The sequence below is a fragment of the Dromiciops gliroides genome, chromosome 1, assembly GCF_019393635.1.
Source record: "Dromiciops gliroides isolate mDroGli1 chromosome 1, mDroGli1.pri, whole genome shotgun sequence".
NCBI lineage: Eukaryota > Metazoa > Chordata > Mammalia > Microbiotheria > Microbiotheriidae > Dromiciops > Dromiciops gliroides.
Window position 1 is genome coordinate 390,658,930 of NC_057861.1, and position 72,089 is coordinate 390,731,018.

At 35.8% G+C, this 72,089-nt stretch overlaps 1 pseudogene; it reads left to right on the top strand.

The window, feature by feature from the left end:
* Nucleotides 1-974: 974 nt before the first annotated feature.
* On the top strand, nt 975-31,845 carry LOC122749631 (annotated as a pseudogene).
* The last annotated feature ends 40,244 nt before the right edge of the window (nt 31,846-72,089 follow it).

The following is a 72,089-nucleotide window of genomic DNA, read 5'->3' on the forward strand; positions in this document are numbered from 1 at the left end:
TGTTGTTAAGTACTGTCTTTTCTGTAACACGGGGGACCTTCTGTCTTCCTGTCTCCCCACCAGGGTACATTGGTTCTTCTGTGAGGTTGACTTGCAAGCACAGGGAATAATAGTTTTTATTAAATATCTGACTGGAATTTAGGATGATTACCTGGGTCTGTAATGTATTGTAAGTGCCAGGTATTATTTGCTGGTACTTTAAATTCTTCCAAAAGGGTGGGGTTAATAGAGCCCAAGTTTAGAGGTTCTTAATACTAATGCATATTAAAGGTAGGAATGTAAAATAAGTTAGAGTTCTCTCGCCTTTTGTTTAACATTCATTTGCAAGCCAATTAGGGATTGTGCTGTTAGTTAAAGAAACTTCCTAGGTATCCTCATTTAAATTGTTTTTGGAAAATTCTGAAGATCTCCTGGCAAGATAAGGTACTAGATACTGAGGTCCTTTCTCTAGAGGAACTATCACGCATTCAAACTCTACTCCTGAGAGCAATTGTGATGGTCTTGCTACATTCGAATGCCAAACTTATATTTGCCTAAAAGACTATTTTACAGAGGCACACAAGGCAAACACAGGAAGATAAGCAATAGAAGGGCACTCTCAAGGTCTCTCTGAAGAATTTTAGAATTGATTGCGTGACATGGGAAACGCTGGTGCGCAGGACCGCCCAGCATGGCGCGCCCTCCTCAAAGAAGGCGCTTTGCTCTATGAGAAAAGCAGAATTGCAGAAGCTCAAAGGAAATATGAGATGTGCAAATTTAGAGCCATCTCCACTCTGAATGTTCATGGGGATTATTTGTGCCTGACCCATGTTAGTCCACAGTCGGACATCCTGTACCTTGACTGAACATTATTCACGTCATTTTCATCTCGCCAGCCCAGTCAGCCTGGAGAAGTCTCCATAGGAGTCTGGTAAGTATACCCTTAATTCACCAATGGTTTTAAAGCCTGTTGCTACCCCCTACCTGATTTAGAGATGGTTGACTGTGGTATGGCTGTTATGCATGTTACAGCTTCTTGGAGGGACAGATGAGAGTTGGGTGATAGATGGACACCAAAGGTGGGTGAGGAGCTCTGAAAGGGGCTCAGCAAGTCTTCCCACCAGAGGGGCTAGTCATCCATGAACACCCCATAGACTTTAGGGATGGAGTAGGGAATTTCTTGGTATTTTATTTGCAACATTGTAATTTGTTTTGTATGAATTTCTACTCTAGTTGGTCAGTAAAATTAAACAGATTACCTATGTTTTTCAGTATATGCAAACCTGCACAGTGCCTACAAATGCCAAAGGGGGGGGTGACTTTATTGTGACTGGTGTACAGTCCCAGGTGTAAGATGTAACACTTTAACATTTTAATATTTCTTTTTACCTTATGTGTCATGATTCAAATTCAGGTCTAAGAACCCTTTAGAGAGGTAATTAATGTTATTAATTAGTGTTAGTTTTCATTAGCCGGCCTTTCTGTTAATAATCTTGATTTAACTAAGTCTTTCTCTTGCTCTCTAGTCACCTCACACCACTGACCAAATGAAGCCAGCAGAACATTGGCATCAGAATTTTAAATCAGTACACCCAAAGGCACAATTGCAAACAAAACTCTAATGACATTAGATTTCATTTCTTTTTTTTAGGGGAGAAATACATTTGATTATGGATATCTTAAGTCTAACTTATATGTTAGGTGATATTTATTTTTCAACTGTTCCTCAATTTGCTTCTTCTAGTCCTCCCTGTAAGAGTAATGGAAATGAGATATATGAAGAGAGGAAAGGGGTGTTTTGCTTAAGGATGTTTCTGCCCCATTCCTGCTGTAAGAAAAAGACCTCAACTCTGCATTCATTTCATCGATGTCCATTTCATTTCTCTATATGTCCCAGATCAATTGTGTTCTTCTGAGAATGGAATCCATTTAATAGGCAGAGAAGAAAACTATGCATGTGCATGGAATTTGCATATGTGTATAATGTATATATAAATGTATATATAAAGGAATATACATCACATGTATTACCTCTGTGAAATTGCTTGCCAGAGAGGGATGGAGGGGAAAGTTTGGAAACTGACTTTTAAATGAATGTTGAGGATTATCTTTGCATGTAGTTGGAAAATATAAAATTACTATTTAAAAATGTTTAAAAAGAAACATACATCCATATAAATGCATCTATATCTGTTATTTATATTTAAATCTAAATAACTTGTAAAATTATTCACTCCTTGACTTAAATAATACTCTATAATCTATAGTTTTTCAATAAATATTTAGTAATCATGACACAAAAGTATTAAGCATAAACTGCACAAAAATTGCTTCAAGCTCAATTCAACAGATATTACATATCTACTGTGTGCAAGGCATTTGGTAGGTACTGGCGATACAAAGATCCTTAACCTCATATATTTTACACTTCCCCAGAATTCCAAGTAATACTTAATAGTAAAGATTTAGTTAATAACAAATGTATCCTGACTTATTTCATTAGACTGTGTGATTTAGTGAAAAGAACGCTGCCTGGCTCTGAAATCAGAGAACCTCATTCCATCTCTGAGACTAATTACCTTCACGAACTGTAGCAAGTCATTTAACCAACTTGGACCTCAGTTTCTTCCTTTGTAAAATAAGGGGATTGAGCTAGAGAGCCTTTGAAGTTTTTTTCAGCTACAGAACTATAATACTGATTCACTCACTCTTTTTTCATTCTTCAGGAGATGTATAGATAGATATAGATAGATGTATGTATACATATGTGTATGTATATTGTATATGTATATGTATGTGCACATGTATAAGTATATGTTTATGTGTAGGTGTGTATATATGCACATGCGTGTGTACACACATACATGTATATGTGTATGCAGAAATACATATACATTCCATATAACATGCATCAAAATAATACAATCATATAATATAAAATTCAATTGTATATAGATAGCCACTAAATCTATATTTCAGTATTAAACTCTATCACCCCATTACCTCAAAGTCCTTTCTGTCACAACTATGTTGTGAACTCAACATCCTTACTTAGATACCTTCTTGGCAAAGAAACCTAATGGGTCAAAAGTGAACTTGTTCCCTGAATCCACAAATCCACAAGAAACCTTTCCGAATTTTTAGCAGTATAGCTGAAACAGAAATAAACAAACAAAAAAACAAGTGAGCTGCCCTCTCACATCTCCATCTTCTATATTATGGGTAATAAACAGTTGTTTTTAGGATTGAACACCTGGCGAATTTCCTGATTATTATAGGTGTGCTTAGTGCCCCTTTTACTCTCTGAGACCTTGTTGCTTCTCACCCACTACCACCTGAAGACTGTAGAAGGATAAGGACCTAATGAAAGCTTCCATGGTAAAGCAAAATTCTTCGTTTAAGATATGATTCAGCTAGTGCCACTACGAACCTGTTTCCCACTCATTAGTGCTTGCTTCCTCTAAGGAAAGGACAAAGATCAGTATATACTCACCTTTTTATCTCTTTTTATTCAGCATATCTAGATTGCTACATAGGAGCAGATTTTCTGGGCCACCAAGCAATAGTGTATAGCAACCTTCCTCCCTACCTGATGTTGGTCATTGGGCTTGCTGCCTTAGTTTGAGATCCCCCCTATGTTCTTTGCCTCTGGAATTAGTAAGGCAAAGTTAGATTACATATACATAATGAAGACATGATACATATCAAAAGCAGAGGTACTTTTTGGGATTTGTGAAAAATTCTATATTTGGTTTTTTTTTTCTTTTTAAAGTTTCAACATGGTCCCTCCAGTAGAGTGATATGAGGAATCACAAAACCTAGAGCCTCATTGTCTAAGCTTATTAATCTATGACAAAATGCCTTGTAAAAAATGAGAATACCTAAAGATCTATGAACTACTCATTCAACACTCTGATGCAACCAAGAGATTGACATTCATGCTCCAGAATTAAGATTAGGACCATGGAATTTGAGAGATAGTAGGAATGACCATCTAATTAAATCCTCTCATTTTGAAGATGAAGAAAATAAACCCCAGGAAATTAAATGGATGTTTGACTTTCCCAGGGTAATTCACTCATATCTAGATGATGTTCGAGCCAGGACTATTGTCAGCATGGCGTACTAAAAATATCAATGGATGTGGAATCAGAGGAGTTGTATTGAATCTCAGTTTTACTACTTTACTACCTGTATGCCCTGGACAAGTAGTTTCAGTTCTCTGAGCCTCCATTTCCCCATATCCAATAATAATATCTAATATTTATTAAGGTGTTTCCAAAGTCTTAGTGCAATCTTATGCTATTACATGTATATATAGTTAGAATTAGAACCCAAGTATCATGCTTCCTGGCTTAATATTAATTTCATTCTCTAAGATTACCTTTTATTCCAATCCTTTTTTTTTCACATTGATGACTCAAATTCACATCATATAATTTTTGTTACATTTCTACCTAACTTACCTTTATTTCACCTCTCTATGTTTGTTTTCTCTAAGAGTGCTTCACACTTGTCTCTACTGAATTTCATTTTAGTATGTAAGATAATTGGTCTGAAGTCTCAAGGTAGTTTGGACCTGTATTCCTGTCTTCCAAAGTCATAGTAACCTAATGCAGTGTCAATTACGAATTGGCAGCGTTTTCCATGCAACCAATCATTTCCTAACTTGTATTATATTTATTTATGTATCTGCCTCAAATACCTTGCTAGATCATAAAACCATTTGAGGGCAAAGACTAGGAATATGCTGGTAAATATTTAACTGGCCCTCAAAAACAGAAGACTCACTTTTGTTGTTGTTGTTGTTTTGTTTTGTGGGGCAATGAGGGTTAAGTGACTTGCTCAGGGTCACACAGCTAGTAAGGTGTCAAGTGTCTGAGGCCAGATTTGAACTCAGTTCCTTCTGAATCCAGGGCCATGCTTTATCCACTGTGCCAACTAGCTGCCCCAGGACTCACTTTTAAGTTTAATCTTCATTACCAATATTTTCTCCATCATTTTATTAAATCTAGATAATCAACAAAATAATAAATGAAGCTTTGATTGGTAGCATATACTAATTTCCAAGATATAATTGTTGCTGGTAGAAATTTAAAAATTGGTTCTCAGGAATCAGTGCCACCTGGATTCACCATAGCACTGGGAAGGACTGCCGGTTTTCATCTTTGTATTCCCCAAGTCTCATGTGATGCCCTGAAAAACAGTATTTAATAAAATATTAAATTTATAAATTGTTGAATTGTTTACAGAATTTACTTTTTTGTGTGTGTAGGTCATCAACAAATATATAAAACAGAATATAGTCCCAAGCCAAAATGTAGAAATAAAGTGACAAGAAAAAAACACATAACCAGGAGTCAGGGCACTTGAATTCTCGTTGTAGCTCTACCAATTGTTCATTATATAACCTTGAAGGAAGCATAACTCCTCAGCATCTCAGTTTTCCCATTTAAAACATATTTTATTTTCCCTATTTACATGTTAAAACAATTTTTAATTTTTTAAAAAAGTTTTGCTGAGTCCTAGCCCTTCCTCCTTCCCCTCCCTTTCCCTAAAATGGTAAGCAATCTGATATAGATTATACATATGCAATCATGTGAAACATTTCCATATTTTTCATTGTGTTCAAGAAGACTGAAAAAAAGAAAGACAGAGAGGGAGGGAGGGAGGAAGTGAAAATAGTATACTTTGGTCTATAATTAAGACAATATTAATTCTTTCTTTGGAAGTGGATAGCATGGTCATCATGAGTCGAGGATTGTTAAGTCATTCACAGTTCTTCACCATGAAATATTGTTGTTACTTTGTACAATGTCCTTCTGGTTCAGGTCACTTCACTTTGCATCAGTTTATGTAAGTCTTTCTGAAATAATACTGCTTGTAATTTCTTATAGCAAAATAATATCCCATCACAATCATATATTATAATTTCTTCAGCCATTCCCCAATTGATAGGCATCCCAATTCTTTGACACCACAAAAATAATGGCTAAAGACACTTTTTGTACAAATAGCTCTCTCTCTCTCTCTCTCTCTCTCTCTCTCTCTCTCTCTCTCTTTCTCTCTCTCTCTGTCTCTGCGTTTGTTGTCTGTCTGTCACTCTCTCTGTGTCTGTTTCTCTCTGTCTCTGTCTTAATCTGTCTCTCTGTGTCTCTGTCTTTCTGTCTTTGGGATACAGACCTAGCAGTAATATTACTGGATCAAAGAGTATGCACAATTTGATAGCTCTTTTTGGCATAGTTTCAAATTGTTTTCCAGAATGGTTGGATTAGTTCATAACTCCAATAGTGCATTACTGTTCCCAGTTTTCCCACATCCTCTCCAACATTTATCATTTTCCTTTTTTTGTCACATTAGCCAATCTGATAGATGTGAAGTGGTACCTCAGAGTTGTTTTAATTTGAATTTCTTTAATAAATAGATATTTAGAGTATTTTCATATGACTACATATAGCTTTGGTTTCTTCATCTGAAAATTGCTAATCATATCCTTTGAATATTTGTCAATTGAGGAATGGCTTGTATCCTTATAAATTTGATTCAGTTCTTTGTCTATTTGGGAAATGAGGCTTTTATCAGAAATACTTGCAGCAAGTTTCCCCAGTTTTCTGTTTTCCTTCTAATTTAGATTGCATTGGTTTTATTTGTGCAGTTTAAAAAAATGTATGTAACTAACATTTTCCATTTTACATGTTGTAATGCTCTCTATATCTTGTTTAATCCTAACTTCTTCCCATATCCATAGATCTGACAGGTAAACCATTTCATGCTTTCCTAATTTTCTTATGGTATTACACTTTATGTGTAGATCATGCAACAATTTTGACCTTATCTTGGTGTATGGTTTGAAACGTTGTTCTATACTTACAGTCTACCATACTCTTTTCCAGTTATCCCAGAAGGTTTTTTTCATATAATGACTTCTTGTCCCAGAAGCTGGTGTCTTTGAGTTTATCAAACTTTAGATTACTGTGGTCATTTACTACTATGCTTTGTATAACTAATCTATTGCCCTGATTCCCCCACTCTATTTCTTAGCCAGTACTAGTTTTGATAACTACCACTTCATAATACAAATTGAAATCTGTTACAGCTAAACCACATTCCTAATTTTTTTTCATTGACCTGTTCTTCCAGATTGATTTTATTATTTTTTTTCTAGCTCTATAAAATTATTTTTGGTAGTTTGATTGGTATGGAATTGAATAGATTAATGTAGGTGGACTTTTCCTTTTATTATATTTGATCAGCCTATACATGAGCAATTAATATTTTTGTAATTATTTAGATCTGACTCAAATAGCCTCTGACAACCAAAGCCTAACTCCTGGCCTTCTTGTGGTGGAACTGCTTCCACTAACAGGAGAAGGGGCAAAGTCGATTCACTGGTGCCTTAAAACCAGTTGCTTCAGCAGGTGAGGCTCATTAGCCTTGGCAGGAAAGGTGCCTAGGGAAAGGAACCCTGATTTTAAACCTCCGCTGCCTTGCGGCTATACCCATATATGGGAAAGGCTTCGGGAGTTAACCCCAAGGAAAAATCAGGAGCCGGTGTCCCTTAGGCAGTTGGATGTTGGACATCACATCCCTCTGGCAACTCCTGCGGCGGCACTGGGGCCAAACTGTATTGGTTCTGCCTCTCCATTGGATCCACCAATGTCACGGAGAGGGAAAACCTGCTGCATGGGCAACAGATTGTTTTCCAATTGATCCGCCCAGGCCAGCCCCTGGAGAGGACACTCCAGCTACTCCTCATGGGGTAGATACAACATGGGATGCGGCAGTTACCGGTTATAAGTCACTCAGGAGCTGTGGCTCTCGTATCAGACTGCACAGCCACACTCTGGCCTGGGGCTCTTCAAGGCACTGATCCATGGTCGTCGGAGACTGATGGAGGCCTACTACGATGACTACTACTACTACTAGATCTGACTTTGTGTGAAAAGTGTTTTGTAATTGTATTTATAAGGAGCAGCTACATGGTGTAGTGGATAAAACACTGGCCCTGGATTCAGGAAGACCTGAGTTCAAATTTGGCCTCAGACATTTGACACTTACTAGCTATGTGACCCTGGGCAAGTCACTTAATCCTCATTGACCTGCAAAAAAAAAAAAGTGTAATTGTGTTTATATAGTTCTTGGACTTGTCTTACCAGTAGAGTTTTCAGTATTTTTCATTATCTACAGTTATTTTAAATGAAAAAAATTTTTTCTATCTTTTGCTGCTGGGGTTTGTTGGTAATATATAGAAATACTAATGATTTATATTGGTTTATTTTGTAAAAGTTGTTAATTATTTCAGTTTCCCATTTGTAATAATGATAACACCTATGATAATGGACAACATTAAGTAGTGAATAAAAGGACAGGTTCCTATTCATGAGGATCTCTATTTAAATGCTACCTCTTCTATATACTGTTACCCTAGACTTAATCTCTCACTTCCCCCAAGCAAATCTCTAAGCCTTCAAGGGATAGGAGTTGCTGATCTTGACCCCTTTCTAAATGAAGAGTTTCTTACATTCAACAAGAAATCCACAGCTAGAAAGAAAGTTTTTTTTCATTTCTTTAAAGAATGAAAGTGAGGAAGGAAGGAAGGAAGGAAGGAAAGAAGGAAGGTTTAAAAAACCCATGCTATCACATGATGACTAAAATGTCATAATGTAATAATTATCATACTTTGCTGTTATTAACATGATTATAATAATGAGAATACTCTGAAAGGCCTTGATTTTATATCTCCATTAACATTGATCACCATTTTCCTATGTTATAATAGACAGTCTTCATCAAGCACTATGGCTAGACACTCTTTAATCAATGGTCAACTTTGTGGTGATTTTGCCCCTCTGTATTATAAGAAGGTTGCCCCTCCAAATTCAGACATTGATTCTATTACAGAGCCACTCTCCTGTTTGGTGTTGACCATAATCAGAGTTTGTATTTTTCTGGTATAACCTTCAAAAACTCAGAATTACTCCTATGATCACAAAAACCTATCTGAATGGGCCAATAATGTGGGATTATTAATAAAAATAAAAATTGCAATTTCAGGGCCACATAGCCAAAGGATATGACCACTGATGAGAGGATGCCTAATGACAAATACAGAAGTTCTTTTGCAATAATTTCCTAATGAAACACCAAAGCAGATTCCTTCTGCATCTCAATCCATGATATCACACCCTCTAATGTTGATCTTCTCCCAAGACTGTTGTAGGACCTCTTCTCTATTAAATCATACTATCTCACTTGGTGATCTCATCATGTCAATTATGATCTCTATGCTAATGACCCCAAGATCTATATTTTCACTCTTAATGTTTCTCTTAAGCTCCAGACCCACATCACCAAAAACTGGATAACCTACAGAGAACTCAAACTCAGCCTGTACAAATTCATTATCTTTCCTCCAAAGCCCAACCACCTATTAAATGTATCATCAACCTTCTATTTATTCATGTTCACAACTTTAATGTTAACCTTGCCTCCTCACTCTTTTCCAAGTCACATCAATACCTTAATTTGATAATTTCTTGGTTTTTTGTTTTGTTTTTTTTCTTTTTTTTGCAGGGCAGTGAGGGTTAAGTGACTTGCCCAGTGTCACACAGCTAGTAAGTGTCAAATGTCTGAGGCCAGATGTGAACTCAGGTCCTCCTGAATCTAGGGCCTGTGCTTTATCCACTGCTCCACCTAGCTGCCCCCTAATTTTATCATTTCTACCTACACAGCATCTCTTTTCTCACTCACATAGTGACTAACCCAATTCAGGCCTTCATCCTTTCTAGACTATTACAATAGACTTCTAGTTTTTATAATTTCTAGTCAAAGTAGACCATGACATGTCCTACTGTGATGGAAAGAAAATTTTTTAGCCTTTGAGTACTAGAATTAGATATTTTCAGTGATCATTATAGGAGGCTACAAATATAGGAAACTAGTTCAGTGGTGCTCTGGAAATAAGATTAGATTGGTTCTGTTAGAATCAAGGATTACCCTAAGATGGAAAAGTATAAGAAGGAGTTCATGACCACTGAACTCCTTTCCAGATCAACTGTATGAATCTCTGAGTCCAGTGCTACATTACCTGAACCTGTAGAGCTATCATTTTGAAATGTGTTTATTTTCTCCATTTTAGGGTCTGTCAGTCAAGAACATGTTTACCCTTCTAGCAGCTTCATTGTTTGTTCACTGACAATGCAGGAAAAGATAAAGTAGATAGGAATGGGGCAGGGCACTGAGAATGAATTATGGCCTGGCTCTAGTTATACTCTCTAGTATCTAGAATTAACCATTTCTTCATAAAGCTTTGTTTTTTTTTCAGTTTCCCTGTACACACATTGATATATGGTTTGTGTTTTATATAGCTTTGCCTGGCATGCAACTAATTGTTTTATTATACACACACACATTTCCATTTTATTTCCTAGACAACTAAAATAGATTTACTGAAGCCTCTTTTGCAATTGGTAGGGAAATGCATATAAAACTGATACATAATTTGGGAGTTGATGTATCAAGAGAAGACATAAGTAACTCTCATTATCCTGAATGCCACAAGGTGAATCAGTGCAATTTAATAATACTAAGTCATGAACAGAGTAAAAGAAAGAGACAATCAAAAAAGAAAGGAAGTTAGGAGATAACAGAGGCAGGGTGGAGATGAAGAAAGAAAAAAGGAGGGGAAAAAAGGTGTACAAAGAGACAGAGGATCATAAACACTTAGTAGTGGTGTTGTTGGGATTGGATTTCCTTCAGGCTAGAAGTGCTGAGTGGAAATCCACCCAGAATAATCAAGTTTATTTTCTGTTGATCTGAGCTCAAGTAGCCAGGGGTAGGCTCAGATGCTCTTCAGTTATAAGGCAGGATTCATCTAAACCAACCTAAAACCATCCTTCTTTAGCCATCAGCTTTAGAGATGACTTAGGCTGGGCTGGCTTGGGTGCTGCCCAGCTTAGGCAAAAAGTGCTAGAACTACCAGAAGGCTCTAGGTACTGCTTGAATTTTACCATCTGCCCTTCGCCCTGACCTGCCACCATTTACTTACTCTGGGATCCCTTCAAGACTTCCAAGGTCCCTCTGAGGATGCCTGGGTTGATGGGGCAGGGGGCATATGGTGCAAAACTCAGCTCAAAGATTGTCTATTGTGTATCTGGGGTCATCCATTATCTGCCCCATCTTCCCCCAATCACAACCTATGAAAATAATTTCATACTTTTGAGTCCTAGCTTCCTTCTCTGTAAAAAGAGATAGTTTGACTAGATGATCTCTAGATTCTAGAGTTCCAACCCTCAATATTTAGTCCCGTGATATATCACTCAGCAGCTCTGTGGTATCCCTTCTTTCTGATGAAGTACTAAGTAAACATTTCTCTAAACGTAAACTAAATAAACATTTCTCTAAAATTCTTTGGTATGGTAAATTTTGTCTGGAAGATCTTAGAAGAAGTCAGCTGACAATTACACAGCTCACCCTGAAAAGAAATTTTACTTTTGTTGGCAAAATTTTATCTCTTTAGATATAACTTGGACAACACCCAAGATAGGATTATACAGTTTCCCCTCATTCCTGTTCAAACTCTGTGCCATCAGATAAATGGGAGGTTTAATATTAATTCTTCCAAGTAGCTTATATGAGATTGTGGCTTGAATTGTAGACACGAGAATTAGAGTCCAAGGACTTGAGTTCAGATAAAAATGTGGCTACATAGAATCTATGTAACCTTGGGCAAATCATTTCACTTTGGGGAGGCAGGTCTTCTCAACTGTAATAAATGCAGATTGAATATAAGACCTCTATGATTTTTGAACTACTGATATCAGTGATACAATTATAATTTATTATAATACATAGTGGGAGGCATGGCTCCAGACTCATTATTTTTCCATAAAGCTATCCATTTTATCTCACAGTTCTTTTTATTGAATAATGATTCCACTCCCCAATTTTCTGTTCTGCTTTGTTTTGTTTGTCTTGGATTCATAAGACCATAATCTCCTAAATCCATTAGGTTCCATTTCTAGGTTTTCTATTCCATTTCATTAATTCATTTTTCTATGTTTTATTTTATGATAATATTTTTCATAACTATTTTATAGTGCATTTTGAAATCTGGAAGGGAAAGTTCCCCTTCAACATATCCTTTTCTTTAGCTTCTTTTGATATTCTTTCCTATATGATTTTCTGTATTAATTATTTGATGATTTCCCTAAGTATTTAAAATAGACTATTATTACTTTGATAAGTATTGTGTTAAATACTTAAATTAATTTGGGAAGTATTAACATTTCAATACATTTTTTTTCAAATTAGACATGTACAAGAGACATCCCTTCATGTTTTAATTTCTTCCCCATTTTCAATCAAAATCATTTCTGTTGCCTATATATAGATCCCTTGTACATTGAACTATGCTTACTGCCCCATGTCTCCACCTGTTTCATTCTTATAAATTGTATTTTTGTGATATTTTAAATTTTTACTATGGTTAATCTCTACAATGTAGTTGTTTTTTTTACGGGAGTAGGTAACACATATGCCATTAATAATACCACACTTCTATTAACTTTTTGTTATCAAATGATATAAGAGATTTCAGATAAATATAATCATACTTGCCAAGTAAAATATACTTTCCCTGCTGATTGTCTATATTTATTTATATAAGCATTTTTTTTAAAATCAGAGAACCTCAGAGTTGGAAGGTCCCTGAAATCTCACCTACCAAGCAGTCCTTTTATAACATTTTCAACAAATCCCTCTACGTCCTCTGTTTGAAGGCCTCCTATGAAAGGTAACACTATCTCTGGAGGTAACCCATTCCCCTTTTATTAATGTGATCTGTTGACATCTAATTATACAATGCCTATATGATTTGTCCATCTCTCAGTCTAATTAACATACCACAGATTTCCCAGGAAAGAGAACAATTTTAATGTACATGAAAGAAAATGGCTCTTCAGTAATTAACAAGGGCAGCTCATAGTGTCTTCTGACTTTTAAGTCTTTCCCCTTGCCTTTTAACTTACTGCCCAGATTTACTTGGCTTGTAGTCCTTTTTTCAACCCCAAGTTGGAGAAAGCCACAACTCATTTCTACATAGAACATGATATACACAGTTCTTTAGATATAAAATGTGATCAGTAGCAATCAATGTCTTTTAAACCTATCTCAGAGAAAATGGACCAGCATAAACTGAGATAAAATACTTAGTTTCTTTCATTTGAATAAGCATAGGGGCACTCCTACTTCTCTTTATTCCAACATAGGATAAGAAGGAATCAAAACATAGGAAGTCAGGGGCAGCTAGGTGGTGCAGTGGATAAAGCACCAGCCCTGGATTCAGAAGGACGGAGTTCAAATCCAGCCTCAAACACTTGATACTAGCTGTGTGACTCTGAGCAAGTCACTTAACCCTCATTGCTCTGCCAAAAACAACAACAACATAGGATGTCTCTTATCGTAACCAGTCTGAAGTTCTTTTCCACTTTTAAAATACAAAATGTCAAACATCAGAGTGAAGAAATGGAATCCTATAGTAAAGTTGGTAAAATTTTAGTAACAATAATATAGGTGAGAGAACTTCAGGGTTTGGACAGCAGGTAGCTTGAGGTCAGACCATTAAACTAATTCCAGTTTCTTTTTACTTTTCTGTGACCATGTTAGAAGGGCTTCTTAGGGCTGAAACATAGGATATACTTAAGTTCTCACTAGGGCATAAGAGAATAAGTGTATAGTTCTACCTACCTACCTACCTACCCACCTACCTACCTATCTATCTATCTATCTATCTATCTATCTATCTATCTATCTATCTATTGATGTCTAAATAGACATATATACACACATATCATGAATTGGTTTCTCTACAAGAAAGTTTGAGTTGATCCATTGCCATTTTTGGAACCCTTCAACAATTTGCTTTGTTTCTTTCCCCTTTCTTTGGGGGGGGGGGGTGACTTACTTTCCTGGGTTGGGAAATATTTATCCATTGAGTGGGCTTTTTATTTTTTAATATTTATTTCTCTTCCTGACTATGCAGTCAACAAAGTAATGATATTTTTGTTCTATATGAAAAGCAAAGGCAAGTCAAATTGAGGAATTTCCTGAAAACCAACTCGCTAATATGGTAAAACATGATTTATGCAGATATATTTTAAAGATTTCTCCAGCTCTGTGATTTAATATTAAAGTAGAGAATGCTTCAAATTTTAAAAGATTAAATTAATGAGCAAAAATGTTTTTTTCAATGGCGGCACAAACATGAGATATAAAGATGTAAAAGAGTCTCTAATTCAGAGCCATTTAGCACTGGGTAACATATCTAAAGAGATATCATCTTATAGTAAATGACATGGAGCAGGATATCTCAGAATCTTGGCTTACTATGCAACCAGGCTGCTTTTGCTATAGAACATTTTCAATAATTAATATCATTATTAATTTTTTTTTTTGGTGAGGCAAGTGGGGTTCAGTGACTTGCCCAGGGTCACACAGCCAGTAAGTGTTAAGTGTCTGAGGCCAGACCTGAACTCAGGTCCTTTTTACTCCAGAGCCGGTGCTCTATCCACTGTGCCACCTAGCTGCCCGACTATAGAACATTTTTACAGCATGTGACCTAAGGGCTGATTTGGACAAAGTCTATTATATAATGAACAAATGCAAATTCTCAGAATTCTATATTTCATGTTGAAAACTGAATGCTGAGTTAGGAAAATGTAATATCTTCCTCTCCCTCTCCCTCCCTCCTTCTCTCTCTCTCTCTCTCTCTCTCTCTCTCTCTCTCTCTCTCTCTCTCTCTCTGGTTGATAATGGATTTGATGATAAGCCTGAAAAAGCAAACAAACCAACCAACAAAGAATCTTCAGAGCCATCAGTTTGAAAGTGCAGTGCTGTTTCTGAAACACAAAATAAAAATAAAGTAAACCAAGCAAAACTAGTGGACAATGGAGCAATTTTCTCCAATATCTCTGATATTGCCACTTTTCTCTAAAGTTGCTAAGAAAGTCCCTGATTAAAGAATTATTTTTAAAACCCAAGATTATAAGGGACTCTCCTAAACCCCTACTTTATCAGCACTTGACACCTTCAGCTGAAAGACAGCTCAAATATAAAGAGAGAACATAGTTGAAATGGTAAATATCTTTTCCATTTTTTTCAAATTTAGGAAGATATACCAAGACTATAGCTCCTGCATCCAAAATGTTAGTAATGGGTTATACAGCACATCTCAAGCAAGGAACCTTTTCAAGGTATTTTTTTGGCTACCAAAATGGAATTCTCTTTTTGAGGTTATTTCTAGGTAGATGTATAAACTTTGATTGGGTTTTGGTGACATCAATAAACCACTCAAGCTTTAGCTATGTTATGTTTATACTAGACATAAAAATCACTAAATCCCTGAAAAAATATTCAATCTTATATATAGTCATCTTCACTGCTTCATAAATAGAAATAAGGAAGTAAGCATAGAGCTTTAAATGTTGGCTTCCTGGGACTGTCTAGTAGACAGGGCATTATATATGCAGAGGAAAAGACCATATTCATATTTAAGTCTATTTCCTACCTACTCATCTCACTTCTCTTCCTCCTGTTTTTCAACCTCATAAAATGGACTTCATCTTTAAATTCTCTGTGTTCTCTGTGTTTCTCTTCCCTGTCCCCTCTTCCTTCACCCCAATCCCTTATCTATCTTTAGCTCCACGTCTGTCTGTCTCTTTATTCTCCTCTTATTCCCCCTATCTGCAAAAAAGTACAACCAGATATGTAATTGTGAATCTACATTTAAATCACTGAATCACTGAGAAATCAGAGGCCCAAACCACTATGTCCTATAGCAAACAGTTCCACATTTGAATGGTACTAAGTTTGAAGTAATATATTCTTAATTTAAAGCTAAATATTCCTCTTTTCTACTGCTACTTATAATTCGTACTTCTGCTATCCAGGGTTAAGTTGAAGAAACCTAATTTTCTATCTGGTAATGTTTCAAATACTTGAAGAAAGCTATAATGTTTCACTCCTAAGTCTTCTCTTTCTTAGGTTTAACATCTGAAGTTTCTTCACTTAGTCTTATGGCATAAACTTAAGACCATTTACAATTCTGGTTACCTTCCCCTCTCTATTCTCCAACTTATTACCATATTTCTTAAATGTGGCATTGTATTGCCTATTGGAAAGTTTAAATTACATGTCCTAAAGAGCAATTTTTCCCACTCAACATGTCCAAAACAGAATTATCTTTTCCCCAAAACCCTTCCCTCCAGCCTTCCAAACATGCTTCCATTCACTCATTCATAGTTTGTAACCTTTGAGCATTCCTTATTTATCATCTTACTCTCTGTCAGCCTTCATATCCAATCACAACCAAGTCCTGTCAATTACACTTTCACAACATCTCTTACATCAGCCTCTTATCTCACACAACCACCAACTTAATTTGGATCCTCATTACTTCTCACCTGGACTATTTCAACAGATTCCTATTTTTTCCCATTGTCTCATGTCTTCATACTCCCTTAAAAAAAGTAAGTAGCAAGTCTCCGTAACTATTGACTTTTTCCATGCTGCTAACTAATACATCTAAATCTACCCTCATGTTAACAATCCTCTCACTAGACCCTACTGTCTCCTGAAGCTACCTTCTATTTCTCCTTTTTCTCATCCAAATCTTAGAGGAAAAAATGGCTACACTTAATGACTCCCTTTCTTCAGTCCTCTCACTCCTCAGACCTTTGCCACTAGATTTTCAACCTTATCTCCTGAACGTAAATCTCCACAATGATCTCATACTTGACAATCTAATGCCTTTTCCACAATTCCACTCCTTATTTGATCACCTTTTCCTTTTGCATATTCTCTTCTCTCTAGGATTTCATGACACTGCTCCCTCATTTTCTCCTAACACTCAGATTGTTCCTTCTCAATCTTTGGGTCATCATCTATATCACACACCCCTAACTGTAGTGTTCCCAAATGCTGTGTCATTAGCCCTCTACTTTTTTTTAGGGTTGGGGAGGCTCCACTTTCTCTAGGGGACCTCATCAGCTTATATGAATTTAATTATGAACTTCCTACTAGTAACTTCAGACCAACTTTTGGAGGGCTCTACTACTAGGGAAAAAGTAGTGTACACATTTTAATAAGTAGTCAGCTAAGTGATAATAGTGGGCAGAGTTCCAGGCCTAGGGGCAGGAAGACTTGAGTTTAAATCTGGCCTCAGGAATTTACTGTGTGACCCTGGATAAGTCACTTAACCATAATGGGATCAAATGAGATATTTTAAAGAGCTTAGCAAAATAATGGTAGCAGGTGTTTTGATTTAATTTATTCTTCCTGTTGATGTTTTACAAAGTTGGGGTCAATCTGGTCAACTCACAGAAATGACTATGGAATAAAGGCAAAAATATAAATAAAACTTTTTTATAGAGAAGTGAAAGTCAACATTAGTGCTGTGTTTCCTTTTGTTTCTTTGGTCACATCTATAGATTATCTATAAACTCTCTCCTTATTTGCTCCTCAGAAGCCACCATCTTTGGCCTAATCTGCACCTTCTTTAGCTTTCAGTTTTAGTTTTGCTTTTTCATTTGTACTGCTCTGCTGCCAGATTCTTTCCTGATCCCCTATATCTGATGCTAATGCCTCCTCATTTAGCAGTACTCCTACTATACTGCCTCAGTTTTGGCATCCATTTTGCCCTTAATAATACCAATCTAGTTCACTGCAAACATGAGGTCAAAGGGAAAGCCATGTGTTTTTGCTTACACCTGCTGATAAAGCAAATACAGGCACACTCCCATGTAATGTATTTGTCAATCTGATTAAATCCAACAAACATTAAGGAATGATTATGTTCACATCTGGGTATCACAGACAAATAGAAAGAACAGCCTCTGCTCTCAAGGAGATTTCATTCTTCTTCCTCTATACATTACAAGTCAAGTTTCCACCATCTGCAACATCATTAGGCAGATCCCTTAATGAACAAATTGAATGCTTAGAGATGATCCAAGTGAATGTTCAAACCTCAGTAACATTAAACCTTTTGAATATCAGACCAATTATTGTCATATTGATATATTTTCCCATTATTCTCTCTTGTAAAAATGTTTCCCCATTTTTGCAGAACTCAATTAACTACATCTGATGTAGCTGTACAGGCAATATAGCAATTTTAATTTCTAGGCAAAAGTACTATAAAGGTCACTAGATTTACTAGTTCTATTCAACCTTTTCCAGTATTGTTCCCAACTCGATTGTCATATCAAACAGGGGATTAATGGGTGTTGAAAAGTAGAATCTTCTCACCCCAACTGTACTAAGCTAGCTTTCTAGAGAAGCCCTTGAGCATTTAAACCCAGTTTTGACCTACTTTTCCTGTGACTCAGGAGCTAGTTGTCATCTGAAATTTATTTGAATTCTTAGATCCTTTTCAAGTTATATCAGGAAGTGCACTAAGCACTGCAGAGGTACTAGAAAGAACAGGGACCAGCCTATTGAGTTAACCAACAGAATGCTCTTGGTTGCCACAAAGATCAACTCAAGAGTGAGACTGAAAAGGATGACATGAAGCTCTGGAAGCTGGCTGCTTTTACCCTAAGTTCCTTCAGCAAGCAAAATCATCATATGCTTTGTACTTTCTTTAAGAAGCTATTCAGGATCCTCCTTCATGCTAGACTTCCTTCCAAATTCCTTCCAATTTACCATGTGTGTGTGGTTTGGGTTGGGGAGTGGGAAGAGTGAAGTGGAAGGAATGGGTGGGAAGTAACTTTTTTGACAAAATGTAAGCAGGCTATTAGGACTGACTGCATCAATTAGGATTTTCTGGGAGCTATATTGTAACCATTTTCTGGAATCATTTTAGCTTAAGGAAGAAGTAAAAACATATTGCTTATAAAGTGTGGGTTCCCAGGGCACTTATAATTAATGAAAAAATTATTAGGAAACATTAAAAGGAAACCTTGTAAATTGGACCTTCTATTGAATGGTAGCCTACTACTGTCAAACCATGCAGAGAAATGTATTTTTCAAATTGGACATATGGGAATTTTGAATATTTATGACTTATTAAAGCTGCCTATAACTAGGGAGCACTCAATTGTTAAATGATAATCCAGTAGACAGGAGAGGCTAGGTTAAAAGATGCTGATGGAAGAATCAGGACTATATTCTGATCTTTCCAAGAAGGTTAAGGTCAGAATTGTTCCTAATATGCCTTCTGGTAAAGAAATTCTATTTACTGTCCTTCATAATCCACTTCAGGAGCTCAATGTATTAAAAAAAAAAATCCCCCCGCTCTATTTAAATTTAAATTAAATGTTAATTTTTTAAAATTAAAGATGAGTTCCTGTGCAGTCATCAAATGATTGGGTGACAGGGGATGGGAGTTCAGATTGTTTTCAGTTCAATGTACAAAAGCACTTATTAAGTGCTTACTGTATACTATGTATAGGAGGCCTAAAGACAAAATAGATACTCATTTTTTAAAAAGGTGCTTATATTTTACTGAGGATATACTTGCTAAATGATAATTTGACAAGGAAGGAAATTCTTATTAAGTAAGGGATCAGACAAGGGCTTCTGAAGATGGCTTGTAAAAGTTAGAGAGATAGTGAAGAAATGCATTCTAGTAACTTGAGATTCCCCAAGGCCTTGAGTTCGCAGATTGGCAAATAGGCCAATTTTATGTAGAGTGCCTTGGGGTCCATGTTATTCATGGATGCTTAAAACAAAACATCTCAAAAGACATTGGTGAGCTCAAATTAGGAGGAGTGCCCACCAGGAACTATTTATAGGACAAATCTTGTTCTCCTGTGGAAAGTCTTATAAATCTCAACTTTCCTTATGGAAGATACCTGACAGTTACAGAGTAGCACCTCTGGCCAAAACCCCTTCCTATAGTCTGAAAATATTTCTGGTGAAGAAAGAAGCATAATTGACTTTCAGATATTTTGTATGTTTGTTTTTGTTTTTTTTAAACTTTTCTTTCTAGTCAGGTAGAAAGAGTGAGCAACAAGTCTTTCTTCAATGCTCACCTTTTTCCAACTCTAAAACTTTTGGACAATGAAATAAATTACTTTCAACCAATCAGGAATCACTCAGCGAAGGCTGATTCTAACAGCCGCAACCCAAAATGAAGCAGTTTTTCAGACCGTTTGAAGTGCTTTTCTTTCAATGTTGGGAATTCTTTCTTTCCTGCTGTTATCTGTTGATGTGATATGTGTCTAATGGTCCTTATAGGTCACAACTCCCCCAAATTTTCCCTATTTAATCAGGTATTTCTGAAGTCATACCTTCATTTTCCAAATTCCTTATATGATTTCTAATTTCTTAATTTTCCCTTCTTTAGTTTTATATTAGAGAGAAATATATCTCTATCTCTCTCTATATATAAATTAATTGAAGTACCCATTATGCCTTGTTTCTGAAATCTCTGAAACTGTCTCCCCTTAAAAAATTAGTAAATATCTGTTAATTTGATCCTTGAAATTGGTGTCCTTGAAACTACATTTACAATCACATTTCTCTAGTTTTAATACATAAAATATTTACCTCTTTATAACAGGGCACAAACTTGCTAAAAATCAAGATTTGTACAAAATTAGAATATTGAAATAAGAAAAAATATAACCTATTTAAACCAAATGATATCCAAAAAAGGGAAATAAAGGGTATTGTTATTAAGTAAAGTAATTTTGAATAGAAGTTTAACTGATGTCAGTTACCATAATGAAAATAACTAAGGAGCCTAAAAACAGACTAAGCCAGAAACCATTCAGTCCACTTGCTAAGCAGAATTGGAAATCAAGGTTAATATGAGTTCAGAATATAAACTGCTTAAAAAACCTTATGGAGAAGGATGGTGGAAAATATTAAGTAGTAACAGTCTACAAAACATGAAGCAGTAGAAATAAAAAATAGTCTAAAGAAAGTGTAACAAGAGATTCAAGTTAGTAAAATTTAAAGAAGAAATTGGCCAAGAACACAATAGATGAAAAACAGAGAAGCTATTAAATTTTTTAGATCTTTTATAAATTTTAATTTATAGAATAAAACAAACATTTTCATAACATAGTAAAATTAAAAAGATTGTATATTCAACTGCAAATCTATTATGCACAAGTTGCTAATCCTTTTAAGTAAACTACAAAATTATCATCTAAATTTCATTTTTTTTCTTTTTTTCCTTCATTCTCCCTTCTTCCCCCACCCTGCCCCAGAAATGACTATCATTAGACACAAATAGGTGTTTATGTATAAAATTATTTCATACATATTTCTATTCATCAGTTCTTTCTCTGGATGCAGATAGTGTATTTCTTCATATGTCCTTTATAACTGATTTGGGTATTTATAATAGTAAAAAAAAACTTATTTGCTCAAAGATATTCTTAAATAAAATCACTATACTACAGACAATGTTCTTTTGGTTATGCTCATTTCACTCATTATTTGGTGCAAGTCTTTCCATGTGAAAAACTATCACTCTTTGCAGATGATATAATGTATACTTAGAGAACCAGTTTAAAAAAAAACAACAAACTAGCAACTTTAGCAAAGTTGAAGAATATAAAATAAGCCCACATAAATCATCAGCATTTCTATACATATCAATGAAGTCCAGGAGTAAGAGAAAGAAAGAGAAATTCCACTTAAAATAACTGTAGCCAATATAAAATATTTGGGAGTCTACCTTACAAGATAAACCCAGGAACTATATAAATGCAATTATAAAACACTTTTCACACAAATAATGGCAGATCAAAACAATTGGAAAAATGATAATTATTCATGGGAAGGCTGAACCAATATAATAAAGATGACAATTCTACCTAAATTAATGTACTTATTCAGTGATATGCCAATCACACTACCAAAAAAAAATGACAGAGTTAGAAAAAATAATAACAAAATTCATCTGGAAGAAGAAAATGTCAAAAATATCAAGGGAATTGATGGGGAAAATGTGAAGGAAGATGGGCTAACTGTTCAAGATTTCTTTCTTTTTTCATTTATAGCTACTACTGTGATATGAATCAGTTGTTATTGCACCAGTTTTGGCAGTAAGCTTATTATTATTTTATTAACATTATATATGCCAGTAAAGCATTAACTGTATGGCAGTTAGCAGGAGCAGGAGAAAAGTCCCAGACCCATACTGTCTCTCAGAGAGACAGCATGTGGTTTCGAGGAGAGTTTAGAAGACCTACAAAACCTACACTGTCCCAAGAGGAAGAGTGTGCACCAAGAGAGAAACCCTGGCATGGCCAAGGATTTTATCCTTTTTTTTTTTTTTTTGATAGAGGCTGGCCATTATACATTGATGAAAGCTAATTAGTTAGCATCATTCAATTTCATTGGTTGACATGACTTGAGGGTGATCTAAAGTAAACTCTACAATGACATCAGGGAAGAGGATGCAAAACAACCTCCCTTAGGGGCAAAGTAAATGTCCAGGATTTAGGTGTTGTTCGATCCCATCAATCCTTCACTGAGCTAGACAAAAGAGGTTCTCCCCATTTTTTTTGTTGTTCCCTTGCATCTGATCCAAATAAGATCTGCTTCATTTCCTTAAAAACTGGACTTTCTCTAAGGGGAAAGGGAAAGGACTGAAACTGATCTCTGGGTCCCTCCAAGAAACCACTTATTACTATTAATATTATTAATAGTAATTATTTTCTCACACAGATATAACACTATAATATAGGGCCATAACCACCAAAACTATCTGGTACTGGCTAAGAAATAAAATGGTGGATCAGAGGAAAAGATTAGGTACACAAGACATAGTAGTAAATACCCAGAGTAATCTAGTGTTTGGTAAACCCAAAGGCCCAAGCTTTTAGGATAAGAACTCACTATCTGACAACAATTTTCAGGTAAACTGGACAATAATATGGCAGAAACTAGGTATATACCAATATCTTACATAGTAAACCAAAGTAAAGCCAAAATAGGTACATGATTTAGACATAAAAGGTGGTACCATAGGCAAATTAGAAGAGGAAAAAATATTTACCTGTCAGATCTAAGGAGAGGGGAAGAATTATGAACAAAGATGAGACAGATAACATTATGAAATGCAAAATAGCTAATTTCGACTACATTAAATTTAAAAGGTTTTGCACCAACAAAACCATTGCAACCAGGATTAGAAGGAAATCAGAAAGCTGGAAAGCAATTTTTATAGCAAATGTCTCTGATAAAGGCCTCATTTTTCAAATATCTAGAGATGTGAACCAAATTTATAAGAACACAAGTCATTCCCCAATTAACAATGACCAAAGGATATCAACAGGCAGTTTTCAAATGAAGAAATCAAAGCATCTATAGTCACATGGAAAATGCCCTATAATCATATTTATTTTATTTTTTTATTTTTTGCGGGGGCAATTGGGGTTAAGTGACTTGCCCAGGGTCACACAGCTAGTAAGTGTTAAGTGTCTGAGGCTGCATTTGAACTCAGGTCCTCCTGAATCCAGGGCTGGTGCTCCATCCACTTCACCACCTAGCTGCCCCTTATATCATTATTGATTAGAGAAATTCAAATTAAGACAACTCTGAAGTACCACCTGATACCTATCAGATTGGCTAATATGATAGAAAAGGAGAATGATAAATGTTGGAGAGGATATGGGAAAACTGGCAAGTGTATATACTGTTCGTGGATTTGTGAACTGATCCAACCATTTTGGAAAGCAAATTGGAACTATGCCCAAAGGGAAACCAAATGTCATACCCTTTAATCTAGCAATATCAGTACAGTGTATCCCAAAGAAATTATAAAAAAGGGAGATGGACCTACATGTACAAAAATATTTACAGCAGCTCTTTCTGTGCAAAAAAAAAAAATGGAAATTGAAGGGATGCCCATTAATTGGAGAATGGTTGAACAAGTTGTGGTATAAGAATGTAGTAGAATACTATTGTGCTATAAGAAATGATGGGCAAGCAGATTTTAGAAAAAAAAAAACACCTTACATGACTTACATGAACTGAGGCAAAGTGAATTGAATAGAACCAGGAGACCATTGTCCACAGTAACAGCAACATTGTGCAATGATTGACTTAGTTCTTCTAAGCAATAAAATGATCCAAGTCAATTATAAAAGTCTTATGACTGAAAGTCCTATCCATAATCCAGAGAATGGACTGATAGAGTCTCTGCATGTAGATCAAAGCATACTATTTTTTCCTCTTTTATTTTGTGTGTGCCTGTGTGCATGTGTATATGTATCTTTTTGTCTGTTTCTTCTTTCACAACATGACTAATATGGAACTATACATTATGCACATATATAATCTATATCAAATTGCTTACCATCTTAGGGAGGGGTAGTTAATGGATGAAGGGAAAATTTGGAACTAAAATTTTATAAAAAATTTATGTTAAAAATAGTCCTTACATGTAATTGGAGAAATAAAATACTGTTTTTTTTAAAGAAACCTTATGAAAACATAACTCATTCCCATCTCAGATCTCATGCTCCTTGTCCTTATGCACTCCTTTGCATAGGCAGGAGTGTAGGAAGTGTTGGATTTTGCCTTCAATATCAGACCTTTTCAATATGTTGATTGGTTTTGGTGATTCCTCTTTCTTTCTCTTCATTTTAGTCTTTTCAATAAAGGACAGCTATCTTGGAAGGAAAATAGAGAAAGGATAAAAAGAAAAATATAGGTGATATAAAAACAAAGGATATAAATTAAAACCCAGAACAATTTTAGTTGTGCAGTGAAGTTAGAAACCAGATTGCAAGATTATGAGTAGTGAGTGGAACATGAAGATGTGGAGGCAATGAAATGCAAGCAACTATTTCTAGGAGTTTGAGAGGGAAAGGAAAGATCATAAATCAGTCATTTGCTGTCTGGAGCACTGTTTTCAGTAAGCTGCTCTGAACCTACAAGTGGCCTAATTGTGATAGCCATAAAATCTATTGCTGGATATAGAGCCAATCAATGTGAAGCTTGAACATCTGGGCCAGATGATATTAAAATTAAAATTTATGAAGAATATTAAGTGCACAAAATGCGAATTATCCAGCTTTTCTTTTTGCTTCCCATTTTATTTCCTTATCTGTTCTCATTCCCTGAAATGACTATTTTGGTTCTTAATTGAGACGATTGCTGTCCTTACTTTTCTTCCATTCTCCTCACTTCAAGAGATGTCTGGGAGAGATGCAGTCTAGTTCTATTTTCAGATCCTTCACAGACTCATGAAGGGCCTTGCAGTGAGTTAACTAAAATACCCTGCCTCCAATTGCCCATCAATAATAAAGAGAGAACTACTTTAGTCCTCCCACAACAGAGAGATAGCATGGCACAGTGCTGAGTTGGGAGTCTAGGACATGGATTCAAATCTAGTTTTGCCACTTTTTACCTACCAATGCTATTTGTGGTATATTATGTAACCTCTCTTGGCCTCAGTTTCCAAATAAAATGAGAACATTCAAATAGATAAACTCTAGACTCTTCAAGCTCTAAACCAATAACCCTATGATTCTTCAATTCATCTTCCACATAGCAATCAAATTAATCTCCCTAATGCACATGTCTGACTATATAAATTCCTTATTTAAGAGCCTTAAGTGACTACCTGTTGACTAAGAATAAACTCCTTAGCTTGGCAGTTAAGGTACTCCATGATCTTTCTGTGGGCTCCCTATCAGACTTCACACATTGTAATCTGGACAAACGACTATTATTGACTCCAATTTAACACTCTCTCTCCTATCTCTGTCTGTCATTTGGTATATTCTGACTTACTAGACTCTAGATCCTACTTGGTCTTAAACTTAGGGTCCTTCCTTCCAGCAGTGTTCGGGCAAATGTTTAATATTTACCAGTTCTCTGAGGGGGACCAAGCAAACATAAACATAATTTTAATTGATATTATTAAATTTTCTCCCTCATTTTCTTGAGTTTATAGACTTATAACAATAAAAATCTAGCCCTGATTTATAACATTTGCTATAAAGTTTCTTTTCCTGACTGTGGTTTACTTTCTTACACTCTAAATTTAATTAATAATGAGCTGTAATGAGATGATTCAAAAACTGTCTTCTCCACTTTCCTGCTCTCTGCCTGCCTTCTTCCTACTTTAGCTGGACGCTGGCCCACAATATATCATTGTTTTTCACTTATTGCCATAAAGATTCCAAAAGCAAAATTTATATGTCTTTATAATAGTCTAAGAATGCATAGATCCCTGGGATGAGCATGCTGGCTACTTATGGGAACCAAATTCTACAGTTCTGACATAAACTTAATAGGACATTATGGACCCATCCAGAAACAATCTGCTTTAAGGACTTTCTTGTTTTCCCATATCAATGGCATCCACTAATGCTGAATAACTAAAAATACTTAATCATCTATTTGTGGCTGAATTTTTTTCTTGTGGATACCTGATGTTTGAAGAAATGAATATATATATATATATATATATATAATATATATATATATATATATATATATATATATTGGTGAGGCAATTGGGATTAAGTGACTTGCCCAGGGTCACACAGCTAGTAAGTGTCAAGTGTCTGAGGTTGGATTTGACCTCAGGTCTTCCTGACTCCAGGGCTGGTGCTCTATCCACTGTGTCACCTAGCTTCCCCAGAAATTAATATTTGTGTGTGTGTGTGTGTGTGTGTGTGTGTGTGTGTGTGTGTGAAAGGGAGATAGAGATAGAGAGGGAGACAGAGAGAGACAGGGATAGAGAAAGAGATAGAGAAAAACTGAGAAAAAGGGAGAGACAGAGAGAAAATGGAAAATAATGCTGATCATCTAGAGTCCAGCAAATGATATGGTTGGCATCATATCCTACTGTATCTGACATTATAGGACCTGAATTCGAATCTTACCTCTGCTGCCTACATGACCTTGGCAAGTCTTTTCGTATCTTCAGGCTTCATTTTCCTCATCTTTAAAATGATAGGAGATAGATTAGCAAAGATGACAAAATACAGAAAATAGTCAAGGTTAGAAGAGGAATGTGAAAAGATAGGTCTCACTGATGTATTTTTGGTGGAGCTGTAAATTGGTCTAATTTCTGGAAAACCGTATGGTACCTTTTTTTTTTCAAAAAGGTTACTAAGCTTTACCTACCCTTTGTCTCAGCTATGCCAGTATTGGGCATATACCGCAACGAGGTCCAAGAGAGGGTCAAAGGTACCACAATACATACATGCACACATACATACATGCACATGTACACACACATATATGAGGAAAGTAGGTGTCCCATTAATTCGGAAACATCTTGAAAAATTTTGGCATATGAATATAATACAGGGTGTCTTCCCAACAATCTTAGTGTAGCTCTATTAGCTTACAACTGCACTAAGAGTTTTGTTTTGTTTTGTTGAGGAGGGAACACACTGTATTGCATTGCAATATATGCAGAATTCAGAGAAATGTAGGAAAACTTGTTTCAATAGATACATAAGGAAGTAAGAAGTATCTATGAGGAGAACAGTTCACATGATGAACTCAATATTAAAAATGTTGAATAATAACAATAGGTTGTATGTAGCACTTAAGATTTGAAAAGCGTTTCCAAAATATCTCATTTTATCCTCACAACAACTCTGGGAGGTAGGTGCTATTTTTAACCCACATTTTACACGTAAGGAAATTGAGGCATGCAGGTTAAATGAATTTCAAAGAAATGCACAGTTGGTTAAGTATATAACCATATGTGAACTCAGTTCTTCCTATGTCCAGGTACAGTGCTTTATCTACTACTCTTACCTAGTTGCTGAAAGACTTCCAAACCTTGATCGATTCAGTGTCCAATTGTGACTTCAGAGCATTCATGGTTAAGCACATCTTCCACCTTGGTGGGAGGAGACTACAGGTGCAGAATCAGAGAATCATGCATTTATAACTGAAAAGGGACCTTGGAGCTTATTAGTGCCAACCTCCTTTTGTTAAAAATGAGTATCTAAAGACCTAAGGAGGTAAAGTGACTTGCCAAAGTTCCCAGTAGTAAGCAGCCAAGCCAAGGTTTGAACCCAAGTTCTACATCTCTAAATCCAGTACTCTTTCCTCTGTACAAGGATACCTTCTAAATTAGGCACTCATTTTTTTCTTATTTTTATAAGGTTGCATGGGTATGGTTTTTCTTGGAGGAAGAATCAGTGGGAAGTTACAATGAAATAAAAAGACATTAATAATAATTTTTCAGGGGGCGGGGCAGTAAGTGTTAAGTGACTTGCCCAGGGTCACACAGCTAGTAAGTGTCAAGTGTCTGAGGCTCGATTTGAATTCAGGTCCTCCTGAACCCAGGGCCGGTGCTTTATCCACTGTGCCACCTAGCTGTCCCCATTAGTAATCATTTAAAATGTTTTAGAATTTTTTTTTTAAAGGATGAGAGAAGTTTTACTATCTGTTCTCTAAGAGCATTTCTGGCTTTCAGCCCTATGCTTCTGCTGTACCAGAGAAATAGGCACATCCAGCCCAACAGTTTATTCTCAAACCTGAAGACCATTTTTAAAGGGCATACATGAAATGGCTTTCTCCTCTCTATATGTATGTTTTACCCACACCTTTGTTTATCTCATTTACTGGGGGCCAAATGAGGAATGCTTCAGGATGGTGTATGATTTAATTAATTCCCAGCTGCTTCTATCTGCCAAAGTAGAGAAGAGGGTTTTACAAAGAAGTACCATACTATCGTTTTACATTCCTTAATGCATATACCTCTGCAGGCCCCTATCCTACTCCAGTGTAATTCTGGGAGAAAGAATATGGAAAAGAATCTTTACCTCCTTGGGAGGTACAGTGTTTAAGATACAAATACTCCAGCTTTGGGCCTTGAACTCAGTTGTGCTCATGGCATACAATGTGAATACTGAGTAGATATTGTTTGACAAACATTCTATCCAACAAACTCTTAATTAAAGGCTTCCTGTGCTCAAGACATTAGATTGATAATCTCATCATCTTTTTTGGGCAGAGCCTAGTACCACAAGCCAGGCTAGTCACTAGGGGAATCATGATTACTTCAGAAGCACATATACTTACATAAACGATGCCTAACACTAATAAATGTCTTTTGAATTTTTTGGAGTAGGAAGAAAATGCACTGCCTCTGCCAACGTCTACCTCTAAAAATCTATTGTGTAGTTTCGTGATGCTTGACCCACTTCTAGTCTATGCCCACTCTCCTGCCTTTGGGCCTGACTTTGAAGAAAGAAAATGACTTCTAAAACTTCAAAGCATTTGGTCTCATTGATAGTACATACAAGAAACAGCAGCTTCCATCTGCTAATCGGCACTCCATGCTGAATATGTTTCTTCCAAAGTGTGTTCTGCATTATCTATTAGCAAAAGGAGCTAATGAGAAAAATTTGCAAAAAATGTATTCAATGTTATATGAAGCTTTTAGTAGAAAGAGGCATGAGCTATGACACAGTTGAAGGGTGTAGGGGAAAGAGTTCTAGACTTGGAATGAGAAAGCCCTGAGATCAGGCTCGCAGACAATATTAGCTATGTGACTGTGAGCATGAAACGTCTGTCTGTCTCAGTATCCTTATCTGTAAAATGAGTTCAATAATCACACTTATCTCCTGGTTTGTTATAAACTCCAGACAGATAATAATATAAAAACATTTTACAAACATTAAAGCACCATACGATAAATAGTAGTAATAATGATGACGATGATGACATTCTCAACATGTCGAGATATAAGATATCTCACACAATTAAAAAGCATGGGAATTTGGTTCCTCTGGGGCTATCCCCTAATGTACAACTAGTAAAATGCATTTGGGGAAAGTCAGAAGACTATTTGGTGCTCACAAAGTCGAAGATCATCTCAGGCTAGTTCCAGGGCCTACAGGACTCTCTTTGTAGCTTGAGGTTTTTTAAGATCCTGGAAAATGGGAAGGTTACCTCCCTCCCTCCCAGTGAGATTAACTAAGATTTGTCTTACTTTGCGAATCATTGGTTTTGAAGCAAAAGGATTGTTGATAGGAGATTCTTAATACCCCCTAAACTCCCTTCAACCTAAAAGCATGTGTAGTATTTCATAGAAAGTTGTTTTCTCAAATACTGTAGTGGAATCAAGTCATATGTATTATACACACACAAACATATGTATGTATATGTATATAGGTATGTATACATTTAATTTGTATATAAGTAATATATGCATATATAAACATATATATATATATATGCATTCACAGAACTACACAAATGTAACTGCCTACCTATATATGTATAAATGTGTATATATGTATATATCTGCATATTTCTTATATCTACAGAAGCAAGCTAGTAGCCTGTTTTTACTAAATTAAAAAAGATGTTGAAACTATTTTTGTTTGAAAGGAGCCCCTGAGACCATCCTGGAGAAATGTAGCATCATCATAATCAAATCACTGGGAGTAACATCTTGATGAACTCACAGCAGAGGCCTTCCAAACTCCATACATGGAGCTGGGAGGCTTAGGGGATATAGTGCTGGATTTCTGTCAACTCTACCATCCAGAAGATGATTTTCCAGGTACCTATTCCTTTAATGTAGAGACCATGAACTTTCCCACCTCTGACCTCTGCTTTGTGGGCCTGATATCAATGATTGATCCTCCTTGATTCACTCTCCCTGATGCAGTCATGAAATGCCAGTGATGGCATCAAGGTTATCATGATAACAGGTGATCATCCCATCACCGCCAAAGCTATTGTCAGAAGTGTGGGCATTTCAGCTAATAATGAGACTGTGGAACACATAGCAAAATGTCTTAAAATTTCTGTAGAACAGGTTGACAAAAAGGAGGCAAAGGCAGTTGTGGTAAATGGAATGGAGCTGAAGATGAGCCCAGAACTGCTGGATGAGTTCCTGATCAACTATACTGAAGTTGTCTTTGCAAGGAGAGACGCTGATCATTGTGGAGAGCTGTCAGAAACAGGATGTTGTTGTTGCAGTGATAGGGGATAGTGTTAATGATTCCCCAGCCTTGAAGAAGGCCAATATTGGGATTGCTATGGTTTGTGCAGGCTCTGGTACATAAAAAAAATTCTGCAGAAATGGTCTTACTAGATGACAACTTTTCTTCTCTAATTACAGGTGTAGAGGAAGGTTGCCTAATCTTTAAAAAACTGAAGGAAATAATCACATTCACCCTGACCAAAAATATTGCAGAGCTTATCCCTTTCCTTATCTTCATTGTTGCAGGGGTGCCTCTGCCCATCAGTACCATTGCCACTGTTCACTGACTTGGGCACTGATATTATTCTTTACATTGCCTTAGCTTATAAGAAAGCCAATAGTGACATCATGAGCCAGAAACCATGCCACAAGAAGAAGGACAGACTAGTGAATAATCAACTGCTTTTGTACTCTTCCCTCCAAATTGGAATCTTACAGTCTGTGAGAGGCTTCTTTGCCTATTTCACTGTATATACTGTACAGGGATTCAAACCTGACTTGCTCCTATACTTACAGTCATTATGGGAAAATGATAGTCTCAATGACCTTGGATATAGCTATGGACAAGAATGGACAAAATATCCGTGAATGTACTTGGAATGGACTGGATACACTGCTTATTTTGTTGCAGTCATGTTCCAGCAGATGTAACCATCCAAAAAAACCCATGGATAAACTCAAATTTCCAGCAAAGTCTCTTCAGAAATAAAGTCATCTGGATTGGAATTACATCTCAAATTATCATAGCAGTGATCTTCTCCAGTGAATTTGGAAGTGTTCCAATCCCGAACTTCACCACATTTTGGGTTCAGTACTGGTTTATGGAAGTACCATATGCCATTGTCCTCTGGCTATATGATGAGTTACACAAACTCATAACCAGTCACTATTCAGGAAGCTTGTGGGATAAGACCATGCATTACTGAAATTGTTATTGGTTCCCAGGCTTCTTCTTAATTTCTCCCTGGTGTTGTTCAGCATTCTCCAGTCTGGGAAGTCTCCTATGTAATATGGGCATCATCAAAACCCACACACTAGAGGAAATCTGTATAAAACATTCTCAATTAAACACAGTATACAAATGAGATTTGGCTTTTTGTATAGGTGGTGTTTCCTCTTCACCTTGCCCTCTGTCTCTCTTTTTTGTTCAAAATGTATAAACTTTAAAGGAGGTGGAGATGAAAAATAACCTGTTGAATCCATACATAACTTTCTACAATATTTAATGCAGTGGTAAAATCTGCACTTGCATTGGGTTTGAGAATGTTGAATTTTATGAACATAATCTGGGCACAATCATGTGTAACACAAACTCTAGTGGACTGGCTAGAGAGACCACATTTTAAAGTAAATGTTATTTTATTTAAAAATCCCCATAAATGTTATCTAATCTGATCCTTACTACTACCTTGTAAATAAAGTGCTATTATTTTAGAGATGAGGAAACTGAATTTGGTTGAAGTTAAATGACTTTCCCAGGGTTACACAGGGAGTAAGTATCTCATGTAGGATTCAAACTCAGCTCTTCATGACTCCAATCCAGCACTCTAACCAATACACTACCTGGAAGCCTCACCATAACAATGCTGTGTAATAAAAAAGATAGCAGGTAAACTCATTGGCAGAAGGGACTGTTTCATTCTTTGTGATTGTATCCCAATCACAGCACCTAACACAGTAACTGGAATATAGTTGGCACTTGATAAATATCTGCTGATTGATTAATTTGAAAGGCTTCGAGCAATTTCTCAAATGTAATCCAGTAATAATCAATTAAGTTTTCCCAACTTAAAGAAAACTTCATGGAGAATATAACTCAGCTTTTACTCTAAATAACACCTTTATAATTTGTAAGCATAATTGAAAATTTCTTTCCCTCCCTACTTAGTTGTAGGAGCATGGTCAGGGTAAAAACTATTTAGGTACAAGTCAGACTCAATGAGCTGAGTTTCTGTGCCTCTGAAAAATAAAAAACCAGATGGGAAAACTTAAACTAACCTAAGATTATATTTGTTTTTGCAATATAAGAAACATTCATACCTTTTATCCAGTCTAATGAAATGCATTTTAATAAAAATTAAAATATCACAAAACAAAGCATTTGAAAATGTGGGAAATTATGTGTCCACACTAGGTCTGCTTATACAGGACTTGGTTATATTATTCTCATTTGCTACATGTGAAGGAGAAGTCAACATGTCAGACTTGGAAAATTGGGGAAAAATGTTACTCATGAACATTACACATCAAATGTATGTATGTATGTATGCATGACAACCCATGGAAAAAGTGAAAAATACAAAATGACCTCAATCTTATAAACTTCCTTTTGCTTTTTCAAGAGGCACAGAAACTCACAGCTTTTAGACCATCTATAAACATTAAATAAACTGCTGGCATTCTCAATGGAGATACTTTTCTAGTGATTGATGAATGGAATATCACTTGAGGCATTGAATTGTATTAATCCTAGTCTTCTCAGAAAAATTAGACTAGAAGGCAGAAGGAAGTTGCAAATAAATGGAATAGCTCACAAGATTCTCTCCAGAGTGCCAAATGAAGATATTGGTGAAATTGATTTCATTGTATTTCTAAAGGCAATAAGAAAAATAATTTCATGGGACACTTGATTATCTCATGATGCTCTTGATAAATATTTGGCAAAAGACAACCATGAAAATACTTGCATTTTAGGCACCCACATGATGATAATGATATTTTATGAAACAATGGCAAAAGTTAAAATTAAACCAACTTAGACTTTGATATAAAATGACTTCAATGTAGAGGTCAGCATAGGGGAGTACAATGAAAAATGCATTGGAAATGTGTTTTAGGAGTATGAAATGAATGATATAAAATGATTATGGACTATACATAATCCTTGCTCCCATATATCAGGAATACTTTCTTCAAAACACAAATGTCAGGAGGCATTGAATGTGGTGAGCACAAAATAATATCACAAAAATTAAATTGATTATATTTAATATTCAGTAAATGATTCATTGTCCATATGGGGATTCCTCTTGAGTCAATTATCTGTTCACATTCAGATCACTGACAATACTACTGAAAGTTGACTTCTTCTTTGCACCAGAGTGTTAGAGATTTGTCTATAGCAATGAAAGTTTAAGTGATTTACCTGGGATCACTGATGCAGTTTGTGTTATAGGTTTGACTTGTAACGATATCTATTTCATTTTTATTTGCCCAGCACTGCCTCAGATTTTTAAATACAAACAAATTTGTATTGCATATATATGCATATATTAATTTATATAATATATTTATGTATATACATTTATATTTATACATATACACATATTAAGTTTTAATATCTTCTGATTGTGTTAAGAGTTGTAGAACATTCTGTGTATCGGAACAGAGAAAAGGTTTTGTCAGCAGAGGGAATTCCAGGTATGGGAATCCCTTTCTTCAAAGACTATCACAACCAGTATGTAGCTCTCATTTTTCTCTATTTCTCTTGTACTTAGCACAGTACCAGAAAAATTTTTTATTTAATTTATTTTATTTTTTTTGTGGGGCAATGAGGGTTCAGTGACTTGCCCAGGGTCACACAGCTAGTAAATATCAAGTATCTGAGGTCGGATTTGAACTCAGGTCCTCCTGAATCCAGGGCCAGTATTCTATCCACTGTGCCACCTAGCTGCCCCTGCAGAAACATTTTTTTCGATGAGGTCTGTGATTTCATTCGTATAGGGAATTTCTACTGAAGACAATCTCTGTCCCAATGTAGGTTATCATCTGCAAGTTATAGTCTTAGAGAACTGGCTGGGACACTATGAGGCTAAATGATTTGCTCAAGATCACACAATGAGTATATGGCAGAGATGAGATTTGGAGCCAAATCTTCCTGCCATTAAGACTCTACCCCTATGCTAAACTACTTCTCATATGGTATACAGTAAATTTTAAGTAAATATTTGTTGGTTGACTGATTAGTAAATAAGTCATAGGGAGTTGGCCAAAGGATCTAAAGATTAAGTGACCTCATTTTCACATATATAGTAAGGGTCATAGAAAGAATGTGAACTCAATTTTCTTGATTCTAAACACAGTAATCATTAAACTACATCACCACTCTCATATAGAGAAAGATATAATAACATTCATTATAAAGATCCTAAACTTTCATTTTTCTCTCTAATAATAGCTTAATTGGCCAGGTTTGGGCTAAAAGTCCAGGCAGCAGTCTTGATACCATAGATATTCACCATATTTTTTTTTTTTTTGCCTCTTATGATTAGATGACATTAGCTGCAATTTCTGTAAGAGAATGAAGATTCATAGTAGTTTCATAAATTTTGTGTCTTCCAACATAGAATCCCCTGATCCATAAGGGAACCTCACTCACACCACCCCTCACCCATCTCTGGTCCCCCAGCTTCAATTCCCCAGACATATAGAACATTCTCAAGGATGACTGCAGGAACCTATGAGGGAAAAGAATTTTATTGTTGTTTGTCCTTCACTTTTGAAAAGGACCACTGGCATCCCAATGTTGGGGCAAAATATTGGATGATAGGTGGTATCTTGGCTTATGTATGAATTGAATTTAAGTGAGGCAGAACTGTGTGAACTCATCAGCCTTATTCTCCCTTCCAGAATCATCAAAGTTCAGTGGCAGGAAAAATGTCAAGAAGACTTGTGATGGTGTGGAATGAACTAGATAACCTTAGTGTCTTTCATGGCTGATGATGCTCTAAGTACTTCAGCCACCTTCATGGACATTGCAACAAATTGTTCTCGTCCATCCATTCCACTGGGGAGAAGTCTTCACATGCTTAGGGTAGGCATTCCCCTAACACACCAATGAGTTTGAGACCTGTTGCTTATTCTTAATCAGGTTTAGCCCATCTGCTGAGACAGTTTTATCAGAGTACAGCTGCTGCACCTTCAATAGCTTTTTGGAGCTACAGGTGACAGGTGGACACCAAAAGTAGATGAAGGTAATCTTTTAGGAAAAGGCCTGGCAAGCCCTCACACTAAATGTGTTTGTTCTCCCTTAAAACCCAGACACTACAGGAAAGAAAAAAGCATTTAAGAACCAACATTGTGCCAGGCATTTTTTTTTAACAAATATTAACCAATTTATTAGAAAACTAATGATGGAGGAAGCTGGGTGGCCCAGTAGATATAACACAAGCCCTCAAGTCAGGAGGATCCTAGTTCAAATCCAGCCTCAGACATTGACTAGCTGTGTGACCATGGGCAAATCACTTAATCCTGATTACTTTCACCCTGCCCCAAACTAACAATCAAACAAAAGTACCTAGAAAACTAATGATGGACAGAGTAGATAGTAATCAGGATAAATAGTGGAAAGCCTGTATACTGTCTAACTAGGGTAGGATTGGAATAGTCTAAAACTATACCTTTATGAGTACTACTAATTGTAATATACTGCTCTTCCAGAATGAAGGAGCTAGAAATTGGTTTACATATGAATTTGTTTGAGGTGATATCATTGGTTGAAACAGTAAAAGACCATAATTTCATGAGGAGCTAATTTCTGTTTTAATTGCATGCATATTTCATTTGTCACTGGAACTCACATCAATAAATATTGATATCTTTTGGTCACCACTGAGCTTGAACAGAATTTATTAATGGTCAAGCATGGCAAAAATGTATTTCACCTTCAAAAGTATTTAATATTGTAGAAAGAACTCCTGTGACTGAGAGTGACACATACTTGTAGTCTCTATTGCTGGGAAGACCAAACTGGTGGATTGTTTGAAGTGGGGAGTTCTGAGCTGTTACAAGGCTAAATCCCATCACGTGTTTTCATTGTCTGGCACCAAATAAGAAACCCCTGTCAGTGGAGCGTCACCAGATTGCCTACAGAACGTTGAACTGCCTCAAGTCATAAAAACATAGCAGGTTAAAAATTCTGTACCAATGAGTATTAGACTCCGCTTTGCTGCACGAAACAAACAAAAAAGCCTACGGGTAAATATTTTTTAGTTATCTCCAGAAATTAGCAAGAAGAGACAGAATTTTATTAAGCTAATCTTTTAAAGAATTTTAACCCTAGTATTAGGAATTCTGGGATAGTTCTTCCTTTTTCCTTTTGACCCTCATCAGGAAGTCTGACAAAAATTTGAAACCTATGCCTAATGAAGATACTTTTTGTCAGTACTATGAATGACCTCCATCATTCCAAAGAAAATCTCATTCCAAATGTTCTGATGAAGTTTGACCTTTTTCTTGTCTTCTCCTGGAAGAGTACCTCAAACTACGTATGAAAGAGATTTAAATCCTATATCCAGTTTTTGAGTCCATGTGATAAACCTTCTGAGCTTCAAAGTTTCCATTCACCAGTTTGGAGTGAGTGTGTGTGAGAGAGAGAGAGAGAGAGAGAGAGAGAGAGAGAGAGAGAGAGAGAGAGATTGCTCTCATAACATTTCTGAACTTCCAGTAAATGGCAAAAGGGCTAATATCCCATGAGTAAAATAAGAAATTAGCCATGATCGACTGCATTTGGTTGAAGGGATTTTGAGAAACTTATTCCCCTCCATGTTGTGAAGCTTAAAAAAATCTACTGTGATGTTTAAAATCTAGTGAGTGGTCACCTTAAATTAGAAGCTTTAGCAACAGTCTTTGGGCATTAAGCATTTATTAAAGTATATTAGGGGTTAGCATAGAGAGTGAGGAAAAGCCACTTTCAGCTAACTATCTAAGAGCGAGAATCTCTTCAGTTCCCCCGGAAACCCCCTGTTGAACCGGAAGAGGGCAGTTCACATGCACATATCCAACCTAATTGGCTGGTCAATGGATTGACATGATCCACAGGTGGTAGACATAACTTCCAGACACCAATCCTACCTTGGAAACCCCAGAAAGGTCACCTCATGCTTTCTCCTCAGGGCAGAGCTGCCCTGGTTCTCACAATGTCTTTTTCAGCAGGGCTGTGGCGCTCTGATTCTCACAGTGTCATTCTGTCAGAGTACCCTGAAGTCTCGAAAAAGGTTGCAAACTCAATGAACTAAATATTTTAAAAGTGAGTACGTCATGAGGTTGTATGATGATAGAGTATACTTATGGGTCATAGTTCAGTAATCAAAGGGTAGCTATAGTATAGAGGTTTCTGAGCAAAAGAGGAAACAAAATAGATAATGCACTATAGGTATCATTTGCATGAGCTATTCAGGGCCTTGATTTTCTAATATAACTAATATTTACATTTTGGATACTATGCAAAATTTGTTTCTGTTAAAAAAAAAAAGGCTGTGGAGAGTCATATTGGCTTAGTGATGAGGGCACTGGACCAGCATTAATAAAAACTCTCCTCACTAGGAGTTCCCTAAACCAAGGGAACCAATATAATAAACACTTATTAAGTATGTACTATATGCCAGACACTAAGCTAAGCATTAGGGATATCATTAATAAAAAGAAAAATAGTCTTTGCCCTCAAAAATCATACAGCCTAAAGGAAGAGACAACACACAAAAGAGGCAGGCAGGAGTTGGGGTGGGAGGAAGTCAGACACTCGGAGGCATCTTTTTCCATGGAGTTGAAACCACACAGAGCGAAGCCACAGATGGTGTCAAAAATAAAAATAAAATGATGAGTTATGTTGATAAATGCTTTAAAGATTGAGGGAAAGTGTGCAGAAAGGTAAAAAAAATAGCATAAATAACTATATTATACGTTTGTAATAGTGGTTACTAACTCAGCAACTAGGGCTTCCATGGTGTTGCCTGAGAATGCTTTACAGGATCCACTGTCAAAGTGATCAGCTGGGGAGATAAGAAAGGGGTCATCACTCCCACAAAGCAGGTCTCTCATTGTTATCAACATGAAGTTCCTCCAATAATTGTGTCATGATCGCTGATTCCTCAGCTTCCTTTTGAGCAGTTAAGTCATTCTCTAGCAGACTACACTGAGCATAAGTGGCATTGACAGTATCCTTAGTTTCTGGTACTCTCCCAGTGACTTTTCTCTCATTAAAATGTGTTTTTCAATTCCTTTTTGCTATTGTGTGTTTGTATTGTCTTGTGTCAAGGATATTAATTACAGGCTCCTAGGTAAGGTTGGCACTCATATTGGCACACACATATTAGCGGGGTTCCTTTTTAGAGGTCTGGTTGTCCATATAGGGAAGGTAAGCAAGTCAATCTCTTCCAGAAAATAGTAATAGTATAAATGATTAGTACAACAGCCCATGTTGCTATTGGCACTATAGGCTAGTGATGAAGATAGACTCTTGTTATCATCTGTGTTACACCTGAGGGAATTGAGGGGATTAAAGCAGCAAGTGGTAGTGGGAATTGAATGAACTATATTTACTGCATCTTGTGACCCAATTCTGGAGCTAGTTCACTTCTCTTCCTATTCAGTTATTGGTCTAGTCGAATGCTTGTCTCATGAGAAAACTATATCCAGTTGTGGGAATTATGAGAAAAATTTGTTGTGTTGTTTGAACCTAACCCTGAATGATTAGGAAGCTGGATTACCCCTAAATAATGATTAGAGATCTCTAATTAAGGACCTAGCTTATGCTGACCAGAAACCAAGTCAGATCTGAAGATTGATTCAAGGAGTTTCACAATTATAAATCTTAAGCAATGAACTTGTCCTATTTGAAAACTGATCCAACAAGATGAAGCAGTTATTGTTTCCATGTTCCTTTGACTGTTTATAGACAGTTGGGGAAGCAGGATACCCTTTTAATGGTTTCAGGGAATTGTACCTGTTTGCTCTCCCCCTTCCAACTTGGAAAATTCCTAATCTTTCTTCCAATGAGAAATCAGATTATCTAATTTTGTGTCCTGGTTAATTGTTTCCTTTCAAATAGTTGGTTTTAATTAGTTGTTTTTAATGCATAAAAACCTGTCTTGCCCTGTATTCAAGGTCTGTTGCTAAAGTTGAGGAAGGTGATTAATCCTGATTTCTTGAGCAATTGACATACATTTTAAAATAAATAGATATGTTTAGAAGATCATACCTTTGTTTCTTCAGTAATGTCATTTTTCAGTCACCGAATACTCAATGCTGAGATTTAAGATTTAAATTTGTAGCAGCTTTATGATCCATTGTGAGGAGAACATTTTTTAAATCAATTACATTAATGATGGTTCTTTGCTTTTCTGTCCCAAGATTAACCTACTGGGATGTATCAAGCTGATTTTTGTGCTGCCATAGAAAATCTTCTGCTGGCTAGGAATGCACATAATGCTAAAATTGGGAAAAATCTAACATGCCTAACATTATCATACTTTATAAATCTAACAACTATTTTATGTGGGAATAAAAACAGCCTGTGAATGGAATACTATCACTTAAATGGTTGAAATTTTGCCTTTGAAAATTGATCTGTACAAATTTTTGGTAAGTTCCAGAAGAATGGAAACTTTACAATGGTTCCTCAAAGAGAATGAGCAAATCTATTTGCAACATTGTATATAATCAATTTATTACTTAATCTTTCCCATCATTTTACTGTGCATAGATGTGAGCCCAGTTAACAGGGAAAACCAAGATGATTTTACAAATTGAAAAGTAGCTAAGACTACTGTATCGGGGATGGAGCCAAGATGGCAGAAGAAAGGCAGTAACCTTCGTGAGCTTTCCCCAAGATTCCTCAAAATACCTTCAAATAATGCCATAAGACAATTCCTGGAGCAGCAGAACCCACAAAAGGACAGGGTGAAATAATTTTCTAGTGAAAGACAACTTAGAAGGTTGGCAGGAAAGGTCCATTGAACTGGAGATTAGAATGCAGGCTTCATCAGCACAAACCCAGACACAGCAAAGCTGGCCTCAGAAGTTTCTAAATCAGCTGTGGCAGCAGATGCTTCTGTAACTCAGTCCATGAATGGTGAGGGGGTTGAGCAGTTGGCCAGGGGGAGATAACAGGGGTTTCTGTGCTGGTGTTGAGGCAGGACTCTGTTATTTTGCCCGTGTTCACTTCTGGGTTTCAGTCTTTGGTGGAGGAGGTCCCAGTCAGGGGAGAAGCACAAGCACACAAGAGCTTGCAGCTACAGTGGATCAGGTTTCTGTCCCAGGTACCATGACAGAGAAGCAGGACTGTGGTTACTTGCAGACCACAGAATAGGCCAGGAAAGTGGTGAACATACCTCTTCTTAAATCAGACCACCTTGAAAGAACTAAGGACTTACAAATTCCTAGAAGTATCTTGGAGAACAGATGTTCAAACCCTCTGAAGCTTGGGACACTGCATGCTATACCCTGGAAGCAGTGCCCCACTTTAACAAAGACTTAAAAGTCAAGAAGTAGGCTGGGAAAATGAGGAAACAGAAAAAAATGCTGACCCTAGAAAGTCTCTGTTGACAAGGAAGATCAAAATACATCCTCAGAAGAAAATAACAAAGTCAAAGCTCCTGCATCCAAAGCTTCCAAGAAAAATATGAATCAGGCATAGAAGGGCTCAGAAATGAGTTTGAAAATAAAGTAAGAGAGGTAGAAGAAAAAATGGAAAGAGAAATGAGAGTGATGCAAGAAAATCATGAAAAAAAATCAACAGCTTACAAAGCCAAATTGACCAAATGGAAAAGAAGTTACACAATCTCTCTGAACAAAATAATTCTTTAAAAATTAGGATTGAGCAAATGAAAGTTAATAAATTTATGAGAAATCAAAGAGCAATTAAGCAAAACCAAAAGAATGAAAAAACAGAAGACAATGTGAAATATCTCATTGGAAAAACAACTGACCTAGAAAATAGATTCAGGAGAGAGAATTTGAAAATAATTAGACTACCTAAAGACATGTTAAAAAAAAGAACTTAGACATCATATTCCAAGAAATTGTCAGGGATAATTGCCCTGATATTCTTGAAGTAGAAGGTAAAATAGAAATTGAAAGAATCCAGCATTCACCTCCTGAAAGAGATTCCTAAATGAAAACTTCCACTAATATTATAACCAAATTCCAGTGCTTCCAGGTCAAGGAGAAAATATTGCAAGCAGCCAGAAAGAAACAATTCAAGTATTGTGGAGCCACAGTCAGGGTAACACAAGATCTAACCACTTCTATATTAAAGGATCAGAGGGCCTGGAATATGATATTCGGGAAGGCAAAGGAACTGGGATTACAACCAAGAATCACCTACCCAGAAAAACTGATTATAATCCTTCCAGTGAAAAAATGGGAATTCAATGAAAGAGAGAACTTTCAGGCATTCTTGATGAAAAGACATGAGCTGCATAGAAAATTTGACTTTCAAAAACAAGGCCCTAGATAACCATAAAAAGGTAAACAGAAGAAAGGAATAACAAGAGATAGTAAAAGGTTAAATAGTTTATATTCCTAAAAGGGAAGACGATGCTTGTATCTCATAAAAACTCTCATTATTAGGGCGACTTGATGGAGTATATTTAGACAGAGGGCACAGTTGTGAGTTGAATATGAAGGGATGATATCTTTAAAAAATAAAATTAAGGGGTGAGAGGAATGTACTGGGAGAAAGGAAAAGGGAGAAGTGGAATGGGGTAAAGTATATCACATAAAAGAAATAAGAAAAAGTTTATCCAGTGGAGCTGAAGATGGGGGAGGTGTGTGTGTGTGGGGGGGGGGATGTAAGTGACACTTACTCTCATCAGAATTGTCTCAAAGAGGGAATAACATACATTCTCAATTGGGTAATCTATGTTACCTTGCAGGAAAGTAGGAAGGGAAGGGAATAAGGGGTGTGTGTGTACAAAGAGAGGGCAGACTGGGGAGGGGGCAGTCAGAAGTAAAACACTTTTGAGGAGGGATAGGGTAAAAGAAAATAGAAAATAGAATAAATATCATGGGGATTGAAGAGGATGGAAAGAAATACAGTTAGCAATAGTAATTGTGAATACAATTTGAAGCAAGCTTGTCTGACAGGCCTCAGTTCTCAGACACATAGAGAACTGAATGAAATTTGTTAAAATAAGAGCCATTCCCTAATTCCTGGATGATCAAATGATATGAAGTTTTCAGATCAATTAATCAAAACTACATAGTCATATGAAAAAAAAGTTCTAACTCACTATTAATCAGAAAGATGCAGGTTGGGGGCAGCTAGGTGGTACCGTGGATAGAGCACTGGCCTTGGATTCAGGAGGACCTGAATTCAAATCCAGCCTCAGACACTAAAAACTTACTATCTGTGTGACCCTGGGCAAGTCACTTCACCCCAATTGCCTCACCAAAAAAAGAAAGAAAGAAAGAAAAGAAGAAAGAAAGAAAAGAAGAAAGAAAAGAAAAGAAGAAGAAAGAAAGAAAGAAAGAAAGAAAGAAAGAAAGAAAGAAAGGAAGGAAGGAAGGAAGGAAGGAAGAAAGAAAGAAAGGAAGAGAGAAAGAAAGGAAGAGAGAAAGAAAGGAAGATAGATGCAGGTCAAAACAATTCTAGGGTACTACCTCATACTTATTGTATTAGATATTGTATCATAATAGGAAAGCAGAGGAAAATGACAAATGTTGTAGGGGATAAAGGGAAAATGAGACATTAATATAGTCTTGGTAAAGTTGTAAATTGATTCAAACATTACGTAGTACAATTTGGAACTATGGCCAAAGGGCAGTAAAACCAAGCATACTCTTTGACCTAGTAATACCACTATGAGGTTGGTATCTAAAAAGAGATTATTTTTTTAAAAAATTGAATTTTATAAGGGAAAAATTTAGTATGAGAAGAGTTCATTGGGTGGCTTACCTCAATTTTGGAGTAAGAAAAGAAACAGCCTCTTTCAAAAACACAAAACACAGGTTTATTAATGGTAACAAGTTTAAAACACAAGTGAGATTAATAGAACTAGAAACAGTGTATAAATCTCTGGGGTAAAAAGGCCGAAGGCACCCAAACGAATTGCTTCAGTTCTTTTTTTTTGCAGGGCAATGATGGTTAAGTGATTTGCCCAGGGATCTAGTAAGTGTCAAGTGTCTGAGGCTGGATTTGAACTCAGGTCCTCCTGAATCCAGGGCCAGTACCTTATCCACTGTGCCACCTAGCTGCCCCCACATTGCTTGAGTTCGTTAGGGGGGGATGGGGACAGAGGGAGGAAGAGAATTTGGAACACAAAGTTTTAAAAATCAATGTTAAAATTTGTTTTTGCATGTAATTTGGGACAAATAAAATTCTAAATAAATGGAAAAAAGAAAAGTAGCTGAATCCTTAACTCCTATCTAATTCTTTACTTCATCTTCTGAAAGGAAGTAAATATTGATTTCTAATAATCCTGCTGCTTTCAGAGGTTCTGGAACTGATGGGCCCAATATCTGCTCAACCCAGTTTAATATAGATGCTGTTGGTCCCTCAAACTGCACATCTGGGGAAATCTGTAGAGAGTGCTATTGCCAGTCCCTTTTTGTACACCTGCATATCAGAAGACGAAACTGAGCCTTTGCATTCTTTCTCATGTAGAAGTACAAAAGTGAATAGTTACACAGATACTATGAGGATGATTTGCGTTTGAAAAAAAATGCTTTTGCAATTTGTTGTAACTTTGAATGGTGTCTTAAATGATTTACAAACCTTACTCATGCTAGCATCCAGTATTTTTTACAAATATGTATGATGGTACACTTACAGTAGACTTGGTATTTATGTATTATATTAGCATTATTTGCTTCAATCCTATTTAATGCAAGTCAGTATTTTCCTTTCAAAGTACCACACACAGGGCTTGAGTTAATCCATATATATATATATATATATATATATAATTTTTTTCTTGATTGCCTTGGCAAAATGTATATAATATGCCCCCTAACTTTCTATTGACATTGGGAAGTAAAAGATTCTTTTGACAAAAGAATCCTTAATTAGAAAACAAGTCAATGTCTTGGCCAATGGCTCATATTTTAATGTTATACTCTTCACCTTGAAAAACTATAATTTTATATAATTGGTTTTGAAATCTTTCCCAGTCTAAAAACATCACAGCAAAATTATAGTCAATAGTGCTTCTAAAAATGAAATCATAATGCAAGACCTTTCTGACTTTTAAATACCTTATCTTTCCATAATACTATTGGGCTGAAGTTTAATTATTTCTTAAAGATGTCACATTCAGTGATTATGAATTCTCTTTTAAAATCATTGAACAGTTATATCTGCATGTATGTGTATGTATAAATTTATGTGTGTGTATACATACACACATAATACAAACTAAACAATATAGGATGAAACTTGATTTTATTAGTATTTAAATAAACCCAAAATATTATTTTGCAATTGCCACACTCCAGGCCAAAACTATAAAGCAAATTCCACCCAAATAACCATTTATCGTTGACAGCACATTATACTAAGCCCCTTTAAAAAGGATTTAGAGGCAATTACAGACCTTCTCAAATTTCATATAGAAGGAAAAGGTTCTGGAAACAATTTGGATGAGAACCTCATTTAGATTTTAACACCAGTTAAAGTCACTCCTATTCTCGTTCATGTGCTTTTTGGTTATTTTTTATGGTGATGAGCCTGCATGTTTGTAGTTATGTACGTATGCTTGAAAGGTCACTGACTAGCTATTAGATACTTCCTTTGTCTGGGGAATAACTATTGCTTCTTTCTCTTTGCCAGTCTGTTGGATATTTTTAGATATTTTCATTACATAGCCAATCTATATTACTTTCATTATCATCTCTTTTTAGACCATCTCCCTACTTTCTTCTTTCAGATAAGAATGGATTCATAAGCCATAGTCTTTCTGCCCCTAGGATTAATGATACATGCTGAGCAGCATTTTCATCAGACGAACCCCCCCCCCCCAAGAGAAATCCAGTTCTATCTATCAACATTCCATTAATTTGTTTTTTGTGTCTTGGCTTCAGTTGGGAATTATATTAATCTGGTGAAAGAAAACAGAATAGACAACACAACATTTAAAGAGTAGATATTTACTAGGTCTCTTAGAAATTAGAAAACAGTTACCTATTAAGAAGATTTCCTCTTTTTAGAGTTAGGTCCTGAAATCTCTGCTTGACCAGTAGTTGTTGATTCCTTAAAAATACTACAGTACGGGGGTGGCTAGGTGGGGCAGTGGATAAAGCACCGGCCCTGGAATCAGGAGAACCTGAGTTCAAACCGCCTCAGACACTTGACACTTACTAGCTGTGTGACCCTGGGCAAGTCACTTAACCCCCATTGCCCCGCCCCCCCCCAAAAAATACTACAGTATAACGTGATCATGTGACTTTGTATCTTGCAGCTGAAGTCTTTGCTTTATAAACTTATTTGACGTAGACACTTCAATGGCAACCTCATTGGCTTAAGATCGGATTGATTCCCTCTTCCTGTTTTAAATTATCCTCATCAAAATTCAGGCAGATATTTGCCTTCAAACATAAATGTGCTCTGAAATCCAGGCCAATAAATCAGCATATATGAGCGATTCCCTGTGTGCCAGGCTCCATGTTTGGCTTTGCACAAGGTAGGTTTGAGTATTTTCCAGCCTATCTCCTGAGAGCCAGAGCCCCTGCTGCATGGAGTGGGGAGGGAATACCTGAATTTGTGACATTTCTGAAGATCCTCAAAAGGAATGTAAATGCTTTGGCAAGCAACCAGCAAACTCGGTCAATTGTAGATAGGCAGGGTATACAGATGGTCCATGCCATTCTGCGCTTATAGCACTTTGGCTCCAAGCTGGAACTCTAGCTTTCAATTCCAGGCTCCTGTTTAGTGAGAGTTTTCCACATCTGGACTCACAGAAATCCTAGCATACTTTCTTGGTCATATTCATGTCATGCCATCTTTCACATAGCTTCATTTCCTCTCCTCTTTCCCATCTCTAGCTCTGGGTTCAATAATCATATCAACATTATATTGCTAGAAGGATATGTCAGACAATTATGACTGACTTCCACGATAAAAAATGCATTCCCACCCTGGCTACCACTTTTCTATAGGTCATTGCCTTTACCTATTAGAATGCAAGCCCTTGAGGACAGGGGCTGTGTTGCTTTTTGAGTTTGTACCCCATATAATTAATGTAGTACTTGGCATGTAGTGAAAACTTAAGAAATAGTCATTCATGGGGTGCATGGGTGGAGGATGCAGTGGCCCTGGATCAGTAGACCTGAGTTCAAAATCCGGCCTCAGACACTTGACACTTATTATCTGTGTGACCCTGGGCAAGTGAAACCCTCATAGCCCTGCAAAAAACCCCCCCCCAAAACAAAAAAAAACAAAAAAATCACCATGCCCCCCCACATGGTCATTCATTCATTATCACTCATTAATTCCTTTATTCATTCAGATATATCAGATGCCCTCAAAAGAATAATTATTAGGCAAGAAGTTTGCTGAAAGTTAAGGGTCATTAGGACAGCACCAGAAAATAGCATGGCATTGGATTTCTAGCCCTCAATAAACTAATCAGTGAATTTTCCATTAACCTTTGTCCTCATCTTTACTGCCTGGACTCATACTATGTTAAGAGTGAGGACTGAAGATGTAATGTTTCCTCTGTTGGATAGTGGGTCCAAAGATATCATAATATAATCAATTTTTTTTTTTTGCGGGCAATTAGGGTTAAGTGACTTGCTCAGGGTCACACAGCTAGTAAGTATCAAGTGTCTGAGGTCAGATTTGGACTCAGGTCCTACTGAATCCAGGGCCTGTGCTTTATCCACTGTGCACTATCTAGCTGCCCTACTATTTCATTTTTAATAAATGTAATACCTATAGTTCTATTCCCTACATAGGGTGATAATAGTTTTCTATGGCCTAAATAAAAAGGATTTCCTTTGAAAATTATAGAGCCGAAGGAGGAAAGTAGAGACCACAGCCCTGAAATTTGCAGACCCAGAATATATTGTTGAGTTTCAGCATTGATTAATGACATTCCTTTATGGTTCATTGGAAATAACACTAAATTTGGAATAAAAGACCCTGAGTTTGAATCCCTAATTCTGCTGCTTGCTAACTTTGTGATTTTGTAGAAGTCACTTAACCTCTGTGGGTCTCAGTTTTCCCATCCCATGAAATGAATATGATGGAGAGATGGACCTTATTTAATCCCAGCTCTAAGTTTAGATGCTATTAACTCTAGCATATTCAATGTACTGCTAGAGTACTTTCAGAAAAGCAGTAAGAATTAGCAGTAGCAAAAAACCTAAGATTTGTTACAGTAAATAGGCCTGGAGTTAGGATGATCTGAGTTCAAATCTACCCTTATACATTATTCAGCTATGTGAATGTGAGCCAGTCACTTAAACCTCTGTTTGCCTTAGTTCCCTCATTTATAAAATTGGGGATATAATAGAGCCTACCTCACAAGAATATTAATGAGGATCAAATAGAGTTAATTGTAACATGCTTAGCACAGTATCTGAAAAATAGTGTTAAGGGCTAAAATTCTAGCTAGTCTGTCTAAAATATCTAATGAGTGGTCGCCAATAAATTATAAGCTTTAGCAAGAGTTAGGCTTTAAGCATTTATTAATGAGAATAAGAATTTGTTAGGAGAGAGAAGGCCTACATTAATCAATCTATTAAGGGAGAGCACATTTCTAGCTCCCCTCTCCACCAGAGTCCAAAGGAAAGATAGCGAGTCAGAGCTCCCGCTCTTCCTTCTTCCTCACTAGCCAACGTCACTTCCTGATGCCAAAGAAAAGATCCTGGTCTTGCCCTCAAAGACCTTCGCTTCATGGGCGAAACTCTTCTACAGTAAGTCTCCAGCAGGTGGCATCATTCCAATTGATACAATAGTTAAGTTGAGATTTAAAAATTAAACTTAACCTTTCCCTAATTTATCTCCCAGACTAGTAAATGGAAGAAGCTTCTTGTTTTCTAGATAGACCATATTCTTGTATGTTAGTCACAAGTGATTTAGAATTAGAAGGATAGGAAAGTAGAAACACAATACAAATCTTCTAAGTCTAAGCTTAGTCTATATTCCGTATAAAACTCACCAAAAGAGAAGGCCACCTTTGGGGAGAGAGAGACCGTCTGTAAAGTGCAGTCAGGAGACCAGCAGAGCAGGAAAAAACTCCCACTTCCGTTCTCTCCTTGCCTTTTAAGCTCGCACCCCAGAAGTGGAGTGCTAGGAGGCAGTCTGACGTGCGCAGCAGGCGGACTGGCATGCGTAGCTCATGCCGTTTGTCTCCTCCCCGAAAGGGTGGTCCTTAAAGAAAAAATGGCGTCTTTCAGTTATCCTAACGACTGTTAAAAAACTTTCATATATTTTTACCACATTTTCCCCCTTTGCTTCCTCAAGAAACGGAATTCACTCAGAGTATTAATGTCAGTTCAGAGGTTACATAGGATTTCTATGCTATTACATATACATTTTGCAATTAATGGTATGGGTTTATTTTCATAGAGATTTTCATGCTTTTGAGATTGTGTTTTATACTTAGTTTTTAAAACAAGGAGAGTATTTGTAAAAGCTTTTTATAGTCTTGTGATCAAGTTTATATTTTATAATACTCTTAATGATATTAAGTTCATTTTCATTAGATTTCCTAAGTTTGAATTTCATTGTCTTTATTGTTCCATGTGTCTTTTCTTCTATTTTTATCTAATTTGAAAAATTGCAAGATGTTTTGATTTCATTAAACATGTTAATTCTAGGGTATTGTGCTCCCATATTCTGAGTTGTTTGTTTTTTTTTTCTCAACTGATTATTTGAAGTATTATTTTTGATAAGCATATTACAAAAAAAAAGAGGGGGGAACATTTGTAAAGTTTTCTTTTCAAAAATAGTTTTCTTTGAGATTGTGTTGTGCTTTAAACTTGTAATTTAAATATGTTCAGATTTTTCCACAAAAGTAATGTATACTAAGCTTTAAAAAAAGGGGTATATTTGAAATGTTGCATAATTATTATTGTGTTCTGAGTCAAGATGTAGTCACATTTTTTGCAATCATTTATTATCCTCAGTTTTTAAATCCATGAGACTTGGATTATGGGAACTTATCATTTAAGACATAATTGCCTTTATTCTGAGTTATCAGATGCCAGTAGGCAAGATGCTATCCCAATCACAAGAGGACATACCTGCAAGAGCAGACACTGAACTGTCACATGAGGGAGAGACATCCATGAAGTCAAGGTATGGCTGAGGGAACAGCTTTTGACAAATGTTGAGGTTGGATATCTCTTGGTTTAATATATTATTTTATTTTTCCCCACAATATCGTACAGATGGCTGGAAGTATTGATCCCACCTATCTCACTTCTACACCTGGTTCTATGCTCCCTCCTATATGCCTGATGCCATGGACCATCTCAATCCCATGCATCTGATTAAGTCTGACTCAGTTTCCTCCAATACTGTTCGGTGGCATGGACATCTATATTCCATTCCACCTATTTTAAGCCTGGATACTGCATGGGCAGTATATATCTGCTCCAAGTGTGGGGAATGCTCGTATCCCATCATTTCTTGTTCTTTTATGGTCACCCCCCATAATTATCTCAGGTGTCATGATAAATACAGTGTTGAATTTGGCCTTGACACCTGTTACCAATTATATTAGATTTTTAAATTTCTCATAATGGCATGAGGATAATTAGGCAAAGAGATGATGCAAAAAATGATGAGACAAAGATAAAAATTATTTTTTAAAAAATTAATATTGCAGCAATTGTCTTCTCAATTACCCCTCCGCAAGGGGGGACTATAGTAATATTATAATTTTCAAGAATGTTTTAATTTTTGTTTTATTATATGTTTCATGTGTAACAACCAAGATTCTAAATTCCCTTAGACATGTTTTTGAGAACTTTCATTGTTTGATTTGATTATTGGACAAGCTATTTTAAAGTTGTGTTAAACTCAATTTTGTAGAAATTTTTTCCTGGCTGATTACCGGATCTACACATCAACCCTGAAAAGACTTCCATTCCACGACTACACCTAGAGGACATCTGAGAAAAGACTTTCAGAGACTTTGAAATGAAACAGTTTTGATTTATTGTTGTTGTATTTTCTTTTCTCTTTCTGTTATAATATACACCATTTGTAACATGTACTCTCTGCAGAGGTCTTCCCTTTGCAAGACCCAATGTCAAACGCCGTCGGTTCATGAGGACAAAAAAGTCGCCCCCTCAGGACAAAACTTTCCTCTCTCCCTTTTCTATATTGTTATTAACATATTGTTAGTTAGCTAGGTTAATATATTCTGTTATTTTTGACTGTCTTCATCAAGGAAACGTACCATATCTTGAGGAAACAGAGCGGGAACTGTAACGATTGGAATGATGCCACCTGCTGGAGCTTACTGTAGAAGAGTTCTGCCCATGAAGCGAAGGTCTTTGAGAGCAAGACCAGGAGTCTATTCTTTGGTGTCAGGAAGTGACGCGGGCTAGTGGGAGGAGGAAGGAAGAGACTGGCACTCGTTCTGAAGCTCTTTCCTTTGGACTCTGGTGGAGAGGGGAGCTAGAATGTGCTCTCCCTTTAATAGATAGGAATCTAGCCTTACTCTCTTTACCAAATTCTTATTCTCCTTAATAAATGTTAAAAAGTCTAACTCTTGATAAGCCTTATAATTTATGGCGACCACTCATTAGATATTTTAGACAGACTAGCTAGAATTTTAGCCCTTCAACCATAAGTGCCTATGTGAAATAGCTATTCTTCTCCCTTATTATTAAAATGGGACAACTAGATTCCTATAACATGGCACCTATAGATAAGGGCTAGATCTAAAGTCAGGAAGACCTAATTCAAATCCTGGCCTTAGACATTTACTGACCTGTGTGACATGAGCTAGACTTACCTTCCTGAATTCAAAATCTGGCCTCATAACCTTACTAGCTGTGTAAGCCTGGGAAAGCCACTTAACACTATTTTCCTCAGTTTCCTGATCTTTAAAATGGGGCTGAAGAAAGAAAGGGCAAACAACTACATTATCTTTGCTAAGAAAACACCAAATGAGGTCAAAGAATTTAGACACAACTGATAAAATGTCTAAAAACAGCATTAAAATGAGGATTAGAAATCAGACCTAATGAAATATTTGTAAAGTACTTAGCACAGTGGCTGGGTCAATAGTAGATATTTAATAAATGCCACTCCGTCTTTTCTCTCCATCATTGTAAGTTCTCCCAATGATCTCAGTTGTTAGTATATGATTAAGAAAAACCCAAAGCAGAAGGCAAAAAAGCAACAATCGTTCTGAACCCTTGGTGTCTTAGGAGGTTTATTATTATTTTTTTAAATTTTTTGTGGAGAAAGAGGGTTAAGTGTCTTGCCCAGGGTCACACAGCTAGTAACTGTCAAGTGTCTGCAGTTGGATTCGAACTCAGGTCCCCTCCTGAACCAAGGGCTGGTGGTTTATCTACGAGCCACCTAGCTGCCCCCTCATTAGGAGATTATTGGGGAAGAATTGTAATAGGCCTTCAAGTACTTAGTTAGCTGCTTGATGTGCAGCAATGTTTTCTTGGACATAAGAAAACCTTTTGTATTACAGTGTTGTCAACCAAAAGTACTTGAGATCAGTGTTGTAAAGATATAACATTTTCTATTAAAAAAAACCAACACATAACAGTTGCTGGCACATAGTAGGCACTATAGAAATGATTATTTTCTTATCCTCTTCCCTTGCCTACTGACTACTAATCCATGACTGTGAGAACATGTCATGATGACACTTAGGCTGAGAGAACCATGGAGCTGGTATGGGAAGAGAATAAAAGATGTGTCATCAAGTATGACATCTAGCTTGGTACATTAAAAGGAGGGCACTGCCAACCGGTCCTACTATCTGTAGAACATAAGTACCAGCAACTCTTACTGTATATTGAAGCCTTATCTTGCAAAGGGATAGTGTAAACATAGGTAATAAACTAAAAGTGGCAGAACTTTCACTTGGTAATTACAGGACTACCCAAAAAGAAAGCCAAAAATGTTCCAAATTAACCTAATAATAGGGCAGTGTAAAACAACTCTGAAGTTTCACTTTACAAGCTATTGAAGATGTTAAAACAACAGAAATTAATGAATGAAAAAGCATTTAAGTTCTCATTGTGTGCCAGTTTGAAAAGACTATGGGAAGATTTAACATAATTCTTTGACAGCAAAGCTATGAATCAGTCCAACCACTCAAAACCAATTAGGAAGTATTCTAAAAAGTGATTCAGCAGTTACACCTTTCAATTCAGAGACCCAATTTGTCATATCACATCACATCACAATCACATTATATTAATATATAATGTATTATGATATACTATAATACATACTATATCATATATTACATCATATCAAATAATAGGGCATCACATAATATTATATCAATTATATAATAATGATATGTAATGTAACACCATATATAATATCATATCATAAGTGATACTAGATTATATTATGCTCTAATACAGGCCATATACCCAAATGAGCTCAAAGGCAACAAAAAGGTCACACATTTTCTAAAATATTTACAAAAGCATTTTTTTGTGTTAGCAAAAAACAAAATCCAAACCCCCAAATCTGTAGACAAAAGAATGTTCAGTAATGGGGAATGGTGGGACAAATTATTATCTATCAATATATTATTAAGGTCTTAAAACAAAATAATTGAGGAAGGTTGAGAAATTGTGAAGAATTTTATAAAGTGACAGAATAATATAAAAAGAATAAGGTTACAACATACACAACAATCATAATAAAGTGGAAAAATTATATTGAAAACCGCTAAACTTTGGCTAATTTTAACAAATGATCTTAGTCCGGGGAACAGTGATTAAGCACACTTCCCTCCTTTTAGTAGAGAAGAGGGAACTACCAATGCTAGCTACCCTGTCTCCCATGTTGATTGGTTGTGTTAACTGTTTTTTCCAGTACTATGAGAGAATCAATCAGTCAGTCAGAAGCATTTATTAATCATGAACCATATGAAAACCACAATGAAAATGCCTGCGGGGAAATAAAGAAAGACACAGTCTCAATTAAAGTCCTTAACATCTAACCTTTAACAGCAAGGTTCAACAATTATAACTTTGAGTGGATTCAGTTATTAAGAATAACATAATTTTTGGCTATAATCTTATATTGAAAATAGCAAGAGACTCATCATAAAAATTATATGGATATAGATATGGGACTTGAATCTAAGGATAGAAGCAGCCAGGAGTATGGGAAAATGTAAATTCTCTGGTCTAGAGGTTCCTAATTTGATGTTCATATTAGAGCTATAAGATTTGAGCTCATTCTCACTACAAGACTAGGTAATTGGCAAAGCAAACTTAAAGTGACCGTGTTGAATTGTATTAATATCTCTTTTATAAAATATTTTAATAGAAAAGGGGATGTCTGAAAGTGACTGAACTGGAGAAGCAAATCTGCTAGAAACTGCTCTGCAACCTCATCCATTCCAGTGTGTCTAAGAGGAAAGATCTCCAGAGGATCAAAGAACTGCATCAGATGTTTCAGAAATCAAGAAGTTATGTAAGATGAGAGACTTCTGAGTCCTAAGATATGATGGATTGACAAAATGGACAATGGGAACAGGTTACCGAGAAAGAGGCTTTATTTAACATGAGAAAAATTAATAGCATAACTGATTATATAAATAATAAAAATAAAAGTATATGATTATATCAGTACGTGCAGAAAAAAGCTTCTGATAAAGGTACAACTCCTCTATTAAAAGCATTTGAAAGTATGAGTATAAATGTTACAAACTTTCTTTTTTTACAAAGACTCAACTAACACTTAGTTGTAAAAAAAAGAAAGCTATAATGCTTACCAACTAAGATGTTAGTTGAATGTATGAGGAGAGAGGAAAATATACAGTGAAGGTAAAAGCACTATTTTCATAGATAGACCGTGTGGGGTGGGATGAGAATGAGGAAGTAAGGATGAACTAAACTTGTGACCCTGAGTGACTGAAGGATGATGGTGCCATCAAAAATGATAGAGAAGTTTGAAAGAGTGAGGGTTTTTTGGGGGATAATGTTTTTGTTTTGGACATGCTGAGTTTTGGGTACATTCAATATAAGATACCAAATTTGAGATTTTAAAGAAGTAGATAAAGAGGTATGGCTAAGGTCAGGAGTAAGACTAGTTATAGACAAGAATAGATCTTGAAAACATCAGAATACAAATGTAATTGAAAAGATAGGGGGCAGCTAGGTGGTACAGTGGATAGAGTACTGGCCCTGGAGTCAGGAGGACCTGAGTTCAAATCCGACTCAGACACTTAACACTTACTAGCGTGTGTGACCCTGGACCAACTCACTCAACTCCAATTGCCTCACCAAAAAGAAAGAAAGGAAAGATAGAAGGAGGATTGACGAGGGATAAAAAATATTTGAAAACAAGTACTATGGTGGGTGGGATAGTGGCTAATTAAGGAAGCGTAAAAGGATTGCCTTACTATAATGAGTGTTTAGTTGAGCTTAATAAAATTTGTAGTAGACCTATTCAGCATAGTTTCATGATTTTCTTTAGCTTCATTCAGCAGGGTGTGCGTAAGAGAGTGGGTATTGGGAGTGATGCAAGGCATAGCCTTAGCAGGAAAAAGATTGTTAATATTATAAAGGGAAAAGGGACTCAAGAAAAGAGGACATTGAAGAGTTGAACATGTTCACAAAGGGATCAGTATTGGAAGGGGAAGAGAGAATAGTTTATGTAGGGATAATTGGCCTGGAAAAGAACTCAGGACCTGCTGGATTGAAGGGATCAGAAGTCATGGTAAAGATGGAAAAACAGTTTAATTTTGTTTCTTTTTAAGGCAGAAGAACAGAAGGAATGATGATAGATTGAGATAAGATAAAGGAATTACAGAGTTCATGAACATAGAAGTGGTGCATTTATGGGTGATGGCACAATCAAGGTTATGACTATTTTTGTGGATGATTGAGGTTGGTGGGAGGAGTAGAGAGTGTGGAATGAGTAAGTTGAGTAATTGTAACGTTGGGATATTGGACATTGTATACACACACACACACACACACACACACACAGATTCTTTTAGTAGGAGGAAAGGTTTTGAGAGGGAAAGAAAAGTATCAAATTCCTTGAGAAAAAAGGGGGACTGTCCTGGAGGTCAGTAGACAATAGTTACTAGAATTTTGGAACCACTTACCAAAATTTGGGTGGTAAATATGAATTGAGCAAACTTTAAAGGAGAGATTACAAAGTGATAGTGATAGTGCTAGAAGTAGAAACTGGAAGTGATAATGAGGAGAGACAAGTATTCAGCCAATTCCAGTTTGACCAGGACATTGGTGATGGGAAGAATGAATGTAAGTATAAACAGTTCTGGAAAGGGAAAGAAGAATACTATATTATTAGAGAGGAGTGAGATCTTAATTAGAATCATAAGATGGAAAGAATAGAAAGGAAAATATTTAAGATGAAAAGAAGATTATTAGCTATGGAGTAGGCATTCCAGAGAGCACAATAAAAGGGCATTTTGTAGTTTTAAAGTGGGACATTGGGAGTGAGATATTGTATTGAAGGGAATGGCAATAAGGGGTTGGGCAGGGGAGACAGAGAATAAAGTTTAAATTAATGATAGGCAGGGGTTCAGAAGCACTGAAATGGGAAGGGTACAAGTAGAGAGCAGAGAGCAGTTTATCATTGAAGAATGAGCACAAATTGGTTTTGTTTATCATAGGTAAGATGAAATTAAAGAAATAAAAACTAGAAGTCAAAGTTACAATGGAGTAGAAATAGAATTATCAGAACCTAATATGAAAAATTGTATGCTAGATAATTAAAAAAAATTAAACCTACAGAAATATAAAATACCTAAATTAACAGAATATGAAATAGAAATTTAAAGTGATCTGACCATAGAAAGTGAAATTGAATAAACCATAAAAGAATTACTAAAGGGAAAAAAGAAACCTCTGCTCCAGATGGATCACAGATGGATTCTATCATATGTTTAAGAGTGATTAATACCTATGCTGCACAGATTATTCTCAAAAATTTACAAAGAGAGCACTGCCAAACTCCTTTGATGAGACAAACATGTTCCTAATAGCAAAACTAGAGAAAAATAAGGAAAGTAAATTTTTAAAAATACCACTAATATATCATGATATAAAATTAATTAAATCCTAGCAAAAAATCTGCATCAATATAACAAAAATTGCACTATGATGAAGTTAGAATTACACCATGGATGTGATGATCATTCACTGTATGAACACCATATGACCACATTTTAAAAATTCCACATGACTATGTCAATAGATGTAGAAAAAATTTTGAAAATATAATACTCATATATGCTTTAAAAATACAACAAAGTAAAATCATAGAAGAAATATTTAGTAATATATTCTTTACATCGAAAACAAAGATTATTTGCAATGGGAGAACACTAGAAGCTTTCTCAATGAATATTGCAGAAAAGCAGGAAGTTTCACTTTCCCCCCACTGTTACTTGACATAGTTCTAAAATTGTTAGTAATAGGCCTAAGATAATAAAAAGAAATTAAAGGAATAAATATTGACAAATAAGAATAAAAATTATCCCTATCCACTGATGACATGATGGATTATGTTTTTAAAAAATCATCAAAGAAACTAATTAAGGTAATTAATAGTTTGAGAAAAGTAGTAGGATATAAAATAAGTTCACAAAATTGTTCACATTTATATGTAGCAATAACAAAATACAGGGGGGGGAATAAGAAAGATAATTCTATTGAAAATAAATATAGACTATATAGCATATCCAAGAGTCAATGTACCAGTTGGGTAAGTATCTTCAAAATATATCCAGTTACAATTTATTATTATTTTTTTTACAGAAATAAAGCAGTTCATGGAACTATGTCCAAAGTGCTATAGAATTGATCCAGCAATATCACTGCTAAGTTTATATCCCAAGGACATGCCTCAAAAGAGAAAAAAGACCTATTTGTACAAAAATAGTTATAGCAGCCCTTTTTGTAGTGGCTATGAATTGGAAATCAAAGGAATGCCCATCAATTGAAGAATGGCTAAACAAGCTGTGGTATATGATGGTAATGAAATATTATTGTGCTATAAGAAATGACAAGCAGGATGATTTAAGAATGGCCTGGAAAGACTTGTATGAACTGATGTATAGTGAAGTGAGCAGAACCAAGAGAATGCTATGAACAGTGACATCAATATTGTTTGATGAACTGTGAATGACTTAACTATTCTCAGCAATACAATGATCCAAGACAATCTCAAAGGACTAATGATGAAGCATACTATTCACCTCCAAAGAAAGAACTGATATTCATTGAACACAGACTGAAGAATGCCATTTTTCACTTTTTTCATTTTTTCCTTTTATTCAATCTTTCTTATTCAAAATGACTAATATGGTAATGTTTTACATAGTTGCACACATATAACCTATAAGTGATTGTTTATTGCCTCAGGGAGGAGGGAGAGGAGCAAGGGAAGGAGAATTAAAATTTGGAACTCAAGACTTTAAATAAAAATGTTTATTATTAAAAATAAACAAAAATAAATAAACCTGTTCAATAAAACCAACCAAAAATGCAATGCATCTAGTCATATATGCCTTGTGATATATCATCAACAGCATTTAATCAAATGTCATAGTAAGAATATTATCAATAAAACATTCCCCATAGACCTGCATGTATCAACAATGGGAAAAGTGTACCCATGGATGGAATGTATGGAAGGAAAGGCTAGGTGTGGCAGGGCCAATTCACACCTCTTGCACTATAGGGTCCTCACACCATTTTTCATTTTATTTCTTATTGAAAACTTAACAGTGATCAACAAACACATGCATTCTGATACACAAAGAACAACAAAAAAGATTGCATAAGAAATTTTACTTCTGTTATGTCCAGGTACTTAAAAATAGATCTTCTTGATTTAATTATATACATAAATTTATAAACTTTTAAATATTGGTGTTGTTCAGTCATTTTAGTCATGTCCAACTCTTCATAACCCATTTGGGGTTTTCTTAGGCAAAGATGCTGAAGTGGTTTACCATTTCCTTCTCTAGTTTCATTTTCATTTAGGAACAAAAGCAAACAGATTTAAATGACTAGTCCAGGGTCACACAACTAGTAAGTTTCTGAGGTCAGATTTAAACTCAGGAAGATAAGTCTTCCTGGCACCAGGGCCATCACTCTATCCACTGTACCATCTACCTGCCCCATTTTAAAAATGCAATTTATGTAATTTGATGGCATTTAATTGTTCTACTTTGGGACTCTTCTACTACTCCATTTTTCTTTTTTTTCTCTGTACTTCAAAAATGTTTTAGTGATACACATAGACATATATCACTACCCATTAACCCTCCACTTATAAAAGTGAAGCCCCTGTGTGCAAATGCAGATTACATATACATTCAAAATATGTGTATGCATATATGATAAATAGGCATGTAAATTTATACAAATATTTATACACACATATATTTGACATATGTGCATTTTTGTATATATAATTGAATATATGTGTATGTGCATTTATGCAAATGCACGTAAGTAAAAATAATCAGTTTATCAACATGTATAAGAATATATATCATACTCCACACTTTTATTCTATTATCTCTCGTCAAGAGGTAGAAAATGATTCATTAGCAGTCTTATAAAATTATAATTGGATATGATTTTATTAGAATATTAAAATTCTGAAGTATTTCAAAGATGTTTCTTTCACCTTGATTTTTATGGTGCTTGGGCAAATTGTTTTCCTGGTTCTCTTTTCTCTCTGCATCAATTCATAGAAGTCTTTCTATTTGCCTCTCAATATATCATATTTATTATTCTCTAAAACCTTCAATTATTGTATTTTTAAATTATCAAATGTAACCTTGGCTTGCATATAAAAAGCAAATTGGTAGAACATGATCAAATTCTAGTAATTCCTAGTAATTAGAAGTCCAGTTATGAAAGTACTTGCTTTATGCCCTCAGAAAATAAAATTCTCTTAAAATACTTTGAGGGTTGGACTCCTAGGCCTGCACTAGGATATCTCAATCTCTCTCTCTCTCTCTCTCTCTCTCTCTCTCTCTCTCAGAATAAGGGTCATTAATAGAGCATTACCAAGTCAAAACATTTTTAATCATTTCAAATTTGAAAAATTAGAAGGGAAGATTAATTAAAAAACTATCTGTAGTCATTTGTGATTTTTTTCCATCACAGTGGCAATTCCATTAAAATGAAAAATAACTGCATTAAAATTCCTCTTCCATTGGATGTCTAGGCTTATCTTGCGTGATTGTTGCTCAACTTTATATCAAGACCACAGCGTGATTAAGTTCTAAGACGTGTGACTTAAACTTAAATAGTGGGATAAGTACATTAACTTCTTCAGGCCCTTATTACCATTTAACAAGGCTGTAGTACAATGGAACAATGAAGTTACTGGGAGGAACATAAAATGAGTTAGTGAAAAACATTTCTTCAGTGTTTTTATGAGATCCTTTCTAGTACAGTTATTTGAGTTTAATAGCATATGCCACATCAAATATGACTGATATACATAAAGATACAAAATTAGTCATCTTAAAAAAATAAACTTGTTTGAAAAATGCTAGGGTTTTTAAAAGGGACATTAGAAAAATGTTTTCTCCTAGTAATTAGCAACCAATTTAATTTTTACTTCCTAATTGTGAAAGAGTCTGAGTATGTGAGTGAATGAGTGTGTGTGTCTGTAAGAGAGAGCGAGAGCGAGCGAGTGAGAGAGAGAGAGAGAGAGAGAGAGAGAGAATTGAAGCATTGGATACATATGAATTAAGGTGTGATTGGGATAACAAGAATAATGTAATATATGATAAGATTGTATTTTTCAGTCAGCAAGCACATAGAACTTAATATAAAAGACATTACTACAGATATGAAATAGACAGTTTGGCTTTCCTTTATTTATTTATTTATTTTTGGTGGGGGGTGATTGGGGTTAAGTGACTTGCCCAGGGTCACACAGCTAGTAAGTGTTAAGTGTCTGAGGCCAGATTTGAACTCAGGTCCTCCTGAATCCAGGGCCAGTGCTCTATCCACTGTGCCACCTACCTGCCCCAACAGTTTGGTTTTCAAAGTGTTAAGTTTGAGGCAGCATCAAGATAGAGAGTTGTTGAGAACCTTAGCTCTGCTTCATACTTACAACTTAAAACAAGCCAAAATATGCTGGTGATAGAGCAAAATTTCTTTTGAGGTCAGGGACTCTTTCATTTTTATTTTATGTCTCCAGAATTGCTTAGAACATAGTAGGTGCTTAATAAATTCCTATTGATTGATTGATCTTAGAATAAATCAGACATGATGTTCTGTTTTAAGCCTAGCAAAATGAGAAATGTTCTCAAGCATAAGCAATGAAGGCATTTGCTGGATTTCAGATAAATATTCAAAGGTCAGTGAACCTGAGCTTAGGGTGTGAAGCAAAAAATGTCTTACAGCACAAGTAAAATAAACCACATTCCAGGCCAAATGTCTAATTAAGGAGAGACACTGGGGGCAAAAGAGAAGACAGAGAGAGACACTGGGGGCAAAAAGAAAAGAACGATCCCCCACTGGTGAGGAGATTGCAAGGTTGAATAGCATCCCCTAAATACCAAAGAGATAGACATGTACCCTTTGTCCTTGGAACTAAGCTGAGTTACTTGACTTTCTTGGCTTGCCATTTTGTCAAACTGGCTGAGGTAAGAGGGAGTGAGCATGTCTGTGTAGTTCTGCAAACATTTTCCAGTAAATGATATAATATTTTATCTCATTTCAAGACTGGTATTCCTCTTATTGAGCTGAGGCTGAGGCTGAGGTTCCTCTGAAATATATGAAAAACTTACAGTGCTAAACTGTGATTATACTATCATGGAACTGTATTATCTCTGCTTTCTAAGGATCCACAATAAATGCATCCTAGAATTATGGAGATAAAATAATAATTCTTTATAATAATACCTTACATTCCACATTATTCAGAGCTAAAAGTTTAAATTCTTCAAATTGGCGTTTAAAGTTAAATATTTTACCTTCAAATTGCTAATGGAAAATTCCCTCATTCCTGTGTGTCCAGTTGGATGCTTCTCTATCTTGGGACATAGACTCATTCTCTTCTCCAAATCTTTGCTTGTGATATTCCTTATGCCTGGAAGATATTTTTCTTAACCAATCAATCCAGGAAGTGAGCAATAAACATTTATGAATGTATTTATTGAGAATCTACACCCACAGCCACCACCTTAATTCAGACCCATATCACCTCCCACCTAGATTATTTGATTCTTCTCTTGGTTGATCATTCAATGTTTCTCTGCTTCAATCTATCCTCTACTCAGCTACCAAATTATACTCTATTTTTTTTTTATTTTTTTTTGGTGGGGCAATGGGGGTTAAGTGACTTGCCCAGGGTCACACAGCCAGTAAGTGTCAAGTGTCTGAGGCCGGATTTGAACTCAGGAACTCCTGAATCCAGGGCCGGTGCTTTATCCACTGCGCCACCTAGCCGCCCCCTATACTCTATTTTTTAGAAAAATTTGGCCAACATTCTACTTTCTTTGTAGGACATTTCTTTCCCTTTATGTAGGCTATCTTCCATGACTGGAATGCTTTCTCCTCATCTATAACTCTTGGATTCCTAAGATATGTTTAAAGGTCAAATAAATGTCACACTCTAAAAGGGTCTTTTCTGATTTCCCTGTTTTTGTGCTCCCCACATGCTCCCTAAAGTGGCCTTAAAGTTGTTTTTGTTTATTTTTCCTATTTATATGCATGCGTGCTATCTCCCCATTCGACCCCATCTCCACTCCTGCAATAGAATGAAAACTCCTTAAGAATAGAGACTGTTTTATTTCTGTCATTGCATGGCTAAAATTCTCGATGAACACTTTAAAAAAGGATTGTTGAGTAAATATTGACTAATGCTTTTTTTAGGGGAAAACATATCTCTCTAAATGCATATTGTGATAAGAGTAGGGGGCAGCTAGGTGGCACAGTGGATAAAGCACTGGCCCTGGATTCAGGAGTACCTGAGTTCAAATGCAACCTCAGAAACTTGACCACTTGACACTTACTAGCTGTGCGACCCTGGGTAAATGACTTAACCCTCATTGCCTTGCAGAGAGGGAGAGAGAGAGAGACAGAGAGACAGAGAGACAGAGAGACAGAGACAGAGAGAAAGTGGGGGAGAGAGAGGTAGAGATTGATAATTTGATTAATAATTTTGTTGTTTATTCAGTCATTTTTCAGTCACATTTGACTTTTTGTGACCCCATTTCAGGTTTTCTTGATACTGGAGTAGTTTGTTCTTTCCTTCTCCAGTTCAATTTACAGATGAAGAACTGAGTCCAGTAAGGTTAAGTGACTTGTCCAGGTCACAAAGTAGTGTCTGAGGCCAGATTTGAACTCAGTTTTTCTTGGCTCAAGGTCCAGACCTCTAGCCACCATGCCAACTAGCTGCCCAACAAAACAACAAATGGACAACAACAAAAAAAAGAAACATAAAAGAAAAGAATTTGAAAATCAATGAAAAGAAAAACAAAATTGAAAATGACACTATTTAGTGGATAGATAAAGCAATGAACTTTTAAAAATTGACAAATAAAAACTATTAATGCCTAGTTAATTAAGTGGAGCAAAATAATGATATTTGAAATTTTCACAGCACTTCCAGGTTTTACAAACATTTCACATTATCTCATTTGATCCTCATAACTACTATGGGAGGAAGGCACAACTATTATGCCCACTTTAAAAGTAAGGAAGCTAAACATAAAGGGCTAAATTTTATATATCTATATCTATATCTTTATCTATATCTATATCTATATGGGGGGGGTCATACAGTGTCTCAGGCAAGATCAGGTCATCTTGACTACAAAACTATTAATCATGCCTATTAAACAAAATTAAAAGTGAAAGAGACAAATTTACAACAAGTGAAAAGTTTTTTAAAAAGAAAGTATCAAAAATTACTATTCTTAATTATGGGCCAAAAGCCCTGGACACTTAAATAATATATATAAAAAATAAAAATTCAAATCACATATGAATATATATATATATATATATATATATGTGTGTGTGTGTGTGTGTGTGTAAACCTACTTAAACCTTAAATATAAAGGTGTATGTCCCAGACACATTTACAATCAAAATTCAAATAAAAAATTTCACTTTTGCTGCAGAAGCTATTTGCAAAACTGGAGAGAAATTATATTGTAATATTCTAAACTTTTATGAGAAAAATATTATTCTGGTTGCCAGTTATCATCTATGTATATTGATATAAAAATATTGAATAAACTATTAGCAAAGTGGACAGAGAAATAAATAAAAAGTATTCATTTTGATGATACTGGAATTATGCCAGAGATGCAAGAATAATTCAACATTAGGTAAAAAATATGCATAACATTACTAAATGTTATTTTATCAGTAGAAGGGGGGAAGACTTTGACAAACCAGAACACTCATTTAGAGGATCTTGATATCAGAGAAATAGAGTTGGCAGGGGCCTCATGCACCATCTTGTCCAAACCCCTTAATTGAGACCTCGTAAATGAAGAAACTAAGTCTAACAAATATTAAATGAGTTTTCAGAGTGCATGTTAAAAATACCAAGAAGGCATAAGAATAACATGTCGTTGTAAACAAAAATATTTATCTAAAATAATTTTTTAAAATTAACCATATTCAACGGAACACTCAGAGCTTTCCCAGTAGGTTCAGAGGTAAAGCTAAAATGGCCCGTATTTTGACTATTATTTGAAGTAATACTAGAAATGTCAGCTATCACAATAAAAAAGAGAGAAAAAGATATTGAGCCATGCATTGACAAAGGCTAAAGGGGGCACTCCCCTATTAGCAGTTGGACATTACAAACAGAAAAACTAAAGGGGAGCACTCCCTTTAGCCTTTGTCAATGCATTGCTGAATTTCTTTTTCTCTTTTTTCATTCCCTTTACTTAGTCATAAGCATCTGTAATGTTATTGCTTCATGTGAGGAAATGATGTTCCTGTGAGAATTGGAATGACACCCCCTGCTGGGAAAGATATTGCAGGGAAGCTCCACCATGAGGAGAAAGCATGTGATTTAGAAACCATGTGTCTTTAGTGTCCAGAAGTTACCCGGTGTCAGGAAGTTACATCTATAGAACCACCCGTGGGACCTGTCAATCAGAGCTACCAGCCAATTAGCTTGGATGTGTGTGTGTGTGTGTGTGTGTGTGTGTGTGTGTGTGTGTGGACAGCCCTGTTTCCAATTTCTCAGGAGGCTTCTGGGAGAAGCTAAGGAGCCAGTGGCCTTCGGTGGGAGACTTTGGCAGGGGAGCAAGAGACAGCCAGGATAGGGAGAGAAAGCAAATTTCATACTTGATCCATGTGTTTCTCTTTACTTACCCCTAGAATGCTTTAATAAATACTTAATGCCCAAAGATTAGTGCTATACTTTTTTCTAATTTAAGACATAATAGCTAGAATTTTAGCCTCTTACAGATACAGATGGTGACCACAAGGAGAATACTGAACCCTGTTACCTTCTGATCATCCAGTTGGGTAAGGATTTTCCCCTCTTTCCCATGTTCTGTCTCTTTAAGTTTTAAATTGGCCATTAAGTACCTGCTTTAACTCTTAAGTACCTTTTTCTAATTTTAGCCTCCTATTTCCAAGCGTCTCTCCCTTTTACATTTCACAATGGATCAGGGGCTCTGGGGTCAAAAAAGCCTCTGGGGTTTCAGCATTCTAAGCTTTTTTTCCTGGCTATTCACCCAGGCCAAAATTGACCTGCTGCTTAAGCTCAGTCCTTATGAATTCAAATGGTCTATTCCTATTTTTATTTTTATTCTTACTTTTCTTTGTGTTATACTGAGGAAATTTGTGAATTACAGAAAGAGGATGGATAATAATACATTTCATAGCATTCAAGACTCCCCTCTTGAGAAAATAATTGCAGCAGGGACTCTTAATAACCCTCTGATTTCAGCCAGGCATGACAAAAGCAAGGCTTATCAGACTGTGTTTTATGTACCTTAAAAAAATATTCTAGCTTACTGGAAACAAATGGTTTAGAGAATTGATCTTTTGACTACTTAACACTGAAAACACTACAAATGATCCTTTACTTTGAGGCCCCCAAAGATTTGACTTATTGCCACCTCTGGAATGTAGCAAGTAGGGAATTGACCAAAAAGGGAGAAACAGAGGAGGATTCTGAACCTGAATGTGAAAGTAAGTCTATCTCTCAGGGCTGAAACATCAACCAAGGGAAATAAAAAAGGAAAAAAGAAAATTCATGTGTAGAGGAGACAGAGAGGATAAAAATCCTTCCCTTCAAGACAATCCCTCCCATGATAAAAGGGGTATTGTAGTAAAGCTAGATGATATATACCATTTGACCCCAAGATTTAGGTTTATGGAAATGAGAAATTCCTAAATTTGATGAGGGATCCCACAGCAGTTATCAACCACTTTAGGGCAATTTTTAGAGGATGTCAGTCCACTTGGAATGATATTAATGATCTCATGGAAACAATATTATCCCCAGGGGAAAGAACCTGACAATATAGCTGCAGCAAATGCTGTGGAAGCCACAGGAAAGGTTGTGTTATTGAGTGGCCTGTTCGAAGACCCTGACTGGGACCCCAATAACCCTAGGCATTTTGTATGTTGAAGGATACAAGAGAACCATTGTTGAAAGCAAGGAATCCTGTGCTAGAAGAACTGATAACTGGTAAAAAATGTATAGATACAGTTTCAGGGACCTGATGAGAGACCAAATAGATTCTATGACAGGTTGTGTAAGCATACAGGCAATTCCACTAGACTAGACTCATTAGACCCTAGAGATGCCCATATTATCTGCTTGAATTTTATATACCAGTCCTTACCAGAAACTCAGAAATATTTTAAATGGCAGTGTCCAGGCTGTAATAGTTTGAGTCTTGATAGACTTAAAAGAAATAGCAACATATATTTATGAAAGAAATGAAAGGGAGGAAAGGAACAGACTAGGGCATCTTAGGCTCCAGAACCAGAAAATAATGAAGCAGTGAGCTTGCCAGTTGAGAATCACTATCAATCCCCTAAATTTTGCCAAGTACTTCCATAAACAAGGACATTTTATGCAATTTTGTAGGATTTTGAAATGAGAACTAAATGAAAACAGATATAGTTTCCCTCAGAGGAATGCAAGAGGGGCAGAACCAAAATAGAGATAGATCTTTTCAAAGGGAAGTACAGACAGTCGGAGGCAAAACAGACCCTTTCAGAGAGATATAGGTGAGCAGAATTGAAAACAGTTACAGGCACTCAAAGGGGTGCAGATCAGAGAGATAGAGAAGGATTGATGATGTGGTGTGGTGGGGGGGGGGAGGAGAGTGAATCTGAAGATTTTACTTTTCCAGACCCTGAAATTTTTTAGGCCACTTACAATAGGAATGCAGGGAGATAATCCAATCTTAAATAATATTACTAAACATATCACTTAAGCTTTCCAATGGTAGGGAAAAAAAAAGAAAGCACACAGTGGCATAGACCAAAAGAGAACAATGTAGAAGCATATGTGTATGAGAGAACAGTATCCCATAAATTTAAAAACAGAAACTACTAAGGAATATACACTTTGGCAAAAACTTTAGTGAATACTGGAAAGGATTTTATCAAAAATGAATTTAGACCTGAATTTTATACAATGTGCTAAAATAGAGAACAAAATGTATAAATTACCTAAATATTAAGTCATACCACACACACAAATAGAAACAATAGAATGCTATATCTTTCACAACTGTAGACTGAGGGAAAAATTCATAATGATATATAGTTGGATAACTTGTTTAAGACAAAATAGACATTTTCAACTTCATAAAAATTTAAAGCTTTTGCATAGTCAAAGTAAATGCACTTAGAAAAAGAAGAAAAGATACAGAATGGGGAAAAAACCCTTTCTTTGTATTAAACATTTTTGATGAAAATCTGACATCCACAAGTTATAAAAAATTGATCTGAAGCTATAATATTAAAATCCATGGCCCTATCAATAAGTAGACAAAGGCTATGCTAGAAATTATTATCAAAGCTGAAACATGAACCATTAACAATGATCTAAAATATTCCAAATGATCGAAGAGATACTTTTGAGGTATTATCTTATACACATAAAACTATGAAAGTTGGAAAAGAAAACTAAGTGATGGATGTGCTTTGTGAAGACAGGGTCACTCTTCCAGATCTAGTGATACAGTGTATTTCTTTAGCCCTTCTGAATAACAATTTGGAATTATGTAAGAAAAGCTACTATATGTTTCATATGATTTGGCCCATAGATCCCACTACTAGTTTTTATCCTAAAATAGTTAATGACAGATAGACAAGTCTCACTTGTTTTTTAATAGCCATAGGATTATGATGTACAATAATTTTAAAATGTGTAAACAAAATTTGTATGAATGAGACTAAATTTCTTTATCTTTACCACCACAAAAGAGCTGCTATAAATATTTTTGTTCATACATTTTTTCCTTTTAAAATCTCTTTGGGATATAGATTTAGGAGAGATATTGATGGTTCAAGGGGCATGAAGAGTTTTATAACCCTTTGGGCAGAATTCCAAATTTTGTCCAGAATAGTTGGAACAGTTCACAACTTCACCAGTAGTGCAATATTGTACCTATTTTTTCACATCTCCTCAGCATTTGTCATTTTCCTTTTATATCATTTTAGTAAATGTCATAGATATAAGATGGTACCTCAGATTTGTTTTAATTCACATTTCACTAATTAATAGTGACTTAGAGGATCTTTCTAGACTATTGATCATTTTTATTTCTTCTTTTGAAAATTGCTTGTTCATATCCTTTGACCATTTACCAATTGGGGGATGACTATTACTTTTAAAAATATGGCTTGGTTCCCTACTTGAGATATGAAGCCTTTATGAAATTTGCTATGAAATTTCTTCCTAATTTTAGTTGAATTGCCTTGTTTGTTAAAAAAAAAAACCTTAAATTTCATATAATCAAAATTATGCATTTTGCTTCCCATTGTTTTCTTTATACCTTTTGGTCATAAAGTATTCCCTTATCCACAGATCTGACAGTTAAACTATTCTATGTTCCCCTAATTTGTTTATTATATTACCCTTTATTTCTGAATCTTTTACCTATTTTGACCTTATCTTGGTATAGGGTTATAAAATATTGGCCTACACCTAGTTTCTGCCAAACTGCATTCTAGTTTTCCCAGGAATTTTTGTTATCCAGTGAGTTCTTGGACCCAAACCTAAAGCTTGGATCTTTGGGTATAACAAACACTGGATTACAATGGTCATTTACTACTATGTATTATGTATGCAGTTTATTCTCCTGATTCCCCTCTATTTCTTAACTAGTTTTGATGAGTACCATTTTGTAATACAGTTTGAAATCTGGCATTTTTAGGTCACCTTTATTCACAGGGATTCAAACAAAATCAAAATAACAACAACAATGGTAATAACAGTTAGCATTCATTTATACTTATTACTACATGATGCCAGGCAATGTGCTAAGTTCTTTATAAACATTATCTCATTTGATTCTCATAACACTTCTGAAATATAATAACATTTTTATCTCCAATTTATAGTTTAAGAAACTGAAGCAAATAGAGGTTAAGTGACTTGCCCAAGGACACAGCTAATAAATATCTGAAGTGAGATTTGAACTCAAGTTTTCCTAAATCCAGATCCATCACTCTATCCACTGTGCTATCAACCTTTAGGAAAAATAGTTCCTGCCCTCAAGGTATTCCCAGTTGATTGGGAGAGACAACAATGTACAAACAAGATATATACAAGACAAAGTAGGAATAATCTGGAAAGGTTTTTGTGTTTCTTCTGGTGTTTCTTTGTTGTTGTTTATTTATTGTTTCTCTGAGTGCATAACTGTTTAGCAGATGGGAAGTCCTTAAAGTAACTAGGAGAGTGATTTCCTCCAGGATGGCATGGTTACTTAAAGACCAAAGAATTGATGAGATCGTGCCTTTCTGTATTGAGGTTAAATCTCTAGAGAGTTTCTTCCAGATTCTGCCTGTCAGGATTTGGCCTGGCAGAGGAAAAACTATTCATTTTCACTAGATTCTTCTTTAAAAAGTCATCAAAATTTGGAACTCTCCTGAAAACATCCTAGTCCTTGAGACTATGAGACCAAAGTACTGGGCACAGGTGTTTATAACTTCTCTTATTATTCTATAGCTACCATAGAATGGGACCCAAATTGCCTGATATGCATTCATAAGGAAACATTTGTTAGGTTAGAAAATTATACAGGTGTTGAACAAAGATAGTGAGCACATTTATTGCTATGTGCTTTGATTTTTTTCCTCTCATATAAACAATGCCTTTCATTCTTTCCTGGGAAATATTGACAGATAAAAAGACACTCATGGGGCCTCCCATTGGAAGTCCTGGTATTTTTATGTCCCCAGAAAGGATTCATTGAGCCCCTGGGACACAGTAAGGCTGCATCTATCCCAGACAAAGTAATTCTACAATAAAAATTTTTATTTTTAACTTTTGAAATAAAACAAGCATTTCCATATCATAGTAGAATAATAAAAATATGATTGCACATGAAATTATAAATCTATTATGTATAACTAGCTATTTATTCCTTTTAAATAAATAATGAATTTATAATATAAATTTCTTTTTTCCCCTTCTCTTCCCCTTTCCCTACAAATGGCTAGCATTGGACACAAATATGTGTGTGTATGCATGTATTTATGTATGTATACACACATATAGATATATGTAAGATCACTCAACACTTTTAAATAAACACCCTGTTACTGATCAGTAACTAACAATGAGTGGTTAAACTAATCTAACTAATATACTTCCTTACTCCCCCTTCATGAGAGAGGGAAACAAAGACCCAGGGTCTCAAGATTCAAAATGCAAAATCCATTTGTGTTCTTATAATTTGCTTCAGCATTTTTATATGATGAACATAGCAAATGAATGAAAATTCTATTAGAAGAGAAAAAAATAATACCAAGATCAAGCTCTGTCTCCTTTATGCAGCAAGAGGTAGGCAGACAGACAGACAGACAGATATTTCTTATGGTCCTTTTTATTAGTAAAGACTATCATGGAAAAATGGCATAGCATTGGGGCTAGGGGAACATTTTTAGAAGGCTTCCTTTCATGTCTTACTTCTAACCTATACTTGTTTAGTGACCCTCAGCAAATTAGCTAACCTCTAAACCCCACCCTCAGCCCCGGTATCTCTCTCTAAGTCTCTAAATTACAGACAAAAGAATTCCTATTCCCTGTTAGTGGAGGAAGTTTCCACATTGGGAGTTCCCTACAGTAATAAATTCATGGGTCCATATCATCTTCTCTTATTCCACCTCCCCAGAGAGGGAGAGGAAGGAAGGAAGGAAGGAAGGAAGGAAGGAAGGAAGGAAGGAAGGAAGGAAGGAAGGAAGGAAGGAAGGAAGGAAGGAAGGAAGGAAGGAAGGAAGGAAGGAAGGAAAATAAATGAGGGAAGGAAGGAATAAAAGGAGAGAGGGAGGAAGAAAGGGAGAGAGGAAGAAGATTTTTTTTTTTAACAGGGTCTTGGCAAAATAAAGATCTCTCTCTCCTTAGGTTACTTCTGCCAACATAGAGCTGTTAGACATTCCTGAAAATATGCACAAGGCTTCTACTTTAGAAAATTGGAAATAAAACATTGTTTAAATATGGTATTAATTTTTTAAATGTCATAATGCTTTGTTCCCCTCACTTTTATTCCCTAAGTCTGTGACTATGGGGGACCAAGGGAAGTAGGGGAAGAGGTAATTATCCAATAGTTTGTATCATTTTAGCTATTCAGTATGGATCATCCAAGGTCTTCAAATTCTCTAGCTGAAACATCCCAACATCAACTTCACATTTCAGGTGGCAGAGCAAAACCTGTACTGATAATTCATAGGGATTGACAGTGTGGTGCAGTGAAAAGGAATGTAAAGCTGGTGTCTACAGATATCTGTGTATGAATCCTGCCTTCTGTTTTTGTTGGTTTTTTTTTTATACAAGGTAATTAATAGTGATTTACCACTTAATTTAAAGTATTATAGTAAGGAAAGCATTATGCCTTGAAGAGTTTACCCAAGTTATGGTTTCACAGGTTTTTATTGTTTGTTTTTGGTAAAAATGAATCTGGACAAAAAAAGAAAAATTAATGTATAACCCAAAGCCTTGTCTGCATGTGATCACTAATAGCTGAAAGTGACTGTGTATTTGTAAATAACCAAAATATATGGCATTATAAAGAAAATATTCCCAAATAATTGATCAGATTTTTTC